The following is a 72,089-nucleotide window of genomic DNA, read 5'->3' on the forward strand; positions in this document are numbered from 1 at the left end:
CGAAAACCCCGATTCTTATCGTTCTTCCTTGAGTGTGGCGAATCAACCCGACTTTTCTTACTCGTGGCGAGTCATCTTATCGAGTGAGTTTTGTTGGTTCTACCCTCCACCCTTCGTTCTTATCAATTTCTGGTTCGTGAGCCTATCATTTGGTATCAGAGCTTAAGGTCTGTTCTTGTTGGCCGAGTGAAACACGTGAAGGAGTGTATACGCGAGTGTTTGGTGAGGAATTATTCTGGGAAACACAATGGATGAGGAAAACGTCCATCAGGTTCCGAGGGGACTCACACTCGAGCAAGCCCAGTTCCTTGGGCTTCAGCGGGGGCAAGAGGAGCTCTCTGTACGGCTCGATGTGGTGATCCAGGCTCTTGATCGAATGGCTGTGGCGCCTGCTCCTCCGCAACGTGCACATCGAGTTCCTAGACGGAATGTTCGAGTGGAAGATGAAGCTGACTTGGAGGATGAACTTCCTGAAGAAGAAGAGCAGCCGGTTCCACGAAGGCAGCAAAGGGGAGTCGATAACAATCTCAAGTTAAAGATTCCACAATTCAAAGGTACGAGTTCCCCTGAAGAGTACCTCGAGTGGGTCCTGTGCGTCGATAAGGTGTTCGAATGTTATGAGTACTCCGAAGCCTAGAAGTGCCAACTTGCTGCCCTCGAGTTCACCGATTATGCGAATCTGTGGTGGGAAAACTTAAAGGCGCAGCGAAGAAGAGATAGGGAAGATGGGAATCGTAGTTGGCGGGAGATGAAGCGCATCATGCATAGAAGATTCGTACCCGAGTACTACAAGCAAGACTTGTTCCTCAAACTGCAGAGTATTCGTTAGGGAGGTATGTCTGTTGAAGATTACGTCATGGAGTTCGAAATGTTGTCAATGAGATGCGAACTGAGTGAGCCACGGGAGCAGACCATTGCTTGATTTATTGGTGGCTTGAACAAGGAAATTGCGGATATTGTGGAGTTGCAGCCCTATGTCTTTTTGGAAGATGTGATTACGCTGGCCAATAAGGTAGAAAAACAGCGAAAACGCAGCAAACTCAATGCATCGCGGGTGCTTTACCCAAAACCAGTGGCTGCTAGTTCAGGATCATCTTCGAAGTGGAATGCGCAGCAGAAGGTTGTAGGAGGCTCTCAAAGGCCTCAAGCTGAGGCGACAAAGGGAAAGGAGACGCACACTGATCCGCAACGCCTTGTTCGGAGTCGAGACATCAAGTGCTTCAAATGTCTTGGATTAGGACACATAGCTTCCCAATGTCCGAATCGGCGAGTGATGACCATCCAGAGCACTCAAGAGATCGAGAGTGAAGATGAAGGGGTAGATGAGGAGGTTTCTGGAGGTGCGCAGGGAGAAACTATAGAGTTTGCCGATGAGGGTGAGATGCTCATGATTCGTCGAGTCTTGAGTTCCGAAGCAAAGCTAGAAGAAGAACAGCGGGAGAATCTTTTCCGAACTCGGTGCACCATCCAAAATAAGGTGTGCGGAGTTATCATCGACAGTGGGAGTTGCACCAATGTTGCTTCTACGACCTTGGTGGAGAAGCTGAATCTGGCTACTACAAAGCATCGATGCCCCTATAAGTTGAGATGGCTGAATGACCAAGCGAGGTACGAGTCACTCAGCAAGTTTGTATTCCATTCTCAATTGGGAAAACCTATAAAGATGAAGTATTATGTGACGTGGTTCCAATGAGTGCAAGCCATCTTCTGTTGGGAAGATCTTTGCAGTACGATAGGAGGGCTTTGCACGATGGATACAAGAACACTTATTCATTCACGAAAGATGAGAAGATCATTGTCCTAGCACCGCTTAGTCCACAGCAAGTGCAGAAGGACCAGAGTCCGAGTGCCAATGGCTCAAAGAAAGAAAGCTTGGTGATGACTCTTGGAGAGCTTGAGAGGACTTTGTTGAACTTCAACTTAGTTCTCATTCTGTTCATGAAGGAAGCCACACCTGAAGAGCAGGTTTCTCTTCCGCCTCGGTTCATGGCTCTCTTAAAGGAGTTCGTTGATGTATTTTGTGAGACCGGTCTCTACCAAACATGCATACACACACACACACACAGATATATATATATATATATATATATATATATGCATAAGCATGGTTACGTAACATAAATGCACATTATATGCTATAGTTGTGGCTGAAGTATTTTTTTTTATTAAGTGCATATTACATGTTGTGATTGTAGTGGCTGAAGTATTTTTATTAAAAGCAAGAGAAATAAGTGTGGATAGGGCCAGGTGGCCTTCACCCCACATTCCTTCCAGCATTTTCCACAGCCTATGACCACTTTCTTTTTCTGCTTTTCTTCCTTATTTAAACCACACTTCACCTTGCTCTATCCCTAGCTCAAGAAAAACGAAAATGAACCAGAAGAGAGAGAGAGAGAGAGAGAAAAAGTTAGCTGAGTTAAGGAAAATCCTTGGAGAAGAAGACTAAGTTTGGAGTATTGATTAGTAAGTTGATTATCTATGATTTAAAACATCCATATTTACTATGTTGTACATGGTTTGTTGCTCTTCTTGCATCCATTTCAGTTAGGATAGATTGAAAATTTTAGTTGTTAAGATTGGTAGCTTCTCCTAAATGATATAAGTTGAGTTGGATATATGTTTGGAGTTAGTCTTATGTTGTTTTGGGATGAGTTTGATCACTTATATGGGTTGAAAAATTCGGTTGAGGGGCAGGGGGCAAAACCCTTGGTTAAATTGGTGGGTTTTTAAGTCACATAGCTATGCCCTTCTGAAAGTATATATGCACATATATAAATGTAGACAAGTGTGTGTGCATAGGTATATATATATATGCATACATTTTATTCTGTGAGCTGACCATGGATTAGAGAAGGGAACTGAATTAAAAATTTATCATGCATTATAATGATATCATGTGATGGATTGATTGAATAAGCTCTTATTTAGTTGTATTTCGGAACCAAAGAAGTACTTAGAATTCCTTGCACTCTTCTTGAATTTGGCTGATCAAATTGGTCATCCATTTGATATCTGTTGTGATGAATCCTAAGTTGATATAATTTGAGAAATACATGTGTATAGCATTTTGTATTGTTCTCTATTTAAAGAGTTAGGTAGAAATTAAAAGAGATAGGGAAGAAGCATTTGTTAATTATAAACATCTTATATTTTAGCTACATTCAGGAAATAGCACGAGAGGTGAATTGATGCATATTTTCACCCTTATATAGTATATTATCTAACCTTTGTGCTTGAACTGGATAGGGGCTGGGGAGACTGAGACTATACCTCCGGAAGGCTCGATTCATTAAGTGGTCATTTCAGGGGTGTTTGTGAGTACTTTCTTCCATCGTAAAATGATAATAGATATATATATATATAGATATGTATGGTTATAGCGGTTATCGTGGCTGTATGATTGTGGAACATAGCTGATGTGCATGTGTTGTATGATTGTGATTGTTGGACTATAGCCATGGGACCGCTGGACCCGGCGGATTAAAAAAGGGGCCTGATCGGCCGCCAAACCCGGCGGAATATAAATAGGGACTTGATCGGCCGCTGAACCCGGCGAAATATAAATAGGGATTTGATCGGCCGCTGGACCCGGCGGAATATAAATAGGGACTTGATCGGCCGCTGGACCCGGCGGAATACAAATAGGGGCATGATCGGCCGCTGGACCCGGCGGAATAGAAAAAGGGACTTGATCGGCCGCTGAAGCACCCCAAGCCATACAAGCTGCTGGAGCATTTGTTAACCCAAAAGGCATCACAAGGAATTCATAATGTCCATACCGTGTGCGAAAAGCAGTCTTGGGCACATCAGAGTCCTTGATCTTCAGCTGGTGGTATCCCGATCTAAGATCGATCTTCGAGAAGACGGTAGCACTTCGGAGCTGGTCAAACAAGTCATCTATCCTAGGTAAAGGATATTTATTGCGCACCGTAACTCGATTCAACTGTCGATAATCTATGCACAATCTGAGCGAGCCATCCTTCTTCTTCACAAACAAAACGGGAGCACCCCAAGGAGATACACTAGGCTTGATAAATCCCTTTTCTAATAATTCTTGCAGTTGGACTTTCAATTCCTTGAGCTCTGTTGGGGCCATACGATACGGTGCACGAGAAATGGGGGCAGTATCGGGCTCCAACTCTATAGTAAACTCAATCTCTCTATCAGGAGGAAGGCCAGGTAAATCATCAGGAAAAACATCTGGAAATTGGCAGACCACTGGAATTCAGCTAAGTTCAGGTGAGTGGGTCTTGGTAGCAACTACATGTGCCAAATATCCTTCACACCCCATTTTCAAAAGTTTCGTCGCCTCGAGGGATGATATAACATTGAATGGAACACCCAACTGATCTCCATGAAACTTAAATTCAGGCTCATTCGGTATTCTAAAGATAACCTCCTTCTTGTAACTCTCCACCGAAGCATGATGAGAAGCAAGCCAATCCATCCCGAGGATAATGTCAAAATCCCAAATGCTTAAGGGTATTAAATCTACTAGCATCTCCTTATCCCCTGACTGTAGCCTGCAATTGCGATACACTTCCCCAACCACTACGCTCTCCCCCGTCAGTGTAGCTATGGACATACGGCTATTTAATAACTCTCGTGGTCTCTCAGAATGCATGGCATATGACAATGAGATATATGAATGAGTGGACCCTGGGTCTATAAGTACATGAGCAGGTTTATTAAAGAGATTTAACGTACCCGTCACTACAGTCGGAGTGGCACCAGCATCCCACTTCGTTAAGGTGAATACTCTACCCTGTATCATTGGTCTATTGGCCTGACCTACTGAGCTCACCATCGATCCACCCCCTCGGCTTTGAACACTCTTATTGCTCCTCATCTACCCACGGCCTCTCATCGCCGATGGCCTATCTCCCACACTAGCACTGCTAGACGCCGCTACTGTAGACTGCCTACAGTTCCTCTGTACATGTCCCTTCATACCACATCTAAAACATGTAACCCCTTCACTCCTTAATTGTGGGCAATTGTTTCTTAAGTGATCACGACGTCCACAATGAAAACAACCCCCGGACTGCACTTGACAAACTTCGGAATGGAATCGACCACAATTCTGACAATTTTGATGTCTCGGGAGATAAGTTCCACCATAACTTGCACCACTCTGACTTCTGATGCCCTTATCTTCTTGAAACCATTGTGGAGATTGCTGATATGTTGATTTCCCCCTATTGAAGCCCTGTGTAAACCCGCCTCTTTTTTGGGGTCGGGAGGAACCCTCTACCATTGAGCTACTAGGCCGAGTTCTACTTTGTTCTCTCTGAAGAACTTCCTCTCGTAAGTCCTCCTCAGCAATGATGGCTTTATTATACAGGTCTGCAAATAATGGGATCTCCAGAACAGAAACGCGTGACCTAATATTGAGGTTCAATCCATCCAAGAACCTACTGCATTTGGAAGCTTCATCACTTACCAATGTCAGGGCAAAACGCGACAACTTGGTGAATTTTACTTCATATTCAGCTACGCTGAGGTCCCCTTGCTTCAAATTCAAAAATTCCCGCTCCTTGGCGCGCCGAAACGAGGCTGGGAAGTACTTGTTATAAAATGCTTGCGTAAACTCACCCCAAGTGATAACATGTGAAGAGTTCGGGTCCAGTCGTCTCTGAGTAGCCTCCCACCAGTACTGAGCATCCCCTTCTAACATAAATGTCGCAAGTGCCACACGTTGGGTGTCTGAAACCTCCATGATTGAAAAAATCCTCTCCATTCCAGCTATCCAATTCTCTGCTTCTATCGGATCAGCACTTCCTGAAAAACTAGATGGACCATATTTCCTAAACCTTTCATATGGCGTCAATTGTTGCTCCATGTGAAATGTGGATGCACTCGGCGGTGCTGCTTGCCTCTGGAAGAAAGCCGTTTGTTGCTCAATTAGCTGTGCTTGCTGCTCAACTAGACGAGTCATCGCTGCTAATGTTTGGTGGATTGGTGGATCTTGATCCCTAGGAGCTGCAGCAGCTTCTTGAGGAGCTTGAGACACTTGCTCCTCTGTCATCGGCTCAGGTGTACTCAGATCAGCTAAATTCTCGGCTGTACGGTATCTACGTCGACCCCGCCTTGCACGTTTGGGTCCCATTGTGAATTTTCCTATATAGAACACAAGTTAACCAAGCATTTAACAAGCACAACGATAAGATATATCCCGTCTTGGGGCCGCAACTAATCAAAAGAACGAGGATCAGGCACACTAAGTCTACAGAATCCTATAACCTAGGCTCTGATACAAAAAATGTCACGACCTAAAACTTATAGCAGAGTTTCCCCTCTATTCCTTAATATCCATTATCATATACGCAACTCATATATGTATAATCCGTTTTCCCCACTCCCAACACATTTTACCAACCCAGCAAGCTCTATATAAACATATAACCACCTAACTAATTCAAATATATGTACAAAACTCTCAAAGATTACTCAGTTGCAATCCTCTTGTAACATAGACTGAACGAAAAGCTTTCATATATATATATATATAGCATACTTCTACCACACATCCAACCTTTAAACTAACTCGGCATGCTCTACATGAATATACAATGAGTCTAACGGATTCTAATGTACATATATGCTCTCCATAGTGTGTTCAGCTACAACCATACCACTCGACCAACTAACAAAAGTTCGGGTCGTAACAGGATTTTAACATTTACGAACACTTACTACCTATACTATGGGTGGGCCTACTTGCCAAAATCCTTTGTGCTGATCCCCGTTATCCTCAGTCCTCCTATGCGGCTAGTCTAGCTCCTAGCTCATCTGGAAAAATATATGCATGGGGTGAGCTGCAACTCAGTGAGTATTATATTCCAAGGTAAAATGAGCTAATATGTTACATCACAACTCACGACAAGCAATCATACATATATATATACATATTTCACCGTGATATAGCATCCAATACCAAGATCATCCTTTCACACAACTCATAGGGCAACCAAATCCAAACAACAGTAATATAGCCATAGGGTTGCATTTCCTCGCAACAGAGTTATGACGGTACCGTGACCCCGCACATCTCACTCATATCATTCTCAAATTCCAATATCCACATCTCATAAGCAGGGGCCGCCCATTAACCTCTGGCGGTAAGAGTTGACCTTCATTTATATTTCGCCGGTCCAGCGGCCGATCAAGTCCCTTTTTCTATTCCGCCGGGTCCAGCGGCCAATCATGCCCCTATTTGTATTCCGCCGGGTCCAGCGGCCGATCAAGTCCCTATTTATATTCCGCCGGGTCCAGCGGCCGATCAAATCCCTATTTATATTCCGCCGGGTTCAGCGGCCGATCAAGTCCCTATTTATATTCCGCCGGGTTTGGCGGCCGATCAGGCCCCTTTTTTAATCCGCCGGGTCCAGCGGTCCCATGGCTATAGTCCAACAATCACAATCATACAACACATGCACATCAGCTATGTTCCGCAATCATACAGCCACGATAACCGCTATAACCATATATATATATATATATATCTATTATCATTTTACGATGGAAGAAAGTACTCACAAACACCCCTGAAATGACCACTTAATGAATCAGCCTTCCGGAGGTATAGTCTCAGTCTCCCCAGCCCCTATCCAGTTCAAGCACAAAGGTTAGATAATATACTATATAAGGGTGAAAATATGCATCAATTCACCTCTCGTGCTATTTCCTGAATGTAGCTAAAATATAAGATGTTTATAATTAACAAATGCTTCTTCCCTATCTCTTTTAATTTCTACCTAACTCTTTAAATAGAGAACAATACAAAATGCTATACACATGTATTTCTCAAATTATATCAACTTAGGATTCATCACAACAGATATCAAATGGATGACCAATTTGATCAGCCAAATTCAAGAAGAGTGCAAGGAATTCTAAGTACTTCTTTGGTTCCGAAATACAACTAAATAAGAGCTTATTCAATCAATCCATCACATGATATCATTATAATGCATGATAAATTTTTAATTCAGTTCCCTTCTCTAATTCATGGTCAGCTCACAGAATAAAATGTATGCATATATATATACCTATGCACACACACTTGTCTACATTTATATATGTGCATATATACTTTCAGAAGGGCATAGCTATATGACTTAGAAACCCACCAATTTAACCAAGGGTTTTGCCCCCTGCCCCTCAACCGAATTTTTCAACCCATATAAGTGATCAAACTCATCCCAAAACAACGTAAGACTAACTCCAAACATATATCCAACTCAACTTATATTATTTAGGAGAAGCTACCAATCTCAACAACTAAAATTTTCAATCTATCCTAACTGAAATGGATGCAAGAAGAGCAACAAACCATGTACAACATAGTAAATATGAATGTTTTAAATCATAGATAATCAACTTACTAATCAATACTCCAAACTTAGTCTTCTTCTCCAAGGATTTTCCTTAACTCAGCTAACTTCTCTCTCTGATGCGATTCCCGCCAAGAATGACGAGACCCGACAACTAAAGGAACCCAAGATCGTTCCACGATCAGATTTGATGGATGAACCCTCAACCCGTTGCTTACAACATAAACAAGAACCTTGGTATAACTGACCTCAACCCGTTGTTTAATGCGAAACAAGAACCTCGGTATATAGGAAGACGCCACAAACGGTGGTGGAAAGCCGCTTGATAAGTCGATGAAGACGCCACAAACGGTGGTGGAAAGCCGTTTGATAAGTCGATGATGAACGCCACGAAAACTTCCGATAAGTTCGATTAGTTCTTCAAGAACCAAAGAGAATACTCTCACAATTTTCTGAATGTTCCTTCCTATTCAAAATTGACCAAGATGAATTTATATAGACATATACTAATCCTAATCTGGCCATATCTCCTCTAAAGATAAGGAAAATAAAACCTAAAATATCGATAGAGATATGGCATAATCTATAAAGATATGAAATCTAAATATCCCTAGAATATCTCCATGAGATTTAAACTTTAAATAAATCTGATGATATCTTCTCTTGATCATCAAATATTCTAAAAGCTTCCTTAAACACTTGCTGAATTTAGCCTTGTCCGGAATCTTCTATAACTTGAATCAAATTGAAGGATTTTTGTTGATCACGTGATTCATGTCCAATGGGCCTCCACGAATTTGCTTGAGCCCGAACCTCTTGAATCAGGCCGTTAAGTTCATCTTTAAACTTCTTTGCTCGTGCTCGCGTAATCGGTCCAATTGGAACTTGCACTGGATCCCTTGAAGTCGTGCTACGATTTGCATCATTCCCCTCCTCTTGAAAAGGATTTGTCCTCAAATCATCACCTACATCAAAAGGAAGCAAATCAGAAACATTAAAAGTAGCACTTACATTGTACTCACCAGGTAAGTCTAGTTTATAAGCATTGTCATTGATGCGCTCCAGGACTTGAAAAGGTCCATCTCCTCTTGGAAGCAGTTTGGAACGTCTTTGCGCCGGAAATCTCTCTTTCCTCATATGCAACCAAACCCAATCTCCGGGTTCAAAAATCAGCTTATGACGGCTCTTGTTGGCGTGTTTTGTATATTGCTCCGTTTTTCGCTCAATGTTGAGTCTTGTTTTCTCATGAATCTGCTTGACAAATTCAGCTTTCTTTTTGCCATCTAAATTAACTTGCTCAGTCAATGGTAAAGGAGATAAATCCAATGGAGTTAAAGGATTAAATTCATACACAATTTCAAATGGTGAAAATTTAATAGCGGAATAAACAGATCTGTTATAAGCAAACTCAACATGTGGTAAACACTCTTCCCATGTGTTAATGTTTTTTTTTATGATTGCCCTCAACAAAGTAGACAAAGTTCTATTTACTACTTTCGTTTGACCATCAGTTTGTGGGTGACAAGTAGTTGAAAACAACAGCTTAGTACCTAACTTACACCACAAAGTCTTCCAAAAATAGCTCAAGAACTTAGCATCTCTATCCGAAACAATTGTTCTAGGCATGCCATGTAACCTCACAATCTCCCTAAAGAACAAATCAGCAACATGCGAGGCATTATCCGTTTTGTGACATGGAATAAAGTGTGCCATCTTAGAAAATCTATCCACAACCACAAAAATTGAATCTCTCTCACGTTTAGTCCTAGGCAATCCTAACACAAAGTCCATTGAAATATCAATCCAAGGCTCACTAGGAATTCGTAAAGGAGTATACAAACCATTAGGCTGCACTCTGGATTTAGCTTGCCTACACGTAATGCATCTACCACAAATTCTCTCAACATCTCTTTTCATATGTGGCCAATAGAAGTGTTCTTGCAAAATAGCTAAAGTCTTTGCTACTCCAAAATGTTCCATTAATCCTCTACCAAGAGATTCATGCACCAATAACTTTTCCTTCCTAAACACATCTAAAACAGACTTCAAATGTACCTTATGATCATCTAAGTTTTTGCTGTAAACGAGTATATCATCAAAGTTGACAACCACAAATCTACCTATAAATGCACGCAAAACACGATTCATAAGTCTCGTAAAAGTGCTTGGAGCATTAGTCAAACCAAAAGGCATAACTAACCATTCGTACAAACCGTATTTTGTTTTAAAGGCAGTTTTCCATTCATCTCCTTCTTTCATTCTAATATGATGATAACCACTCTTTAAATCAATTTTAGAAAATACACAAAAACCATGTAGCTCATCTAACATATCATCTAAGCGAGGAATAGGATGACGATACTTTACCGTTATATTGTTGATTGCTCGGCAATCAACGCACATTCTCCACGTCCCATCCTTCTTAGGTACAAGTTTAACCGGAACGGCGCATGGACTCATGCTTTCCCTCACGTACCCTTTCTCCAACAACTCACTTACCTGCCGTTGAAGCTCCTTTGCCTCCTTAGGATTGCTCCTATAAGCTGGTCGGTTTGGAATTGTCGCACCGGGAACAAAATCAATTTGATGTTCAATCCCTCGGATTGGAGGTAACCCATGTGGTGTTTCCTCGGGAAAGACATCCTCATACTCCTGCAAAGGAGAAACAACAGAACTAGGAAGAGAGATATCAAGTTCGTTAGTATTGAAAAATGCCTCTTTGTACAAAAGTACAATCATCGGCTGATTTAAAAACATTGCTTGCCTAATTTCTCCCATGTTTGCATAAAAATTCTTTTGTTTTCTCTCTGATTTTCTCTCAATGGCCGAATTTTGATTTTCTTTTTCTTTCTCATTTTTCTCGGCCTCTCTCTGATTTTCACTCTTTTTCTTCTGTTCACTCTCTTTCTTTTGATCACTCTCTTTTTGCAATCTCACTTGATCCTCATATACTTGCTGCGGAGTCAATGGTACAAGAGTGATTGATCGTTGATTAAGTACAAAGGAGTATTTGTTCGTAAAGCCATCATGCTTCACTCGTCTATCAAATTGCCATGGACGCCCTAGCAACAAGTGTCCTGCTTGCATCGGTACTACATCACACAACACTTCATTTTCATATTTACCGATTCGAAATGCAACTAACACCTGCTTGTCCACCCTTATCTCACCACTATCATTTAACCATTGCAATTTGTATGGCTTGGGGTGCTTCAGCATGGGTAGTCCCAAGTTCGATTAGTTCTTCAAGAACCAAAGAGAATACTCTCACAATTTTCTGAATGTTCCTTCCTATTCAAAATTGACCAAGATGAATTTATATAGACATATACTAATCCTAATCTGGCCATATCTCCTCTAAAGATAAGGAAAATAAAACCTAAAATATCGATAGAGATATGGCATAATCTATAAAGATATGAAATCTAAATATCCCTAGAATATCTCCATGAGATTTAAACTTTAAATAAATCTGATGATATCTTCTCTTGATCATCAAATATTCTAGAAGCTTCCTTAAACACTTGCTGAATTTAGCCTTGTCCGGAATCTTCTATAACTTGAATCAAATTGAAGGATTTTTGTTGATCACGTGATTCATGTCCAATGGGCCTCCACGAATTTGCTTGAGCCCGAACCTCTTGAATCAGGCCGTTAAGTTCATCTTTAAACTTCTTTGCTCGTGCTCGCGTAATCGGTCCAATTGGAACTTGCACTGGATCCCTTGAAGTCGTGCTACGATTTGCATCACTCTCTCTTCTGGTTCATTTTCGTTTTTCTTGAGCTAGGGATAGAGCAAGGTGAAGTGTGGTTTAAATAAGGAAGAAAAGCAGAAAAAGAAAGTGGTCATAGGCTGTGGAAAATGCTAGAAGGAATGTGGGGTGAAGGCCACCTGGCCCTATCCACACTCATTTCTCTTGCTTTTAATAAAAATACTTCAGCCACTACAATCACAACATGTAATATGCACTTAATAAAAAAAATACTTCAGCCACAACTATAGCATATAATGTGCATTTATGTTACGTAACCATGCTTATGCATATATATATATATATATCTGTGTGTGTGTGTATATGCATGTTTGGTAGAGACCGGTCTCACATATTTCCTGCGGAGTTGCCGGAAGGGTTGCCTCCGAGTAGGAGGATTGAGCATCAAATTGATCTCGTTCCTGGAGCGGCTTTGCCTAATCGACCGGCATATCGTTGCAATCCGAATGAGGCGAAAGAGCTGCAACGGCAAGTGAATGAATTGCTTGAGAAGGGTTATGTACGGGAGTCCATGAGCCCATGTTCTGTACCAGCTCTTTTGGTGCCCAAGAAGGATGGATCCATGAGAATGTGCGTCGACAGTCGTGATACGGACCTCACGAAGGATTGTGAAACCCGATGACCAACTTGAATCGATTCCCAGATCGCCAAACACAGATTTAGATAAAGAGGATTATTGACCCGTTGTTTATAGAGAAACAAGAACCAATAATATCAAGACAAGGATTATCGACCCGTTGTTTATGAAGAAACAAGAACCAATAATATCAAAGTGTACCGAACAATCACAAGCTGTCACACTTGCTCGTTCGAAAGAGTTCAATGAAGAATAAAGGAGAAAATCTCACCAAAATACCAAAATAATCTACCTCTGATCAGCTACTCAGCCTCCTTTATATAAGCTTAGGAGAAACTGGAAACTGACAAACTAGGCAACTGGAATATCCTTAGTTTCCTAAAACCAAAAATAACAGAGGAAACTAAATAAAAGCTATCTAGAATAGTTGGCAGTCTTTCATTCCATCTTCAGCATCTCATGGCAAGTCAAGTGAATAAAGGCCTTTGGAGACCCAATTGAATTAGACTCATCTTGGCCCAAAAAGCCCATCAGCAAGCTCTCCATAGCTTGTTGGATTTGTTTGGCCTTCGCCCGTGTGATTGGCCCACTCGGAACATGCAAGCCTCCAAGATCTTGTGCTTCGGCTCCCTCTTCACGAGTCCGACTTCCAAGCTCGTGTGTATCAACCTCATTCTCATGCCCATGATCCTCATCATTCTCCCTCTCTTCAAAAGGATTCGTCCTCAAATCGAAACCTACATTAATCGGAGAAAGATCAGAAACATTAAAAGTTGGGCTAACATTATACTCACCTGGTAAATCTATTTTATAGGCATTATCGTTTATCTTGGCTACGACTTGGAATGGTCCAATTCCTCGTGGACTCAATTTGGATTTCCGTTGGTTTGGAAATCTTTCCTTCCTCATATGAACCCACACCCAATCTCCTGGCTCAAAAATCACTTTCTTCCGTCCCTTGTTGGCACGTTCAGCATATTGTTTATTCTTCTTCAAGATATGTTGCCTCGCTTCTTCATGAATCTTTTTCACCATATCTGCCTTTTTCTTTCCGTCAAGACTAGAAATCTCACTCATAGGCAAAGGAATTAGATTCAAAGGTGTTAATGGATTAAAACCATACATAATCTGAAATGGTGAAAAGTTAGTAGAAGAATGTACTGTACGATTATAAGCAAACTCAATAAATGGTATACAATCTTCCCAAGACTTCAAATTCCTTTTTATGACTGTACGAAGAAGAGTGGACAATGTCCTATTAACCACCTCGGTTTGCCCATCCGTTTGGGGATGACAAGCAGTTGAAAATAACAATTTAGTTCCTAACTTCCCCCACAGGACGCGCCAAAAATGACTCAAGAACTTAGCATCCCGATCGCTAACTATGGTCTTAGGTATCCCATGCAATCGCACTACCTCCCTAAAGAACAAATCAGCAATATGTGTGGCATCATCAGTTTTGCGACATGGAATAAAATGAGCCATCTTAGAAAATCGATCCACAACTACGAAAATGGAATCTCGTCCTTTATTAGACCTAGGCAATCCTAGGATGAAATCCATGGATATATCAGTCCAAGGCTCATTAGGAACAGGTAAAGGCATATACATTCCATAGGGTTTGACTGTTGATTTCGCCTTCTTACAAGTAATACATTTAGAGCAAATTCACTTCACATCTCTCTTTATATGCGGCCAAAAGAAATGTTCTCTCAAATTATCCAAAGTCTTAACCACCCCGAAATGACCCATAAGACCTCCCCCATGCGACTCAAGCACAAGTAATTCACGCATAGAAGAATTAGGAATGCAGAGCTTATTCTCCCTAAATAAGAATTCGTCATGCTTATAGAACTTACCAAATGCAGCCTTTTCACATGCACTATATATAGCACCAAAGTCAGAATCTTGCATGTTCCTTAAGATGTTCAAACCCAAGAAATTTAGCATTTAGAGTAGAGATAAGTACATACCTCCGTGATAATGCATCAGCTACCACATTTTCGTTTCCTTGCTTGTACTGAATCACGTATGGAAACATCTCTATGAATTCGACCCATTTGGCATGTCTCCGATTCAGCTTGTTTTGCCCTTTCAAATGCTTCAATGATTCGTGGTCCGTGTGTATGACAAATTCCTTCGACCACAAGTAGTGCTGCCACGTCTCCAAAGCGCGGACCAAAGCATAGAGTTCCTTGTCATATGTAGAATAATTCAAAGCGGCTCCATTTAGCTTCTCACTAAAGTAGGCAATCGGTCGTTTTTCCTTCATCAAAACAGCACCTATACCAATCCCGGAAGCATCACATTCAATCTCGAAAGTTTTCAAAAAATCAGGTAAAACCAATAAGGGTGCAGAACAAAGCCTTTCCTTAATCAAATTAAATGGTTGCTCTTGCTCTATTCCCCATTTGAAACCTATATCTTTCTTAACCACTTCCGTCAATGGAGCAGCCAAAGTACTAAAATCCCGCATAAATCGCCTAAAAAAACTGGCTAGACCGTGAAAACTTCTTACCTCGGTTACGGATTTCGGCGTCGGCCAATCCTTAATTGCTTTCACCTTTTCCTCATCAACCTGAATACCCTTGAAACTAACAACAAATCCCAAAAACACAACTCGATCCATGCAAAATGTAAATTTCTTCAAGTTAGTATATAATTTTTCATGTCTCATTGCCTGAAGCACGCATCGCAAATGATGAATATGATCCTTCAAGCTCTTACTATACACCAAGATATCATCAAAATATACAACCACGAATTTTCCAATGAAAGCACGCAAAACATGATTCATGAGCCTCATGAAAGTACTAGGCGCATTAGTTAATCCGAATGGCATAACTAACCACTCATACAAGCCATGTTTTGTTTTGAAAGCCGTTTTCCACTCATCACCCTCTTTCATCCTAATCTGATGATATCCACTTTTCAAGTCTATTTTTGTAAATAACGTGGAACCATGCAATTCATCCAACATGTCATCTAATCAAGGAATGGGATGTCGATACTTTACCGTGATTTTGTTTACAGCGCGGCAATCAACACACATTCGCCAAGTACCATCTTTCTTTGGCACCAGCAACACCGGGACCGCACAAGGACTCATGCTCTCACGCACATGCCCTTTAGCTAAAAGCTCGTCCACTTGCCTTTGAAGTTCCTTTGTCTCCTCTGGATTAGTTCGATATGCTGGCCGGTTCGGAATTGCGGCTCCTGGCACAAAGTCGATTTGATGCTCAATTCCCCTTATTGGTGGCAAACGATTGGGTAACTCCGTGGGAAAGACATCTCCAAACTCCTGCAAAAGAGAGGTAACACAACTTGGCAAAGAATAATTAAGGTCAGAAAAATAAGCCTCCTTGTAAACAAACAAGACAATTGGGCGATTAGCTTTGAATGCACTCTTGATCTCTCTTTCTTTTGCATAGAAACTCATTTTTTTCTCTTTTCTCTCAACTAACTCTTTCCTTTCATCTATAGCTGAACTCTCTTTCTTTTTACTATCTCGAATTTCTTCCTCTCTAGTCTTACCAGTTTCCTCTCTCACTTGCTCACTCTCTTTTTTTCTTTCAATCTCAGCTTCTACATCACTTTTCTCACAAATTGATCTCTTGATTCGGAGCTGATCCTCATACACCTGATAAGGTGTCAATGGAACAAGTGTCACCTTTCTACCATCATTGACAAAAGAGTATCGATTCTTATACCCATCATGTATTGCCTGTCTATCGAACTGCCATGGCCTCCCAAGCAATATATGACTAGCATGCATGGGCACTACATCACAAAGAACTTTATCCTTGTATCTCCCAATTGTAAAGGAAACCAGAACTTGCTTGTTCACCTTCACTTCTCCACTTTCATTCAACCATTGCAGCTTATATGGCCTAGGATGCTTCAATGTACGCAATCCCAACTTGTCAACAAGTAATTTACTAGCCACATTCACACAGCTACCCCCGTCAATGATCAAACTACATACCCGATCCTTCACTTGGCATCTAGTGTGGAATATATTTTCCCTTTGCACATCATCTCTCTCTTCTTCCTTAATTTGTACATTCAGTGCTCGCATGATTACTAAGGCATTCCCCTCAGCAGCATATTCATAATCACTACTAGAATCATCTTGTGTTGGCATTGAATCACTTTCCTCCTCTTCAGTTTCAATTTCCCCACTATCCAGCATGATCATTGCCCTTTTATTTGGACATTAAGAAGCAATATGCCCGGACCCCAAACACCGAAAACATTTGATATCTCTATTCTTTTGAGGTTGGGATGTAGAGTTACCTCTCTCCTTGTTGTCCCCTTGACTCTTGCTCATGCTATTTTCAGCATTCGATTTGGGTTTCTCTACTGGTCTTGAGCTGGCACCCCATTTCGACTTCCAATTTGAAGATCCTGAATAAGAACCGCTCTCATGCTTGGCTGGTCTCCCTCTCTTGAGTTGTCGTTCTACTTTCATGGCCATGCTAACCATCTCTTCTATCTCCACATAATGTTGCAACCCCACTACATTAGCAATTTCTCGATTCAAACCACATAAAAACCTGGCCATAGTTGCCTCTTCATCTTCTTCAATGTTTGCCCGAATCAAAGCTATTTCCATCTCCTTGTGGTAGTCTTCCACGCTCCTCGTCCCTTGCCTTAGACTTTGCAATTTTAAATGCAAATCGCGATAGTAATACGAGGGAACAAATCGCCTCCGCATGACAGTCTTCATCTCCTCCCAGGTCTCAATAGGCCTTTCATGGTTCGTTCTTCTTTCCTTAACCAATTTGTCCCACCAAACGATGGCATAATCAGTGAATTCCACCGCTGCAAGCTTCACTTTTTTCTCTTCCGAGTAATTATGGCAATCAAATACAAGCTCCACCTTCCTCTCCCACTCGATAAAAGCGTCAGGGTCATTCCTCCCTTGAAAAGGTGGTATCGTCATTTTAATACTCCCAATATTCTTATCTACTCCACCTCTAATTGCATGATCTCGCCTACCATGTCTTCGCCCCTCATTCCTAACTCCTCTGGCTCTCCTCACACTTCCCACGGATGCAATTTCATCATCTTCCTCATAATCTTCATCTTCTTCATCATGAGAATTCACCGGCTGGCGGATTAGTCTCCTTGCATTGGGAACTCGCACATGCTGCCTGGGTTGCTCCCTCTGCATTTGATCAATTCGTTGATCTTGCCGGTCCATTCTATCACGGATATCTCCAAAAACAACTTCCAGTCTCTCGAATTGTTGTTGCATGGCTTTCAAAGTAAAAGCAACATCTTGCTGGCCGGCATTACTTCCATCCCCGGTTGTAGATTCATTGCCTTTTCCTGCGAAGCTCATGTTTGCACTATGAAAAGAAAATTGGTGTTAGGACCTCACAACCACTCGCTCACGTGTTTGCCCTCAAATTATCGTCACTCAACACTCGTGTTTCACTCAGTTTAATGGCTTTTTCCCTTTGATACGCTCACCACTCTTGCCTCTTTCCACTCTAATTTCCTCCTGAAAGTTCTTTAAAGAACTCAGCAACTCACAAATCAAAGGCAACTAGCTCATAATAATTCAAAACAGCAATTAATATATTGGCCCTAACTTGGACACAAACTCACAGGGAAATAAATGGCTAAAGGAAAGTTAACCAAGGAAAGATTTTTTTAGGAATGAAGAAAGGAATATATCAGAGTAATATATGGATGGAAAAGATATTGAGGATGATATAGGGAAGGGAATATGGAAGATCAGGTATAGGGTAATTATGGGAGCAAAATCAACGCAGATCAACAATAAGGTAAATAACAACTTTAGAATACTCTGATGCAAAGAATCCGGATCAAATTGACACCGACAACTTTTTTTTTCTTTCTGTTTTTTTTTCAGCTCTATCTTTTTTTTTGGCCGAATTTCTTTTTTTTGGCCCTCCTTTTTTTTTAGCTCTATTTTTTTTTGGCCGAATTTTTTTTTGTGCTGTCCTTTTTTTTTTTGGCTACTTGTCAATCCAGAATGAACAAGCTAGATGGAATGAAATTCAACGAATTGAAACGTAAAGGAAAGGATAAACCTGATTTGGAGCCTGATGCTCTGATACCAAAATGATACGGACCTCACGAAGGATTGTAAAACCCGACGACCAACTTGAATCGATTCCCAGATCGCCAAACACAGATTTAGATAAAGAGGATTATTGACCCGTTGTTTATAGAGAAACAAGAACCAACAATATCAAGACAAGGATTATCGACCCGTTGTTTATGAAGAAACAAGAACCAATAATATCAAAGTGTACCGAACAATCACAAGCTGTCACACTTGCTCGTTCGAAGGAGTTCAATGAAGAACAAAGGAGAAAATCTCACCAAAATACCAGAATAATCTACCTCTGATCAGCTACTCAGCTTCCTTTATATAAGCTTAGGAGAAACTGGAAACTGACAAACTAGGCAACTGGAATATCCTTAGTTTCCTAAAACCAGAAATAACAGAGGAAACTAAATAAAAGCTATCTAGAATAGTTGGCAGTCTTTCATTCCATCTTCAGCAACTCATGGCAAGTCAAGTGAATAAAGGCCTTTGGAGACCTAATTGAATTAGACTCCTCTTGGCCCAAAAAGCCCATCAGCAAGCTCTCCATAGCTTGTTGGATTTGTTTGGCCTTCGCCCGTGTGATTGGCCCACTCGGAACATGTAAGCCTCCAAGATCTTGTGTTTCGGCTCCCTCTTCACGAGTCCGACTTCCAAGCTCGTGTGTATCAACCTCATTCTCATGCCCATGATCCTCATCAAGTCGGGCCATCAACAAGATTACAGTAAAATATCGTTATCCCATTCCTCGACTAGATGATATGCTTGACGAGTTGAATGGTTTGATGGTGTTTTCAAAGATCGATCTGAAAAGTGGATATCATCAAATCCGCATGAAGGAGGGAGATGAGTGGAAGACAGCCTTCAAGACCAAGCATGGTCTATATGAGTGGATGGTTATGCCGTTCGGACTGTCCAATGCTCCTAGCACATTTATGAGGCTGATGAACCATGTCTTGCGGGAATTCATTGGCCATTTTGTCGTTGTTTACTTTGACGACATTTTGGTCTATAGCAAGACCCTTGAGGAGCATGCTGAGCATCTTAGGAGAGTTTTCGAAATTCTGAGACGAGAGAAGTTATATGGCAATATGAAGAAGTGTCGATTCTGCCAGGACAAAGTCGTCTTTCTTGGCTTTGTTATCTCTCAGCAGGGCGTCGAGGTGGACGAAGAAAAGGTCAAGGCTATTCGGGAATGGCCCACTCCCACTACCGCATCCGAGGTGAGGAGTTTCCATGGCTTAGCATCCTTTTATAGGAGATTTGTAAAGAATTTCAGCACTATACTTGCTCCATTAACTGAATGTATGAAGAAGGGTACCGAGTTTAAGTGGAGTGAATCAGCCCAACGAAGTTTTGAGATCATCAAGGAGAAGCTGTGTGCAGCTCCTATCTTAGCCCTACCTGACTTTTCCAAGACGTTTGAAATCGAATGTGATGCATCGGGAGTTGGAATTGGAGCTGTTCTTATGCAAGACAAACGCCCAATAGCTTATTTCAGTGAGAAGCTAAGTGGTGCGAGTCTGAACTACTCGACGTACGATAAGGGGTTTTATGCTCTGATCCGGGCTCTTGAGACGTGGGAACACTACTTACTCCCCAAGGAGTTTATCATTCACACCGATCACGAGTCCCTAAAGCATTTGAAGGGACAAAATAAGCTGAATCGAAGGCATGCCAAATGGGTGGAATACTTGGAGATATTTCCTTATGTCATCAAGTACAAACAAGGAAATATTAATGTCGTGGCTGATGCCCTATCACGAAGGTATGCATTGATTTCACCCATGAATGCTAGGCTGCTGGGGTTTGAACTGATTAAGAGTCAGTATGTGATGATCCCTATTTTTCCCCAATTCGTTTGGCTTGCGATAAGGCCGCCGTTGATGGGTATTACCTGCATGATGGATACTTGTATAAGCTTGGCAAGCTTTGCATTCCGAGTGGATCCATTCGTGAGTTATTAGTGCGAGAGGCACATGCTGGGGGTTTAGCCAGCCATTTCGGAGAGAAGAAGACTCTTGAGATGGTCAAGGAGCATTTCTACTAGCCAAAAATGATTCGGGACGTGCATCGGATTATTGAACGGTGTATTACTTGCAAGAAGGCAAAAAGCAAGGAGGCTCCCCATGGCCTATATATGCCTATGTCAGTACCGGACCAGCCATGGATTGATCTGAGTATGGATTTCGTACTTGGCTTACCAAGGATTCAGAGGGGCAGAGACTCGATTCTGGTAGTAGTTGATCGCTTCTCTAAGATGGCTCATTTCATTCCATGTCACAAGTTCGATGATGCTGCCCATGTTGCTAATTTGTTCTTCAAAGAAGTGGTGAGGATGCATGGTATTCCTATGAGCATTGTGTCTGATCGGGACCCTAAGTTCCTAAGTTACTTTTGGAAGACCTTATGGGCGAAGCTTGGAACTAAATTGCTATTCAGTACGGCATGTCATCCGCAAACTGATGGTCAAACAAAAGTGGTAAATCGTACTCTCTCCTCTTTGATTCGAGCTGCTGTGAGTAAAAACTTGAAGAGTTGGGATACTTGCCTTGCACTGGTTGAATTCTCTTATAATCGGAGCATCCATAGCACTACTAGGAAGACTCCTTTCGAAGTGGTTTATGGCTTCAATCCTGTTACACCCCTTGATTTGGTTCCCTTACCAACCAGTTCAAGATTGTGTTTCGATGGCAAGAAACGGGCCGAGCAGATCAAAGCTTTGCATGAGCAAGTGAAGAAGCAGATTGAGAAGAAAAACGCAGCTTATGCTCAAGGCGCGAATAAAGGAAGGAAGCCAATTCATTTCAATCCAGGTGATCTTGTTTGGATTCACCTTCGTAAGGAGAGGTTTCCAAGTAAGAGAAAGAGTAAGCTGATGCCGCGGGCTGAAGGTCCATTTCTTGTCAAGGAGAAGGTTAACGACAATGCCTACAAGATTGAGTTGCCCGATGATTATAATGTTTCAGCAACCTTCAATGTGAGGGACCTATCTCAGTATTTTGAAGATGAAGAAGATATGGATTTGAGGGCAAATCCTTCCGAACCGGGAGGGGATGATGTGCCCAAGAATGCAGTCCAAGACGAGGCCATATCTAGGTCGGGTCCTATCACTCGTTCCATGGCCAAGAAGCTTGTTGCAACTCTCCCCGGGCCCTTTACCTTACTTAAGTGCTTGGAAATAGGAGACGAGGAGTCCAGCCCGAAGTGATGGCCCATATTTTAAAAGACTTCAGCTGTTACGAGAAGATAATATTTCTATGATATAGTTTCCCTTAATTAGATATTATTTCCTATATTAGATTGAGTCAGCAATCTTAAGTTTCCTGTTTCAGATTATTGCATTACTCTATTTTAGGAAAGTAATCTAGAGGATATCAGATATCAGTTTCCTATATTATTAGGTGTCAGTTTCCTATTCTAGAGTCAATGGAGGTGTATTCTCTCTATATAAATATGCACCTTATTGTAAGAGAAGAACACAGACTTTGATGAATATTTGAATGAAATTGCTTAGAGCGTTTCTTCTCTTTCTTATCTAAACAAGTTCCTTGTTTTGTTTTCTCTCTGATTTTTTTTCAATGGCCGAATTTTGATTTTCTTTTTCTCTCTCATTTTTCTCGGCCTCTCTCTGATTTTCACTCGTTTTCTTCCGGTCACTCTCTTTCTTTTGATCACTCTCTTTTTTTTAATCTCACTTGATCCTCATATACTTGCTGCGGAGTCAATGGTACAAGAGTGATTGATCGTTGATTAAGTACAAAGGAGTATTTGTTCGCAAAGCTATCATGCTTCACTCGTCTATCAAATTGCCATGGACGTCCTAGCAACAAGTGTCCCGCTTGCATTGGTACTACATCACACAACACTTCATCTTCGTATTTACTGATTCGAAATGCAACTAACACCTGTTTGTCCACCCTTATCTCACCACTATCATTTAACCATTGCAATTTGTATGGCTTGGGGTGCTTCAGCATGGGTAATCCCAATTTTTCCACCATTGTTGTACTTGCGACATTAGTACAACTACGACCATCAATAATCACACTACATACCTTGTCTTTGATGTAGCACCTATTGTGAAAGATATTCTCCCGCTGCACTTCTTCAACTCCTTTTATTTGCAAGCTCAATGCTCTCATTGCCACCAATGTTAATGCATCTAGAGCTAAATTTTCTTCCTCGGGAACGTCCTTCAATGGGGGCATGTCATCGAGATCACTCTTTCTTTGGAATGATGGGAATTTCATCTTAATACTACCCAAGTAATTGTCTTCCCGATTCCTATCTTCTCTAAACCGCCCTCCATGTCTCCTATTACTAACAACCGAATCTCAATCATCTTCATCAAAACCATCCCCATAATTCTCTTCATCTTCAACCCTCACTTCCCTCGGTTGAAATCTTTCCCTCCTACGTGCATTAGGAGCGTTTCGTGGCTGCTCTACACGTTTATTCTCCATCAGATCAATTCGTTCATGAAACTGCTCAAACTTCAACCTTATCACACGCCTCATCTCACTCATCATGACCTCTATAAGTATTTTCGACACAGTCAATTCCGTAGCACCTTCGGGAATACTCTTAGAACTGTTGTGAGACATGATTGCTGCAAAATAAAGTTAGAAAGAAAGGACCTCACAATTCTCTCCCTTACGTGTTTACACTCAAGAATGTGAATCACTCTACACTCGTGTTTTCATTCAAACAAACGTGACTTTTAACCCTCTAATGTTCTCACCACTCCTGCCTTTTTCCACTCAATAATTCTCTTTCAGATCTCTTTAAACTAAACGAACAATTCTCCAAAATTTCCAGCTGCAATTCACCAAGAACTTGCGAAGGAAAATTAATGGTCGAAGGAAATTTAAGGAAGAAAGGAAACAAGAGAGAAGGCAAACTACTATGAAGGATTAAACAAACCAGAATGTTATATGAAATTATGGGATCAGAATCAATGCAGATTACAAAGAACGAGAAATAACAACTTTAGAATGGTTTGATGTAAAGAATTTGGAACAAATTGACAATGATGTCTTCTTTCTTTTCTTTCGATCCGTTTTTTTTTCAGCTCTGTATTTTTTTTTTGCCTATTTTTTTTCAGCTCTTTTTTTTTGCTGCTAACAATCCACAAAGAACAAACTCGATGAAGCGAAACTCAGCAAATTGAAACAAAAAAAGGATAGGATAAACCCAATTTGGAGCCTGATGCTCTGATACCAAATGATGCGATTCCCGCCAGGAATGACGAGACCCGACAACTAAAGGAATCCAAGATCGTTCCACGATCAGATTTGAGTGACAAACCTTCGACCCGTTGTTTACGAAAAAACAAGAACCTTGGTATAACTGACCTCAACCCGTTGTTTAATGTGAAACAAGAACCTCGGTATATTGGAAGACGCCACAAATGGTGATGGAAAGCCGTTTGATAAGTCGATGAAGACGCCACAAACGGTGGTTGAAAGCCGTTTGATAAGTCGATGATGAACGCCATGGAAACTTCCGATAAGTTCGAATTAGTTCTTCAAGAACCAAAGAGTATACTCTCACAATTTTCTGAATGTTCCTTTTAAAAATTGACTAAGATGAATTTATATAGACATAAACTAATCCTAATCTGGCCATATCTCCTCTAAAGATAAAGAAAATAAAACTTAGAATATCGATAGAGATATGACATAATCTATAAAGATATGAAATCTAAATATCCCTAAAATATCTCTATGAGATTTAAACTTTAAACAAATCTGATGATATCTTCTCTGGATCATCAAATATTCTAGAAGCTTCCTTAAACACTTGCTGAATTTAGCCATGTCCAGGAATCTTCTATAACCTGAATAATGTTGATGGATCTTTGTGGATCACGTGATTCATGTCCAATGGGCCTCCACGAATTTGCTTGAGCCCAAACCTCTTGAATCGGGCCGTTGAGTTTATCTTTAAACTTCTTTGCTCGTGCTCGTGTAATCGGTCCAATTGGAACTTGAGCTGGATCCCTTGAAGTCGTGCTACGATTTGCATCACATCCTTGAGAGGTGGCCGAATCATCCGTGACCTCCTTGGAGTCTCGGTTGGTGCCTCCATTATTCCGAAATCGATCCTTGGAATTGTTCGTAATTACGCTTCCTTTTAATCGTTGTCTATGCGTTTATTACTTATTAGATATGTTATATCCGGACGTCAACCGTCAAAACCGTAACCGCAACATGAAATAATAAATATCAAAGAATCTCACAAACGGGATAAACGGGACATATCATTCGGCTAATTAAACCACTTGGACTAAATAATCGGATGAATTGATTATTAATTCGTAAACGCATCGATGATTCACGGAACGGCGAGAATGTCCTTTTTCCTTAAAAGATCACAATTTCAAAATACCGAGACACGTAACACGAGTAGAATTGACGTCTAACGAGTACTCGAGCGCTATGACTCGAGTCCGGGACCGATTTGAGGCGGCTCGAGTCAAGACACGCGAGTCCCCCTTAGACTTCTTCGTGTGACGCGATCTTCAATTTGCACACAAACACCACAATTCTATTATCCAAGGGCATAATCGTCATTCCGTGATTCACCGATACCCTAGGTGTTAGGGAGTTGGAAATACCTCGATCTACGAATGAAAAAGGGCAACCCGTTCGGGTGCGAGTTTCATTCGCACGGCCTATTTCGTTCACTTTCGGTGTTTCTATCTTCCTATCGTAAATTCGGTGGTGAACATTTTACTTCAGTTACAAAACATGAAGAACCGGATTAATCGTGCATTCGACTTAAACAAACATTAGATAATGGATAGGTGGAATGCTAGATTCCAATCTAGAGTCAAAACACGAGTTTGGCTAATTCGGTGAAACCGCAGTGTCACCTCATTGAAGTTAGAACCATATCCTAACCCATCTCTTTGCTTGCCTAAGTTAGATACATTATTTGTTAATCAACTCCGGTTAATAACCAATTAAATCACGTACACTCGACTTAATACACCACTTGTCTGTATTCACCGGTACTTGTCAATTATTGTCTGTTTATCGTCAGTTTTATCATTTTTCTTCTATTTTCCATTTATTTTTACTAGTTTGTCGCGGTTCGGGCCCGAGCCCATAGGTTACGTATTGCACGGGGTCTAACGCCCCAAATCACCGAACACGAGGTCTAGCGCCTCCTAACTCACTGAGCGCGTGCAACCCGAGTGCGGAATGGGATCTAGCCTTGATTTACCGTCATACTCTAAATATGGCCTATGTGGAAGGCAATTTGGATTGGATGCATGAAACGGGTTTAGATATCACCCGGGAGCTCGATCGGTCCAACGGTTCAGTGGGAATCAACCGGTTCTCTTGAAAACCGTTGGAACGATCGGACCCGACCCCCGGCTCCTTGAGCCCGCGTTGCCTTAATTTACTTATCGGTTATTCAAAATACACGGAGAGCTGGAGTGGAATATTGGCCCAATGCAAATCAGTCGGGATCCATTTATTTATTCAGTTACACTTTGTAATTATTCGAGAGAACATTGTGAGGATTTTATCTGTACATCACTCATTCATTTGTAAGGATCCCCGATCGGCGAGCGAGAGGTCCAAGTGTCAAACCGATCAAGTCGGTCTATTGTTACCAAGAGATGAGTAAGCTCGAATACTCGCGGTTTCGGTTTGCACAGGGAATCGACCATCACGGTTCGATGAACTGTAACGCTAAAATAGTGAATCGATTTCTCGACGCACAAGCCTACTCATCTTTCGGATTCTTGGCCCAACTTGATCAATTCATCAACTTTACAGTGTCAAAACGGGCGAGTCAAGTGCAACCCTAAATCACACGGTAAATAAACAAAACGGCAAGCCTAACAAACTAGAGTACTGAAAGGGCGTGAGGGATATAGGCCCGCACGTAATAGAACCCCCGAATTCGGAATTTTCGGTTCTGCATGACCATTGTTGATATGATCCAGCTAGAGGACCTTTCACACGGGCATGTGGAAGCATTCCAGGATGACGGGGTATGGCATGAAGTCGAGCATTGGGACATGCACGTGCTAGCTGGACTAAGAAAAAGAGCACGAGCCAAGCGAATCGAACTAGCCATGCAAAGGATGTTATTGCATGTCCATGGTGGAGTAATGATGCAAATTGTAGCACGACTTCAGGGGATCCAGTTCAAGTTCCAATTGGACCGATTACGCGAGCACGAGCAAAGAAGTTTAAAGATGAACTCAATGGCCAGATTCATGAGGTTTGGGCTCAAGCAAATTCGTGGAGGCCCATTGGACATGAACCACATGATCAACAAAAATCCATTAACATGATTCAAGTTATAGAAGATTCTGGACAAGGCTAAATTCAGCAAGTGTTTGATGAAGCTTCTAGAATATTTGATGATCAAGAGAAGATATCATCAGACTTGTTTAAAGTTTAAATCTCATAGAGATATTCTGGGGGTATTTAGATTTCATATCTTTATAGATTATGTCATATCTCTATCGATATTCTAGGTTTTAATTTCTTTATCTTTAGGAGGAGATATGGCCAGATTAGGATTACTTTATGTCTATATATATTCATCTTAGTCAATTTTTAATGAAAGGAACATTCAGAAAATTGTGAGATTATTCTCTTTGGTTCTTGAAGAACTAATCGAACTTATTGGAAGTTTCCGTGGCGGTCATCATCGACTTATCAAACGGCTTTCCACCACCGTTTGTGGCGTCTTCATCGACTTATCAAACGGCTTTCCATCACCGTTTGTGGCGTCTTCCTATATACCGAGGTTCTTGTTTCACATTAAACAACGGGTTGAGGTCAGTTATACCAAGGTTCTTGTTTTTGTCGTAAACAATGGGTCGAGGGTTCGTCAATCAAATCTGATCGTGGAACGATCTTGGGTTCCTTTAGTTGTCGGGTCTCGTCATTCTTGGCGAGAATCGCATCAGAGAGAAATTAGCTGAGTTGAGAAAATCCTTGGAGAATAAGACTAAGTTTGGAGTATTGATCAGGGCAGGGGAGGCTGAGACTATACCTCCGGAAGGCTCGACTCACTAAGTGGTCATTTGAGGGGTGTTTGTGAGTACTTTCTTCCATCGAAAAATGATAGTAAATATTTATACGTGTGGTTATAGATAGGAAGGTGGCTGCATGATTGGGTTGATATATATCTTGAGTATGCTTGTGATTGTTTAACAATAGCCATTGGGACTGCTGAACCCGGCGGATTATAAAAGGGGCCTGATTGGCCGCCGAACCCGGCGGAATATAAACAGGGGCCTGATCGGCCGCTGGACCCGGTGGAATATAAGTAGGGGCATGATCGGCCGCTGGACCGGCGGAATATAAATGAAGGTCAACTCTTACCGCCAGAGGTTAATGGGCGGCCCCCGCTTATGAGATATGATATATGAATGAACAGATAATCTCTTTGAGGTATGCGGGGTCACGGTACCGTCATAACTTGTCGCAAGGAAATGCGACCCCATGGCTATATCGTTGATTACTTGTGATTGGTTGTCAAATGAGTGGTGGAAGGGATGATATTGGTAATGGATTCCATACTATGGTAGAACATGTACATATATATATATATATATATATATATATCTATATGTGATTGATTGCTTGTGAATCGTGATAGTAATTATTAGCTCATTTTACTTTGGAATATCGTACTCACTGAATTGCAGCTCACCCCCCGCATACTTTTTCCAGATGAGCTAGAAGCTAGGCTAGCCGCACAAGAGGACTTTTGGATAACGGGGATCAGCGTAAAGGATTTTGGCAAGTAGGCCCACCCATAGTATAGGTAGTATGTGTTCGTAAATGTCACAATCTTGTTACGATCTGAAACTTTTGTTTAGTTGGTTTAATGATATGGTTGTAGCTGAACACACTATTGAGAGTATATATGTACGTTAGAATCCGTTAGATTGATTATATTCATGTAGAGCAAGTCGAGTTGGTTTAAAGGTTGGATGTGCTATAGAAGTATACTATATATATGAAAACTTTCGTTCAGTTTGTGTTACAAGATGGTTGCAAATGAGTACTCTTTGAGAGTTTTATGCATATATCAGAATTAGTTAGGTGGTTATATGTTTATATAGAGCTTGTTGGGTTGGTTCAATGTGTTGGGAGTTAGGAAAACATATTATATATATATGAGTTGCGTATATGACAATGGATATTAAGGAATAGAGGGGGAACTCTGCTATAAGTTTCGGGTCGTAACAAGAGCAATTCCGAACCCGCCAGCATATCGAAGTAATTCGGAGGAGACAAAGGAACTTCAAAGGCAAGTGGACGAGCTTTTAGCTAAAGGGCATGTGCGTGAGAGCTTGTGATGCGAACCCCGTCGAACCCGTCGCGGAACCCAGCAACAATAATATGGAATCAAATCCCGAATCGTCCAAGATAGAGATTTTGAAATATGGAATATCGACCCCGTAGATATGTAGAGCTAGAAACCAATATTATAAGAAGCTTAAGAACTACAAGTAATCGACTTGCAACCTTTGAAGCATAAGTTCAACAAGAACAATTTGGAGAATATCTCTCACACAAAATAGAAAATGGCAGAAAAGTTCTCAAAAAAAATATCCTAGAGAAGATCTTATAATGCTCTTGTAATCTAAAGACAACTAAGAAAAGCAAACATATTCTAAAAGGCATATTCCAACCTGATAGAAGGCATATTCCAACCAGATTTGGTGGCCATCTTCTAGAAGGCATATTCCAACCTGATAGAAGGCATATTCCAACCAGATTTGGTGGTCATCTTCTAGAATGCATATCCATCCAGATTTGAGGTAGTTGTGGTCATCATTTAATGCCCCGATGTGTACTGATGAGGTCCAGCACTCTTGATGACCAAAATCAGCCCCGAGTCAACTTGTTCGTCTTTCGAACTGCGTGCCTCTTCCCGAATATGCGTCCATAAGTTCTGCAAGGCTTGCTCCAATTTCTTGGCACGTGCTCTGGTGACCGGTCCGGTAGAAATATGCAACTTGTCCTCATGTTCGGAGTCCGGCTCAACCCTATCATTCTCCCCTTCTTCAAAAGGATTCGTCCTCGAATCTGCGCCCACATCAAAGGGAGAACATTAAATGTAGAACTCACTTGATACTCTCCCGGCAAATCGAGCTTGTATGCATTGTCATTAATCTTTTCTAAGACTTGGAATGGTCCATCTCCTCGCGGATTTTACTTTGATTTCCTTTGGCTTGGAAACCTCTCCTTCTTGAAATGAACCCAAACCCAATCTCCCGGTTCGAAAGTGACATGCTTTCTTCCCTTGTTGGCTCGAGTGGCAGCTTGCTTGTTCTTGTGCAAAATGTGGTTCCTTGCTTCTTCATGGATCTTCTTCACAAATTCTGCCTTACGCTTTCCATCAAGGCTAACAATCTCACCAATAGGCAATGGAGTTAAATCCAATGGGGTTAGTGGATTAAAGTCATAAACAACCTCAAAGGGAGAAAACTTAGTAGAAGAATGCATGGCCCGATTATATGCAAACTCAATGAATGGAATGTAGTCTTCCTAACTTTTCAAGTTCCTTTTAATAACAGGTCGCAGCAAAGTACCTAAGGTTCGATTTACAACCTCTGTTTGCCCATCAGTTTGTGGGTGGCAAGTGGTAGAAAACAATAGCTTTGTTCCCAATTTACCCCACAAAACACGCCAAAAGTGACTTAGGAACTTAACATCACGATCACATTGTCACGACTCGAAATTTCAGCTGAACTTTCCCTATATTTCTTCGACATCCATTATCACGTAACTATTCATATAAAATCTGCTTTCCATAACTCTCAAAAACATACAACTACTATAAATGCTCTAGCATATATATTTATATAAGTACGATTCTAGTAAAACTACATTGCTAAACCAACTAGACAAAAATTTCAGGTCGTGACATTCTCAAGTCCATTTTATACAGAAAGGATATCTATTAAATAACTAAGGTTCCTACCTAGTCCTACAAGCTGATTCCCGATATCAAAAAGTGATTCCTCCGCGAAATCGGAAGCTATCTGAAAAAAAATGTATGCAGGGTGTGAGCTGCATCTCAGTGAGCACAAAATTCCAAAGCAAAATGAATGATATTAAGTGATAAATATATTTTAGACAACCAAACATTCATATAGATAGTAGCAGCATAATCAAGTCTATCAATTAATTCACCAACATCATATTGCACTCATAGCCTAACTAATTCAAATTAGCAAACATCACGACTTCCACATAATAATTCAGACAATCATAATAATCATTACATTTACAGCAATCCAACCAAACAACCAATATACAACACAACCAAATCAATATAACCATAGGGTTGCATTCCCTCGCAACAGAGTTGTGACGGTACCGTGACCCCGCACTTCTCGCACATATCATTCTCAACTCCCAATATCCATATCTCATAAGCGGGGGCCGCCTATTAACCTCTGGCGGTAAGAGTTGGCCTTAATTTGTATTCCGCTGGGTCTTAGCGGCCGATCAAGTCCCTTTTTTTATTCCGCCGGGTTCAGCGGCCGATCATGCCCCTGTTCATATTCCGCCGGGTCCAGCGGCCGATCATGCCCCTATTTATATTCCGCCGGGTCCAGCGGCCGATTTGGCCCTATTTTTATTCCGCTGGGTCCAGCGGCCGATCTGGCCCATTTTGTAATCCGCCGGGTCCAGCAGTCCCATGGCTATAGTCAAACAACAATCACAATCATGATCAATTGTAACCATACCATCTCACGGCATACATCATTATACCCAAGCATAATCCCAATCACATCACAATGGCAGCACATTACCATCACATATCTCATACACAACCAGTAAACACAATCACACCGCGTTATCTCAACTCAAAGTGAAACATACAAAACAAAATCTCTCAAATTCCATCACGGAACATAGCACGACCAATTTCTTAATCTAACTATCACAATATTCATTTTAACGATTTATATAATTAGAACACATCATTTCACAAAGAACTAGAATATTCACATAACATACATACATACATATATATATATATATCATTTCACAATGGAATAAGGTACTCACCGATAACTCCCAAAAATAAATCACCAAGTTGAAGTCCCCGAGATGCATGGCTTTGATATACTCCCTCCCTGACAGATATTAAATTTAACGGGAAACCAATTTATAAATGTATATCACACCACCAAGTAACTAATCATATAACAACCAAGATACTCTTCTCGTCCTAGTTCAACCCTTACTCCTTAACTTAGTTCCAGTTATTCCACTTTGTTTTGGCACGGCTCTTCCCATTGTTCGACATTCAAAATGTGCAAATGAATGGTTTGATTTATAAGCCCCTACTTCTAGATTATGGCAGGATCAATTACTTACTAGGAGCTCTCCCTTTTAACCACCAAAGTACCTAATTATCATGCTTCTTCTAATTAAGGTTTCATTCTACTGAATTCAAAAAGGGACAATACCCGTATATCTATAGTATATGCTTAGAAGAAAATAAAATTTATCTGGGTTTTTTTTTTTATTACTCCACATACATGTTAGATTTTCTAAATTCCCATTCACGAAGAAGTAATTGTAATTAATTTCACTCAGAAATTTCCCTAAAATCTACGAATTACTGAACTTTATGTCCTTCTAGCGTTGTGCCGACTTTACACGGTTTACCTATTAGATTCCCATTCACAGCTTCCCTATTAAGCCAGAAAATAAAATTACAAGAAAATTCATGGTGAGAGCTAAGTTCTATAATTCTTTCTCGGCATTGGTCTAGAAAAGGTAGATTGGCTAGCCATAAATTTAGAAACCCTTTACAGTAAATCATTTTGAGTGGGAACTAGTGTTCTTTACACAATACATAACTGCATAGAGCCGGTTTAATGGATATCTCAACCAACAAAATTGCTAATGGGCTGATATGCTAATGTAGACTTGAAATTAGTAAGCCCACAAGGCCTCCAATATTCTCTAGGCCCATAGTATTTAATTTGTAATTATTTAATTATTCTTCCTTCTTGAAGCTTCCCACGTCTCTTTCATTTTTTTTTTCCTTGGGTTTTAATTCTTCAGGGAGAGCTCTGTTCTTCCACAGCTAGTTTAGCTTTAGCTAAGCATTTGCATTACCAAAAATAAATAAATACATGAAAGAAAATGCATTTAGTGGGTGATAGGAGGTAGGAAGGATTTCAAAAATCCTTATCCTATGTTCGACAGCAAGATAGGCTTCCCCCCAGCCAAAAACAGGACAATGAAAAAGGAAAAGAAAGAAAACCCATAACTTCCCGCATCCAATACGATGGCTAAACTCACAACAAATCAACCTTTCCCCACAACGAGAAATTCGAATCGCATCGAGTTCAATCAAAATTCAGAAGATGAACAAAGCTATTGATCGAGATTCAGCAAATTGATGAAGCAAGGTTCCACTCCGGTCCTTACCTTCGGGTAAACTCCACCCCGACTCTCAGTCGAATTCTCCATTTCCCTTTCTCTAGCACATGCATACCTCTCTTTCTCTCTCGCTCTCTCTCTCTCCCGTGTTCTCTGCTTCTTCTTGTTTTTCCCCGCATAGAACAGAAGAAGAAAGAAAAATAAGTAAGTCAATGGCGGTGGGTTTGCTGGGGGAAGGAAGGAAGGCCACGTGGGTTCTTCGGATTCTTTTTTTTTTTTTTTCAAGACACTTGCATTATAGTCATATGTGCACGTGTATATAATATATATATATATATATATATCCATACCTATATAATTCAGCTGTGTCCACCGACAGCAATATATAAACATATATGCATATAAAATACATAAAACGTATATAATTAATTATATTCGGGTTGAAATTGGCGGATTTCACACACATACAATGGTTTTGGGAATGCCATGCAAATGCACTACTTCCCTAAAGAAAAGGTCCGCCACATGAGTAGCATCATCCGTCTTCTTACAAGGAATAAAATGAGCCATCTTTGAAAAACGATTCACTACTACAAAGATAGAATCCTTACTATTCTTAGTCCTAGGCAAACCCAAAACAAAATCCATTGATACATCAGTCCATGGATTACTAGGAACGGGCAAAGGCATGTAAAGTCCATGAGATTGAATCTTAGACTTAGCTTTCTTACATGTGACACACCTAAGACAGATCCTTTCATCGTCTCGCTTCATATGTGGCCAAAAGAAATGCTCTCTCAAAACATCTAAGGTCTTAGCCAAACCAAAATGCCCCATTAAACCTCCCCCATGGGCTTCCCTAACAAGCAACTCTCGCATGGAACTTTGTGGAATACATAGCTTGTTCTCACGAAACAAATACCCCTCATGCTTATAAAACTTGTCAAATGCCCCTTTTTCACATTCAGAAAAGACTTCTTTAAAATCATGATCATGCAAGTATAACTCTTTGATATATTTAAATCCCAAAAGCTTGGCATCAAGAGTTGAGATAAGAGTATACATGCGGGATAAGGCATCAGCCACTACATTTTCCTTACATTTCTTGTATTGGATCACATAGGGAAACATCTCGATGAACTCGATCGAACGTGTGTGCCTTCGGTTCAGCTTGTTTTGACCCTTTAAATGCTTCAAGGACTCATGGTCGGTGTGAATGATGAAATCCTTGGACCACAAGTAATGCTGTCATGTCTCCAAAGCCCTCACCAAAGCATAGAGCTCCTTGTCGTATGTGGAGTAGTTCAACGCAGCCCCGTTGAGCTTTTCACTGAAGTAAGCAATAGGTCTCTTCTCTTGCATAAGGACGGCACCTATACTAATACCGGAAGCATCACATTCGATTTCAAAAGGTTTAGAAAAGTCCGGTAAAATCAGTAAAGGAGCAGAACTTAGCTTTTCTTTCAAGGTATTGAATGCCTTCTCTTGCTCCTTGCCCCATCTAAAGCCAACTTCCTTCTTGATGATCTCGGTCAAAGGAGCAGCTATGGTGCTAAAATTGCACACAAATCTTCGATAGAATCCAGCAAGGCCATGGAAGCTTCGGACCTCAGCAATGGTAGTGGGTGTAGGCCATTCCCGGATTGCTTTCACCTCCTCTTCATCCACTTCCACACCCTTGGAACTTACGACAAAACCAAGAAAAACAACACTTTCGAAGAAAAATTCACACTTCTTAAGGTTAGCATACAACTTCTCATGCCTCAGCACCTCAAGAACACACCTCAAATGATCCATATGATCATGCTCAGTTTTGTTATATATCAGGTTATCATCAAAGTAAACAACAACAAATTTTCCAATGTAACCAAGCAAGACATGATTCATAAGGCGCATAAATGTGTTGGGTGCATTAGTCAATCCAAATGGCATCACTAACCACTTAAACTATCCACTCTTGGTTTTAAATGTTGTTTTTCACTCATCTCCTTCTTTCATGCGAATTTGATGGTACCCACTCTTCAAATCAATCTTAGAAAATATAGTGGAACCATACAATTCATCAAGCATATCATCTAATCGAGGAATAGGATAGCGATACTTTACCATTATCTTATTCACAACTCGACAATCCACACACATTCTTCATGTGCCATCTTTCTTAGGAACAAGCAACACGGGCACAGAGCATGAACTCATGCTCTCTCGAACATAGCCCTTGGTCAGCAGCTCATCAACTTGTTTTTGGAGTTCTTTTGCTTCTTCGGGACTACACCGATATGCTGGCCGGTTTGGAATGGGTGCTCTCAGGATGAAATCAATTTGATGTTCGATCCCACGGATTGGTGGCAATCCCGGTGGCATCTCCTCAGGAAACACATCATCAAACTCCTGCAAAAGAGAAATCACAACACTAGGCAAAGATGAGTTAAAATTAGTAGATAAGTAGACCTCTTTGTACAAGAACAATATCATTGGCCTTTCATCCTTTCTAACACTCTCTAACTCTCTTTCTTTTGTGAAGAAACTCATTTTCTTCCCCTCTTTTCTTTTCATGGCCGAACTCTCACATTTTTCTTTCTTTTCACTCTCTTTCTCACTTTTCTCTCGAATTTCTTTCCTCTCACTTTTACTCTCTTTTTCTTTTGGTTCAGCCACTCTCTTACTTTCTTTTGAACTCTTAGCATTGGACTTCTTGATTTGGAGTTGCTCTTCGAACACTTGATGTGGTGGCAGCGGGGCAAGTGTCATGCTTCGACAATCCTTGATGAAGCTATACCGATTCTTGTACCCGTCATGTGTAGTCCTTCAATCAAATTGCCATGGCCTCCCGAGTAACAAATGGCTGGCTATACTAGGAACTACATCACACAAAACTTCATCATGGTACTTCCCAATAGAAAATGAGATCAACACTTGTTTTGTCACCTTCAATTCACCACTCTCATTCAGCCACTGAAGCCTATATGGCCTCGGATGCTTTTGAGTGCTCAAACCAAGCTTCTCCACCATCAGCTTGCTTGCCACATTCACAGTGCTTCCTCCATCAATAATCAGTCCACATACTCGATCCTTCACGTGGCATCGAGTGTAGAAAATGTTCTCTCTTTGTAGCTCATCACTATCTTCTTTGGCTTGCACATGTAGAGCTCTCAAAACAACAAGAGTTTGACCCGATACAACATGCTCCACATCATCGGCATCTTCAAGTGATGGTATAGAGTCAGTGTCACTCTTATGCTCATTCGCACTTTCAATCTCCCCATTATCTAACATAATCATGGCTCTCTTGTTCGGGCATTGAGAAGCATAATGACCAGAACCCAAACAACGAAAGCACTTTACATCACAGTTTCTTTGAGGTTGGGAAGAAGAGTTACCCCTCTCCTTAGAATCAGATGATGGTTTGGCTGCGGGCTTGTCTACCTTGGCCTTCTCCTCTTGCTTCGAACAAGCCTATTTAGGTCCAGCCCCTTCAAACTTGGAAGTCCACTTCGAATTCGACTTAGAGGATTCGAATTTGGATGACGATCGTCCCCCCTTCTTGAACTGCCTCTCAACCTTCATAGCCATGTGTACCAATTGTTCAACCTCCACATAATGGTGCAGCTCCACAATATTGGCAATCTCCCGATTAAGTCCACTAATGAACCGAGCCATGGTTGCCTCTCGATCCTCCTCAACATTGGCGCGAATCATGGCAATCTCCAACTCCATATGGTACTCCTCCACGGTCTTAGACCCTTGCTTAAGATTCTGTAACTTCAAGTGTAAATCCCGGTAGTAATGGGATGGGACAAACCTCTTCCGCATGACAGCTTTCATGTCCTCCCAATTGTCAATAGGTCGCTCCCCATTTCGGCGTCTACTCACCGTCAATTGATCCCACCAAACTATGGCATAGTCGGTGAATGCCACAGCTGCAAGCTTCACCTTCTTCTTCTTGGAGTAGTTGTGACAATCAAAAACCAACTCAACCTTCCTTTCCCATTCGATGTAAACATCAGGATCGCTCTTGCCTTGGAACGGAGGAATGGTCAACTTGATGGATCCCATATTACGATCAATGGTGTCTCTTTCTTGGTGCCTCCCACGTCCGCGCCATGGCCTCTCAGCCCTTGCTCCTCGAGCTCGTCTCATTGTGGCAATGGAAGACACATCATCCTCATCATCATAGGATCCCTCCTCGTGGTCATCAAATGGATCAATAGTAGGTGCCGGCTGTCGGTCATTGTTCCTCCTTGGATGCTGATTGGGAGCTTGTCGCAACTGGTCAATCTGCTCATCATGCCTCTCCAACCGGTCATTGATCGTATTGAGCAACATGTTCATTTGCTCAAACTGTTGTTGCATAGCCCGAATGATTGTGCTCTGATCAGGCCCTCCACTGCTTTGTTCAAGTCCCCCGCTATTTTCTTGTGACATGTTGAAATCTGCAAAGAAATCTTAGAGTAAAAGGACCACACAATCACTCCCTCACGTGTTTACTCTCAAATCGATGTCACACAAACTCTCGTATTTCACTTGATACAATGGCTTTTTGATAAGACTCGGGGTCAAACCGACGAGCTTAGGTTGATGCGATTCCCGTCAAGAATGACGAGACCCGACAACTAAAGGAACCTAAGATCGTTTCACGATCAGATTTGATTGACGAAACCTCAACCCGTTGTTTACAACATAAACAAGAACCTTGGTATAACTGACCTCAACCCGTTGTTTAATGCGAAACAAGAACATCGGTATATAGGAAGACGCTACAAACGGTGATGGAAAGCCGTTTGATAAGTCGATGAAGACACCACAAACGGTGGTGGAAAGCTGTTTGATAAGTCGATGATGAACGCCACGGAAACTTCCGATAAATTCGAATTAGTTCTTCAAGAACCAAAAAGAATACTCTCACAATTTTCTGAATATTCCTTTTAAAAATTGACTAAGATGAATTTATATAGACATAAGCTAATCCTAATCTGGCCATATCTCCTCTAATGATAAGGAAAATAAAACCTAGAATATCGATAGAGATATGACATAATCTATAAAGATATGAAATCTAAATATCCATAGAATATCTCTATGAAATTTAAACTTTAAACAAATTTGATGATATCTTCTCTTGATCATCAAATATTTTAGAAGCTTCCTTAAATACTTGCTGAATTTAGACTTGTCCGGAATCTTCTATAACTTGAATAATGTTGATGGATTTTTGTGGATCACGTGATTCATGTCCAATGAGCCTCCACGAATTTGCTTGAGCCCAAACCTCTTGAATCAGGCCGTTGAGTTCATCTTTAAACTTCTTTGCTCGTGCTCGCGTAATCGGTCCAATTGGAACTTGAGTTGGATCCCTTGAAGTCGTGCTACGATTTGCTCAATGTTTAGTTTATGTCTATATATATTCATCTTAGTCAATTTTTAATAAAAAGGAACATTCAGAAAATTGTGAGAGTATTCTCTTTGGTTCTTGAAGAACTAATTCGAACTTATCGGAAGTTTCTGTAGAGTTCATCATCGACTTATCAAACGGCTTTCCAACACCGTTTGTGGCGTCTTCATCGATTTATCGAATGACATTCCATCACCGTTTGTGGCGTCTTCCTATATACCGAGGTTCTTGTTTCGCAATAAACAACGGGTTGAGGTCAGGTATACCAAGGTTCTTGTTTTTGTCGTAAATAACGGGTCGAAGGTTTGTCACTCAAATCTGATCGTGGAACGATCTTGGGTTCCTTTAGTTGTCAGGTCTCGTCATTCTTGGCGGGAATCGTATCAGAGAGGGAGAAATTCGGAATAGTAAAAAGAAAGAGAGTTCAGCTATAGATGAGAGGAAAGAGTTAGTTGAGAGAAAAGAGAAAGAAAATGAGTTTCTATACAAAAGAAAGAGAGATCAAGAGTGCATTCAAAGCTAATCGCCCAATGATCTTGTTTATTTACAAGGAGGCTTATTTCTCTGACCTTAATTATTCTTTGCCAAGTTGTGTTACCTCTCTTTTGCAGGAGTTTGGAGATGTCTTTCCCACGGAGTTACCCAATCGTTTGCCACCAAGGGAGATAGAGCATCAAATCGACTTTGTGCTAGGAGCCGCAATTCCGAACCGGCCAGCATATCGAAGTAATCCTGAGGAGACAAAGGAACTTCAAAGGCAAGTGGACGAGCTTTTAGCTAAAGGACATGTGCGTGAGAGCATGAGTTCTTGTGCAGTCCCGGTGTTGCTGGTGCCAAAGAAAGATGGTACTTGGCGAATGTGTGTTGATTGCCGCGCTGTAAACAAAATCACGGTAAAGTATTGACATCCCATTCCTCGATTAGATGACATGTTGGATGAATTGCATGGTTCCACGTTATTTACAAAAATAGACTTGAAAAGCGGATACCATCAGATTAGGATGAAAGAGGGTGATGAGTGGAAAACGGCTTTCAAAACAAAACATGGCTTGTATGAGTGGTTAGTTATGCCATTCGGATTAACTAATGCGCCTAGTACTTTCATGGGGCTCATGAATCATGTTTTGCGTGCTTTCATTGGAAAATTCGTGGTTGTATATTTTGATGATATCTTGGTGTATAGTAAGAGCTTGAAGGATCATATTCATCATTTGCGACGCGTGTTTCAGGCAATGAGACATGAAAAATTATATGCTAACTTGAAGAAATGTACATTTTGCATGGATCGAGTTGTGTTTTTGGGATTTGTTGTTAGTTCCAAAGGTATTCAGGTTGATGAGGAAAAGGTGAAAGCAATTAAGGATTGGCCGACGCCGAAATCCGTAACCGAGGTAAGAAGTTTTCATGGTCTGACCAGTTTTTATAGGCGATTTGTGCGGGATTTTAATACTTTGGCTGCTCCATTGACGGAAGTGGTTAAGAAAGATATAGGTTTCAAATGGGGAGTAGAGCAAGAGCAAGCATTTAATTTGATTAAGGAAAAGATTTGTTCTGCACTTTTATTGCTTTTACCTGATTTTTTGAAAACTTTCGAGATTGAATGTGATTCTTCCGGGATTGGTATAGGTGCTGTTTTGATGCAGGAAAAACGACCGATTGTCTACTTTAGTGAAAAGCTAAATGGAGCCGTTTTGAATTATTCTACATATGACAAGGAACTCTATGGTTTGGTTCGCGCTTTAGAGACATGGCAGTACTACTTGTGGTCGAAGGAATTTGTCATACACACGGACCACGAATCATTGAAGCATTTGAAAGGGAAAAACAAGCTGAATCGGAGGCCTGCCAAATGGGTCGAATTCATAGAGATGTTTCTATACGTGATTCAGTACAAGCAAGGAAAGGAAAACGTGGTAGCTGATGCATTATCACGGAGGTATGTACTTATCTCTACTCTAAATGCGAAATTTCTTGGGTTTGAACATCTTAAGGAGTTGTACATGCAAGATTCTGACTTTGGTGCAATATATAGTGCATGTGAAAAAGGTGCATTTGGTAAGTTCTATAAGCATGACGAATTCTTATTTAAGGAGAATAAGTTGTGCATTCCTAATTCTTCTATGCGTGAATTACTTATGCTTGAGTCGCATGGGGGAGGTCTTATGGGTCATTTCGGGGTAGTTAAGACTTTTGATATTTTGAGAGAACATTTTTTTGACCGCATATGAAGAGAGATGTGGAGAGAATTTGCTCTAAATGTGTTACTTGTAAGAAGGCGAAATCAACAGTCAAACCCCATGGAATGTATATGCCTTTACCTGTTCCTAATGAACCTTGGACTGATATATTCATAGATTTCATCCTAGGATTGCCTAGGTCTAATAAAGGACGAGATTTCATTTTCGTAGTTGTGGATCGATTTTCTAAGATGACTCATTTTATTCCATGTCGCAAAATTGATGATGCCACACATATTGCTGATTTGTTCTTTAGGGAGGTAGTGCGATTGCATGGGATACCTAAGACCATAGTTAGTGATCGGGTTTGAGAAAGCTTCTAGAATATTTAATGATAAAAAAAGATATCATCAGATTTGTTTAAAGTTTAAATCTCATGGAGATATTTTAGGGAAATTTAAAGTTTAAAGTTTAGATTTCATATCTTTATAGATTATGTCATATCTCTATCGATATTCTATGTTTTATTTTCCTTATCTTTAGGAGGAGATATGGCAAGATTAGGATTACATTTTATGTCTATATATATTCATCTTAGTGAATTTTAATAAAAAGGAACATTTATAAAATTGTAAGAGTATTCTCTTTGGTTTTTGAGAAACTAATTCGAATCTATCGAAAGTTTTCGTGGCGTTGATCAACGACTTATCAAACGGCTTTCCACCACCGTTTGTAGCGTTTTCATCGACTTATCAAACGGCTTTCCATCACTGTTTGTGGCGTCTTCCTATATACCGAGATTCTTGTTTTGCAATAAACAACGGGTTGAAGTCTGTTATACCAAGGTTCTTGTTTATGTTGTAAACAGCGAGTCGATTGTTTGTCATTCAAATCTGATCGTGGAACGATCTTGGGTTCTTTTAGTTGTCGGGTCTCGTCATTCTTGGCGGAAATCGCATCAAAATTTGTACTCCTTTATTAAACAAATTTATTATATTATTTTATTAATAATAGTATAGTATAGAAGATGACAAAGAGAGCGTCCGATTTTTTCTTTGCTTCAGAACACGCCACGTGTTCCTCTACGGGCCAGGTCTTTCTCGTTCCTATTCAACATACTCTCCGCACTGTTCAACCCAACACAAATATACAAAATAATAGAAAAGGAATTTGACTCAAAGTTCATACTCCGCCACTACTCTCTCTCGCACCTCGTTGAACAAATCTATCCCCCATCCCTCTCTCTCTCACTTCCCTCTCTCTACTCCACATACGTGAAGAAGAAGAAGAAGGAAGCGGCAGAGGAGAGAGTGTACGTAGTAGCATCTGCCAATGGAGGCGGCCTCGCAGCTCTTCTGCTGCGGAATCGAGCCCCTCCGCGGCAACTCCCCCGCCCCTCGCTTCCTCCTGCCAACGACAGGTCGGTCCCTTCACCGGAGACGAGCGATACCAGTTCTCGCTGTGGCCACCGATCCCAAACCGCCCTCTAAAACCCTCGACGGATCCTCCGCATCTCCTCCACTCAAGCCCGTCAACGGCGTCTCCACGGTACTCCTCATCTACCCCGACCCATTATGCCTTCCCCATGCTTGGATTCTATATGTATACCCACACGCACGCACACACACACAATCTGTTCTGTGGCAATTCCTTAGCCGTTGTTTATTCTCCGAAACGATTACGCTGTGCTGTAGTATATGTCGGAGGAACGAGCGCTTTTAACCATTCAATTTGCTTGTCTGCTCACAACTTGCAGAGGATTGGAGATGTTTCGCAGGAGATCAAGAGGGTCAGGGCCCAAATGGAAGAGAATGAGCAATTGGCAACACTGATGCGGGGTTTGCGGGGCCAAAATTTGAGGGATGTACAGTTTGCTGATGATAGTGTTCAACTTCGCCTCGTTGAGGTAATTAATGCATCATTTCACTTCCTTGTTGAGATAGGAGCTTCAAGAAAAGTATGCCATGCGTATGGCCGTGTATCATGCATCTTCCAAGATGTTTTGCCCATCTTTGTTATTAAACATTAAAATGCTTGCAATATTTCCCTGGACGAAGTTCCATTGACCATCCTCGTATATTTGAAGGACACGAACATGGACACCCTTTGTGTCTAGAAGCACTTTTACTCGGTTTTTTCAAATTCCACGCACCATCCTTAATTTAGTGAAAAGATGTTGATGCTACTCCCAGCCATTTATCTGCAGCAGGTGTTGGTGTTCTTTTAGTAGACAAAATGAGACCCTGGATTCACTTTACTAATTAAAAGGAGTTGTTGGCAGAACTGAAACAGGGGAGCAGGATGTCCCCTTTTGGAACAATGGAGCTCAGTGTCTTTAACAAACTCATGGGGGTGACGTGGAGTTTATTAAAATATGTCAAGTAGCTGCAGTCTCCTTATGACTCAGATGGTGCCTGAATATTCAGTTAAAGATCTCAACTATTTACCATGACGCCCACCAGATACACTTGTATGATATTAGAATCTGTCACATTCCTAACCCTGCTCTGCTTAATAGGCAAGCTAACTAAACTAGCAGTCATGCCTCAAAATACCTATATTAGTATCTTAGAATATGTCAATGTTATTCGTTGCAGTTGCTTTCAATAACAAGGAGGTATTTTATACAACAGACTCATGTATTCACAAGCTGTTGGTAACGCCTTGAGAAGGCACAGAGCTGGACATTTCTTGTGTCTTGGCTCTTAACTGTACTCTTGCTGGTCTTACTGTTTGACAGGTTGATGAGAGCAGCGAGTTTCTGCCTCTGGTTTATGATCCTGCTAGTATCTCTGCATATTGGGGAAAACGGCCACGTGCTGTTGCAACACGCATTGTACAGTTATTATCTGTTGCAGGAGGGTTTCTCTCTCGAATTGCTTTGGATATAATAAACAAGAAGGTCAAAGAGGTATTTTCTTTTCTTATTATTTATTTTATACTGTTCTTCCTGCTTTTGTGCCCCCTCAGTATTGCATGCAATTTTTGGTTAATTCCTGCAGTAAGTATCTAAGAGACACGTGTTTCATGTGGCTTGAAAGCCTTGAGTGTGTTCACTTCTGCCTATGCATGATTGACCAAAGAGCTTCTCAGTTCTTTTCTGGATCTGTAGAAATACCTCCACTTCTTTTTTTTCTTCTTGCCTGATGAGATACAATAAATGTACTGTGGCTGACCTGTGGAAAATGAGTGTAAAAAAATGACTCTGAAAATGATTAAAAAATGCAAGTCGCGAGTTGGAAATGCTTATTTAGTGAAATCATGGGCTAGCCTTATCAAGAAATGTCTAGCAAGCTGTAATTCTTATCGGGAAGAATGGGAAAGGGGCAGAAGAAGGCCTAAAAGAAGACATAGGAGCCCTAAGAAGGGACAGTTATGGATTTTGCCTTTGTTGCATCTGCATCTCCTACACTGCTTCCATTCCTGCTACAACATGGAGAGAGTAATTCAGGTGAACCACTGGATGGCTTGGAAATTGTCTTCCTCATTGCTTTTTGGACCGTAACCCAGAAAGATGATAACATCTTTGAACTCAATTTAAAGTTTCTCAGGTAACATGTAGTTTGCCAGCTCCTTTTAATTGGAGGATTATCATGTGATTGTTTTTAATTGTAGAAGGAAGTTTTCTATGAAGCAGAAGCATGTAGATGTTTGACCCTAAACTGGATGAAGTTCTTTCTGCTAACTACCTGCTTTAGATGATTTCCAATCTCAAGCATTTAGTCCCCTTGGATTTATTTGCGGAAGTCATTCGTCATATGTTCTTCAGGCATCCATTCCCTAGTCGTCTGGACCCGACCTTTCCAAATAAGAACCTGTGGTACGGTGGGAGATCATACAACTTAGTTGAAATCCCTGGTTGGGGCAGTGTCAAGTTTCAAAGAGTGGAAACTAACATTAAGTTAAGACGAAAGATATAAGTGGCCATTGCTTTCAGAAGCATAGAGCATTCTGCCCTTGAGACACTATTAGGCATCATATGATGGACATTGTGATGGTCTTGAGATGAGTCTAGTTGTGGAGTTCCAACTGATTATAGGTCAGTTACGTTCTACATCGAATATCAGCATGCCATGTTTGAAAAGCCATCATGATAAATATAGAGGCTTAGGAACACTGGTGAGCTTAGTCTGGATGCTTGTGCCTTTTCTATTTAATCAAATTGATAATCTTATTTCCTCATTGTGAGACTGTGTCGTGGAGAAACACTCGTTTCTGTTTAATTATTATTTATATTTTTTATTATTATATTATATTAGATGTTATGTGTCACATGTCTTGCGATGAGCATAGTTATATGTACTCGTCTTTGTTGCCATTAAAATTGCAGATTATGATATTCTGATCAGCTCTGATTTATCCTTTTTTTCTTATGAAGAATGAAGTTGCCAGAGCGATAGAGTTGAGGGAAATTGTAACTTCCTTGGGTCCAGCCTACATTAAACTTGGACAAGCACTTAGTATTCGACCTGATATACTCTCACCTGTTGCGATGACAGAGCTGCAGAAACTTTGCGATAAGGTAATCTTGGCCTTCACTAACTTCTTTATCAGAATTTATAAACTGCCATATAGCCCTGATTTCATGGTCATATAATTAAATTCCTAGAACGGGAGAAAGTGAATGTACGATGATAGCTTGAACCTGCCATTTAGTCAATTAGTCAATTTTACCTTTCTTCTGTGGTTGGCTGTTACATCAATATGGTTTTCATTACATCAATTTAGTTCCTGATTGATGTAGTTACATTAGGTAGTGCGACGATTGCATCAATTAGGTGGTTATGTGGTATATGTGCATTGATTAGGTCCCAATGCTACATCAGTTGGGTCCCCTGCCACATCAATAAGGTCTTGACATAAAGTGTGAATGCTGACAGTGTTATATGTTGGAAATTGCTACATCAATTCAGTCCTCTTGCTACATCAATTTAGTTCCTGCACTATTTTCTAACAAATTGAACTCCTGCGATCCTCTTGGTACATTAATTTGGTTCGTGCACTATTTTTTAATAAATTGAACTGAACTCCTGCCTTTCTCTTGCTACTACGCTACATCAATTTAGTCCCTGCGCTATTTTCTAACAAATTGAACTCCTGCGATCCTCTTGCTACATTAATTTAAGTTCCTGCACTATTTTTTAATAAATTGAACTGAACTCCTGCCTCTCTCTTGTTACATCAATTTAGTCTATGCACCATTTTTTAACAAATTGAATTGAACTCTCGCCTTTCTCTTTCCCCCTACTAAACAAAGTCATCTTGGGCTACTAGTGGATAAATCCATTGCAAATGGATTGAAGCATGAAGTTAACTGAATGAAAATACTTGCCAAAATAAAATAGAATTACAAAAATGACTATTAATAGGGAAAATAGCTTCATGTAGCACAATTTTTACCTTATTTTCACTTCTTATCACGTTTTTAAAAGTTATCATGATCTAGCACGAATCACTATTTTATTCTCGAATCTAGCACATCGTTAAACTCCGAGACTCATGCTTCAGTGCTTTGATTTTGATAATTTTTGTGAGCCGTCTGATGTCAAAACGAGATGAAAATATTTCCCCATGTTCCTAACATTATTATAAAGCTCATTACAGATTTTCAGATTTTTCTGGGCGGTGAATCTTCAGATAAAATATATTTACCCATCTTTTTGATGTTTCGATTTTGATAGTTTTTGTGAATCGCCCGACCTCAAAACGAGATTAAACTTTTACCTCATGTTCCTGATGTTAATATAAAGTTTCACACAAATTTTCAGATTATTTTGTACATGTTACTTTGCTAACTACACAAAGAGATAGACATAAGCAATATCTTTGGCAATCTAATATGTATTCAACATGCAGTGTTTCCTTGAAGACATTAACCAAATCATATTGCCAAACTACGCTCAACCAATCCAAAATGGTGCTTGTCAGTATCATGTTGGAACAAAAATAACTAAACCAAGTTCTATTTACAATGATTGTTCCCAAAATGTGGTACATCAGCTTTTTCGATCTTCAGTTCGCTTAGGAAGAGGTCCCATTCGATAGAAATATGCGTTAAACCTAGCAGCAGTTCAAGAATTTGTAGCTTTCGTGGCGTGTGCTGTGATGAGAGAGTGAAGGGGCTTTATTGGAGAAGGGCTATTATTGGTTGGAAAGAAGACCCGTCAGCATATGTATCCATTTAAGGAATCTATACATAATATTAAGGAGAGTCTATCGGTCGGCAACATCTAAAAAAATCAAATGTATAAATGAGAGCAAAAGTACCTGTAATGGTTATGCTGTAGATAGACCATACTGAGATGGATGTGATGGTTGAGATGGAGTAGATTTTTGTGACATATTCATTTCTTTTGGTGTAGTTTCTATACTCATTCATTTCCAATTGAACATTCACATTGTCTGCTCCAGCTGACACAGAACTACTCGGAGCACCACATGAAGGAGAAGCACCATGCCTATCATTTTTACTCTTAGCTGCAGGTTGTTCACTGCATCTTCTCATGGTGTGTCCCATTTCTCCACACTTGCTATACCTTGGATCATTCATCCTCTTTAATTTGTGAGGGTTAGCGTTGTCTTCTAGAGCCTTCTTCCTCTGCTTTTTGGGTCTTTCTGGTTGTTTCTTAATCTTTGGAAGAAGGATAGGGTCATGAGGAGTTCTCTTTCAATAATCTTGGCCACCGATAGGATGTATGAAGGGTAATTCTTTCCGTGTCACCTCTTTCTTTAAGAGATGATGGATAAACTCCTCTGGCCTTTGGTTGCTATACAACATGGCGGCAATATTATGCGTGCATGGTATGCTAGTTAAGTCTGTACTCGACAAGAACAAGTATGTTCCCTCATATTAACATCACACTTAAGGTATTGTGGATATGTTATCTCAAATTGTGTCATGTGAGGATCTCTTGATCTCAATGGAACTCAACCATTAGATTTCTTATTGGGTTCAACCTTGCTTGAACTTTGGGGCAAAAAAATTTGTTGTATTAGGCCAATAGAGTGGCATCTTATTTTCTTCCTTATGATGTATCCTTTGAGCCCTTCAACCTAGTTGAGTATAAGTTTACCGCCGACTTTCAACACATATTGCTTGTTAATACATCATTCTTATGGTCGGTATCAAAAGCTGACATTATTCGTCTGCTTGGATGAATTTTGCCTACATATTTTGTAGCTATTAAGTTGATCATTCGAAGAGTATTCATACACAGTTTGAACATTTGTGAGTTTGTTGCTTTGGCGCAATTTCAGAATGCTCTTCTCAATTCACCTCCATTATATTTGCTCATGTTTGCTCAGATATGCCTGCTTTAAAATTTGTGAGGCGTACTATCACAAACTTCTTTTATGGCAGTATCCAACTTCTGCAATGTTCAAAAATACTTAATTCATTACTATTTTAAATGATTTAAGTGATGCAATAGTCCAATATGCAAGGACTACTTAATATATCACACAGTGTACCATTGAATTCACTTTTTGCATGTCAGAGATGAAAGTGTATTTTTTTTGTATTGGATCTCTCACATGTACTATGAGGTTCTCAAGGAACCCTTTCCAGCTTTCTATGCACTCACTTCCACTACTGCATATACAATGACAAAAAAAGAATTGTTTTCAGCCTGGCTTACTATAGAAAGAAGTTGTCTACCATAATAATCCTTTAAGAAACATCCACCTAATCTAATGATGGGTCTACACTCTTCTAGGAAGTCTCTCTTACATGCTTTTATGCAGATGTATAGTCTCTGAAAGTCATGTGTCTCTAGTTGAACTTGCAAGAATACACTCGAATCAGGGTTGGATCTTAACAGCTTACGTGCATAATCTCTCAGTCTTGTATACTGCTATTTTTCTTCACTTTCATACTTTTATTTGGCCAGCTTGATGGCCTTGAAAATCATTGCATCATATAATTTATTTGGCAAGTGTGAATGAAGAAGACAAGTACTTGCTGTGCAAACACGTCTGGTTGAGTCCTTAACCTGGTAATCAACTTCTTTGCAATCCGCTCCCCCTGTTACAAGTTTGTTGTCGATCCTTCTTGTACAAGTGTGCTCAGGAACATATGTTGTCCCTAGAAGGGTATGTCTTCTTATTCAAACCACAGTATATCTTCCATTGGCATATATGATTGTCCTCCATCTCAACATAATATGCCTTCACTCTCGTCTTATCATTTTTTATTAAATCAACTTCCCTTCCCATTGCAATGTTGATGTATCTGACAGTTATCTTGAAGACCTCTAGATTTTAGAACTCCAATAATAATTTTCATATTTTCATTATCATCTACATTGTACATTGATAACTTATTTTGTACCTTATCTGAATTTCCATCCGATGACTCCAATTCTTCAGTTTCATACCCATAAGATAGTCTGTCATCTAATGGAATTTCCTCAACACGAGCACTTATATTTGCTGGTAAACTTTCAAGAGATGCACGTATTGCATCATCATGATCACCTGCAAGCATTTCTTTTATTCAACATGTGTTGTCATCTTAAATGTCATTGCTTTGATAACTTGACCTCATGTTTTTTGAGTCCTGTCGAATTTTCTCCTTATTCTCTCTTCTTCATAGCAATAAACTTCTTAATTCTGATTTTACTTGCTTTTATATTGGCATTAGCAGATTCTATCCCCTCAAGACGAGGCTGAGTGGACTGTTCAAACTCCATATTATCATTTTCCTCATATTAGTCCCTTACTTCAAGCCCATCCTTTCCATCTCCTCTTCCCATTTCCTCTTCTCTGCAACTTTTTGTTTCATCCTTTCAATCTCTTATGTTTAACTTCTTGCTCTCCTCTCAGCCTCAACTCTCTCTAGCTCCCTAAACTCCTCTTCATTGAGTTCTAAATGATCATCTATTTGGCCATGCTCATAATACAAGTGGAATTTAATTTGATCTAGCATTAAGGTCATATTCAAAATGGTTTGTGGCCAAATCAAATGTCTGAAATGTATGACCCCTATAATGGCAGGTAGTGTGTGCAATTCCATACACATCAAGTAGCAAATTATAGATCCCTGCAGTTGTGATTGTATCTACATCTACATTTCTTATGATGTATATATCACCACCTTCATAACTCACTCCGGGTTCCCAAACAAATTTCCCTCCACGATGAAGATACACATCCACTGTCTTCCACAAATGCAAATTGTAGAGAACAAATTCAAATTTGTAAACCCTATAAAACAATGATTTTCTTGTATTTTCAGAAAATTATTGTGAAAAAAAATTATTTTTAACACGTAAAATCACCACATACATCAGGATAGGAAAATTTAAGCACATTATATCAAGATCGATTCACCAAAAGATCATCTTTATCAATTGCACATACCTAACAATGTCGAAACACGAACGTAAGTCCTAAAAGAGCAACAATACTTTAGAAAGCATGTGTGGTGATGATCAAAACCCTTGAAAAATCTAATCATTTTAAAACCCATATATTACCGAAACAGAGAGACAAACAACAAAAGTTACCTATGTATGGAAACAAATTTTTGTTTATTGTCTTCCATAGTGCTTATTTGATGCTTCTCTTGATGGTCACCTCGCTGGAACCTAGAGAGGATGAGCTTCGCACTTGAGTAGAGAGAATAGAGAGAGAGAGAGAGAGAGAGAGAGAGAGAGAGAGAGGCAGAGGAAGAAGATGAAATATTTTGAAATGAATGGGAAAAGTGTGGGGGAAAGGATGATATTAGCAACCTCAGGATGTAACTGATATAACGAACATAATTTAATTTGGGGGTTTTATCAATTTGCCTAGACGTTACATCTCTTCAATCCCTGAAAAACTAAATGAGACAGTAACGCCGTCTGGATGATTGTTCATCACTCTATTGTGTTTCATTGAAGATATTGTTTAGAACAACTGAATGTGATTCATTATACTAACTTTGGTGTTCGCTAGCTGGTGTTATTGTTTCATGAGTGAAGTTGACAGGTTCCATCGGGACATTCTTGGGAAACATTAGTTAATTATGGGATTCGCTTATTTTCTCTGCAATTTGAACTTGTTCTGGATGAATAGCATTTCTGGCGAGATGCTAGTATCTTAAATTTTATGTTCACCAATAAAATATCTTAATTTTTAATGACAGGAAATGTTCCTCAGCTTAACTATCATTATGCCTTTATAGGAGATGTTCTTGTTGTTAGTTTGCATTCATGATCCTTCTTTTCTCACCAATTTATTTATGGTCTCGTTTCTCATTATATCAATAATGGTTTGTTTCCTTCCATTTTTAATTTTTAAGGTTCCTTCATTTCCGGATGATGTTGCTATGGCACTTATAAAGGAGGAGCTTGGTCAACCGTGGCAAGAAATCTACTCTGAGCTCTCCTCATCTCCAATTGCTGCTGGTATGCTCCTTGTAAATTTATGTAATAAAGAGTCTTTTAGATTTTATTTTAATCATTCCTGAGCTCATCCAAAGATATAATACTTGAAATGTGTTACAGCATCTCTTGGACAGGTGTACAAGGGTAGGCTTAAAGAAAATGGGGATCTGGTAGCTGTTAAAGTGCAAAGGCCCTTTGTTCTTGAGACCGTGACAATTGATTTATTTATTATCCGAAATTTGGGTCTCGTCCTAAGGAAATTTCCTCAGGTAGAGATTAGTATATTGTTGCAGTCGCATTGTTTTTCCGAGAAGAGGAGCATTGGCTAGCTGATTACCAGGATTTATTTTTTGTTCAGCTGCTAATCTTTTCTTCATCTTCTGCTTTGTATCTCCATAAATATTCTAGATCTCTATCGATGTGGTTGGGTTAGTTGATGAATGGGCTGCTCGCTTCTTTGAGGAGTTGGATTATGTGAACGAGGGAGAGAATGGAACACTCTTTGCTGAAATGATGAGGAAGGACCTTCCTCAGGTGAGGCCAATTATTTTCAGCTGTATATTGCCCTTGTATGTGGATATATGCTTCCTGTTTTTGGAATGTGGCTTGACAAGAGTAGAATTCCATTTGAAAGTGCGGCAGAAAGCTAGTCGTAGCTGGACAACAGTTTGGGAATTCTAATTCTGTTATATATTTTTCATTGATGCCTTAGTTTTCACATGTTAGGGCGTCAAAACATATTCTTACGTGTATCTACTTTAATAATTTGCATAGAATAAAAATCTCATAGAAGGTTGGTTTTCAGGTAGTTGTTCCTAACACGTACCATAAATACACGTCAAGGAAGGTCCTTACCACAGGATGGATTGAAGGAGAAAAGCTGTCACAGAGTACAGAAAGTGATGTTGGAGAGCTGGTTAATGTCGGAGTCATATGTTATCTGAAGCAGGTAATCTACTTCACGTGCAGAAACCTTGCCAGTATATATATATTTTTTCCCTTGATATAAATGCGGAAACCTTCTCAGCCATGCATCATAACCAAAACTAGGTGGGCGCCGCACGATTTGCAATATTGCAGAAAATAGAAATTACTTTTGTACTACTGAAATAGTTAAAAAAAAATGTACAGCTTCAAAAATTTTTACTTATAGAAAAAAAAACTATTAATTTGAATAAAAAATATTTCAGTCCATCTAAAATCAAACCATGAATAAAAGAAAGGCATTAAGAAAATATTTATGATATTCTTTCTAAACTATATCTTTTGCAATATCTATTAGAACATCAAAATTACTATAAAATGGATAAAATTAAGGGATACATGAGCTTATCTTATAATTTGCTTCTCTATATAATCTTTCCAAAATAAATAAAAATGCTGGTGAAAATCAATGCAGGGAGAGTTTTACCCTTAGTGGGTTAACTCGGCTCAAACTGGGACTCATTGGACTTCCAAATATCATTTTGCACATTATTTTAGTTCTATTCTTGTGTTTTTCCGAGTACAAGGAGGCCTAAGCGCGGTACAATGAAATAGAATTCCTAATAACTAATAACTAATAACGGATAGTCTCAGCTTACCAGATGAGGGCGTGCGCTACTGTGTTGCAATCTCTTTGAAAAATCCCCCCATACTTATTTTAGTATTGAAAAATCTCTCTATTCTTATTTTATTCCATTTTTTTCTCCCAAAAATTTCTCACACTATTTTCTCTCAACCCTCCCCTATTTTTTCTCCACTTAACTACACAATCACCTTCCTTATACCTAAATTTCCTCGAACGAGAGCACTAATTCATTATATTGTATAAATTTATGTTGAACTAATGAAAGAAAATTACAAGTAATTGTATATAATGAACGAGAGAGAAAAATAAAATCTTTTAATAAAATCCACTGTAGCGTGGGTCAACATGTAGTATGATAATTTAAAAAATGTCATTGTATCTGGGCAACCATATTTAGTAGATTATATAGGAGCATATCTATGAATGATGTCTTGTAAATATTGATATTAGGCTACTATATCTTTTAAGTATTGTGTGTGTGTGTGTGTGTATATATATATATATATGAAACACTACCCAGTTTTGATGACATGGCAGTGTGAAATGCTGGCAGAACTAGTTATGATATTTTATAGATGTCCTTTTTTTCATCTAATTGCAATTTCACTTACTTATACTGTCTCCCTTGCATGTTGAAATGACAATCATTTGAATTTACTTTCTCAATGCTTTTATCTGTGTATTATACTATTATTGTATCCATACAAAAATAAATAAATTTCTCGGGGCATTTATGTGATGCGACATTAGTTATATCAGGACATTTATTACCAGTGCAATTACTCTCTACATGCGTGTAATAAGTTTTTACCAGTATGATTTACTGTACCAAGGCAACAGTTGGATTAGAAGGTCACATGATTGGAATTACCATTTCCGACCAGAGAATTGTTTACATGTATGATAGTTAGACTTAGAACTTGATCTTTAAGGCTAATTTTGCGGTTCTCTTCATCAATTCTTCATGTTCTTATAACGATGGTCTTAATACCCATAAAAATGAATTTTAAATTTTGCTACCTTTTATTATGTCTTTTAAATATTAAGCAGTTTAATTCTTTGGCTACGGGTGGACATCATATATCGTATAATGCTTAATCTCCATCGACTACTACATGATATAAGCAATTAATAGTGGTGTATTGGACACTGTTTTCTTCAACCCGTTGTTCTTAAATGTTGCCTGCCTTGCATGGGCTTACTGGTGGTTTTTAAACATAAATTCAGCGGATTTAAGTTTATTGATTAACTAAAGCATTTGAATTTTTTTTTTGCTTGACTCTAGTTGCTGGACACTGGATTTTTCCATGCCGACCCACATCCTGGAAATTTAATTCGCACTCCAGATGGGAAGCTGGCAATACTTGATTTTGGTAAGAACTTTTTTTTTTTTGGGAAGAACATCTTTATTAGGGTTTCCACTTAATTCACATTACTATGTGTTCTTCCTCCTTGCTTGTAACCCTTTTTCGTTGACCTTCCTTGTTTTAGAGTATTCTTATTCGTCATCTTTTTGAATCGAGTATTTCTACCAGTCTCGACCTGTAACTTTAACCAATCCCAAGAAATATGCCCTTCTTTCAGTTTCCCCAGATGGATTGTCTACTCAGCATGGTTTGCAGATGGGAATAGACAATTGATGAAATAGTGTGAATTAAACCTGGAAATGTAGGGATACATATTGCTTTTGCTGAAAAGCTATTTCCAATCTCCTCATTGCTATCTCCTTTCTGGCTGTTACTCTGAACGTTATATGATTTGCTTTGAGCTCTTTCAAACCAAGCATTTTCTAGCTGTTGGCATTAATTCGTTCAATTATTCAAAGCTTAACTATTCTAGCTGGACTCCATCAGCTTTATATTACTTCATGTTTTTCCAAAGATTAATATATTTTTCAGGTTTATGGTTTCTATTGCAAAAACTCATGAGTTAGCTTGACAGGTCTTGTGACAAGATTAACCGATGATCAAAAGTATGGAATGATTGAAGCAATTGCCCATCTTATTCATCGGGATTATGAAGCAATTGTGAAAGACTTTGTCAAACTTGATTTCATCCCTGAAGGGGTTAATTTAGAACCGATCCTGCCTGTTCTTGCTAAAGTTTTTGATCAAGCACTTGAAGGTGGTGGAGCGAAAAATATAAACTTCCAGGAGCTGGCTTCAGATCTGGCACAAATCACTTTTGACTATCCATTCAGAATACCTCCATATTTTGCTCTTATCATTAGAGCTATAGGGGTGCTGGAAGGCATAGCTTTAGTTGGAAATCCTGATTTTGCTATCGTTGATGAAGCTTATCCCTACATTGCCCAGGTATGAATATATATATATATATATATAGATGCTAAAAAATTGTGTGAATTTAATAATCCAGTTGTATGGTAACATGATATTAAATGCCTGCTCAGGAATTTCAATACACCAGTTACGACCTATACTCTTTTATTTATCTTTTTATGCTTGGTCTGGAAAGACATCTGTGGACAAGTACCTACATCAGTATTGAGTTCATCTCTTAAACTCCAGTTGTAACTTTGCACCTATTTGTTTAATTCTACATATAGACACATGTATGCACACGCTCTAGGACATACATATGCACATCCCATTTCAATGGCGTTGCTGCATGAGTTGATATTTGATGTAGTTTGAGCTAAGTTATGATTATAAATTCGGCTGAAAATTCCTGTTTGTATAGCAATTGTTGTGTTTCATTAGGTACTGTTCCATACTGGTTTTGTTTAATTATTGACCAGTTTCCACATTGCCATTTCCAGAGGCTCCTGACTGATGAGTCTCCTCGCCTAAGGAGTGCATTGCGTTACACCATATATGGAAAGTCTGGAGTTTTTGATGCTGAAAGGTTCATTGATGTCATGCAAGCTTTTGAGAATTTTATAACTGCTGCAAAGAGTGGTGGGGGTGAGGGTATGAATGGGGACATGGCTGAACTAGGCATTATAAAAAGCCAAACAAGCTCTGTTATTCCTTGGCTTCCACAAGCTCCATCCCAACCAGGCCAGCAAGTCCAAACAAGGGCAGCTTTGGCATTTCTACTCTCTGATCAAGGCAATTTTTTCCGAGAGTTCCTTTTGGATGAGGTATCATTCAAGAAATTAGGCAGTTTTCTATGAAAAGTTGCTTGTCCAATGGAAGATATCTTTGACTAAACCGAAATTTCACCTTGCTCTTGATACACAATCATGTTTAGGAGACTAGTCCATTTTACAGGAGAGGCTTTTCACAGAACAAACAACTATGGAAATGATAGTTGGGGCTTCTTTTCCAATTGCCTCATACAGTATTGGGCTTTTGCTCTTTTAGTGAAATCAGGTCTCTAATTGGCCCCCAAAAAAAAAAAAAAAACATTCCGGTCTCTGAAAACTTAATACTGAAAGCCTTAGCATGTGCTACTCCTGCAAGCCAGATCATATAATTAAGCTTTATCTTATTCTGCAAAGTGTGCTGAATGGATACTTCCCCTATAATTGCTTGTAAGGCTTTAGGATTTTATAGAAGGGAGATCAGGAATGATGCAGCAATGCACTTCTTGTCCTGATGTCTCTGATGGTTAAATGCAGTGCCTCGCATACTTCTTTTCCTACAGAAAGTATTACCACAATGAATCTGTATGTTTAGAATTATTTGCTCTTTAAAATAAAACTGTATAAAACGGTAATGGTCTATTCGGCGGTATCTGGTAACGAACTTTTCCTGCTACTGAATAAGATTCCGTGCTGGTAAATATTTAAAGGTTAATCCATTCTGAACATTTCATACCTCCGGCAGATTGTGAAGGGCATTGATGCCGTCACTAGAGAACAGTTGGTACAAGTGATGGTGATTCTTGGGGTGGGAAATGCTGCTCCGGTCTTCAGCATGGTTCCTTCCTTTGGACCCATCAAACTTGCTGCACTTCTTCCCACTATAACTGAGGAGGACAGGGTTATACTAAACAATGTCCAGAAAGTTGTTGAGTTCTTGACTGCTGGAAGCTCGATATCAAGGGCATCCAATCAGGTTCTTAAACTTCTTCTCTTTAGGCTTACGAATTCCATTTACTGTTACTCAGTGGATTGGTCTTCATAAGAATGATGGAATAGGAGATGGATTTGTTTGCAAAATCGCTGCTGCATCAGTAGAAATTTTTTAAATTGCACTGCATTTTTCATTGGCTCAACCTGGTCCTCTCTCTCTGTTCAATAGTCGAATGATCATAGATATAAGTAGCTCCACATCTTAGCCTTACGTTCCTGTCCATCTTGGGTCTACAACAGGGCGCAGATGTTACTCAAATTGTTCAAGAGCTGCTTCCTGTGTTGCCGGGCATCTCTGCTAAAGTCTTACCCGAGGTGCTGAGTCGACTAACTTCCCGAGTAGTGGCTCGCTTAATACGAGATTCATTTATGTGATCACTGACTCTCAATAATTTGTTTATAACTGCCAATAAAATTAGCTGATCTGTATAGATTGTATACGAATACAATACAAGTACTACAGTTATACCAGGTCTATGTACCTGTAGATATATGTAGACAGCAGCAGCCACACTGCCCGTGACTAAAGTGAATTAGATGGGAGACCTCCGTGTTGCTTGGATCATTACTTTGGAATTTGAAGATTGTTTATTGAAACCTTCAAATGTAGGACCTCAGCATGAATAATATTTTGAAAAGCATCTTCGATTCTCACAGTAGCCTGTACTGGACCTGTAACATCCAAAACTGCAGCTTGAAATTTGTCGGTCTCCTTGCACCCTGATGCTCCTCCAAGCGCGTCATTATTGGAGGAGTCATTATGCTGTTTCTTCCTCAAAATATCTCTTGCTTTCTCATTAGGGTTTCTGCATTGGAGGCACCCCGAATTCTTGCCTTCGTCGTCTGTTCACCTATCAATGACGGCTCTCCCACAATGCTGTCCAGCCGAGATTACAACGAGGGCAAGAACCCACACCAGTTAGGTTCTTTCTCAAATGAGGCATTTCTACCTTGTTTCTGGCAACTCCCCTCTCCCTCATCACCAAAGGGGCAATTTCCGAAAGCTTGGACAAGAACAGCCGCAATCCGATTTTCGAGCTTCCCTCTAAAAAAATCATGGATCTTGGATCTATTGGATTTTATTAAATGAGGGGGGGCGGACATATGTAGTAAACGTTATGTATTATGTGTTATCCTGTTTATAGGTCTGATTAAGTGATCTACTGATATTTAAGATAATGGAATGATATAATTTCTAATTTTGCTCTTCGTAGGATCAGAAATTACCCTTTTGACATTTGCACAATAACGTCAGGCGCTAAAGTGCAATTGAAGGGTTATGGTCCTCGAGTTGTACGTTAAATAAAATGATCTTTTGAGGCCTTATTATTCAGATAGACATACAACCCACACTCTCAATGTAGTGATTTAGAAGTCCATGAACTTGCCACATGATTCATGCTATGGATTTAGGTAGATTCCGATTCATCGTTATCTCGACGTATTCAACATTTGTTGATAAGCTCACGAACCAGAACTTGATAAGAAAGAAGGGTGGAGGGTAGAACCAACTAAACTCACTCGATAAGATAACTCGCCACGAGTAAGAAAATTTGTTTTGATTCGCCACGCTCAAGTATGAACTATAAGAATCGGGGTTTTCGCCACTAAATAAAGGACTTGTTTAGATAAGCAAATAGAGGAAACGCTCTAGGCAATTTCATTCAAATATTCATCAAATTCGTCTCTAATGTTCTCTTACAATAAGGTGCATATTTATATAGAGGAAAGACACCCCTTGATTCAATAATAGAAAACTGATATCTAATCTCCTCTATATTACTTTCCTAAAATAAAATAAGGTAATAATATGAAACAGGAAACTTAAGAACTTTGGACACAAACTAAAATAGGAAGTAATATCTAATTCTAAATATCTTTCTACCTAAATAAAATATACTACCTGATTAAGATTATATTATTCCTAATTTTATAGATCAAGACATATCATCTTTCTTTTCCACATCATGATAATATTTTCTTGATATGTCAAAGATATGCTTCTTTGGGCATGGGCTTGTTGAGAATGACATAGGTTGAAATCTGAAGCACATCAATCAACATCACCAATCCAAAAGAAATCAATAAACCCCGACGAAAAAGGAAGAAGCAGACACAACTCCTCAACGGAGACAAAACACAATGCATTTGGAGGTTGAATCCTTTGAACCTTTTGTCCTTGCAAGCATGAGAGAGAAAAGAATTGAGTCTACTAGGTTGAAAACCCCTTTTGGGGTGGTCTAGGCAAAAGTTAAGGTAAAAAAGAGGCACAATCGGAAACCCCTTTAGGGTAGTCGTGGCAAAAGGAGAGCTCATCCCCTTTAAGTTGAGAGGTGCGGCCTTGAGGTGGGTGACCATAGCAAAAGGAGAGCAAAGTGAGAAATAGATAAAATTGACCCCCTAGTCCCTCACACATAGTGCGAACAAGGGATCCCCAAGGAAAGCGATCAGATTATTTATTCCAACACGATCCTTGATTGGCTCACTACATTACTCAATGTCCAAAGCAGAGTCTTCCTTGAGCACGATAGGCAACCGAGCGCGCCATCCGAGCATTTTAGAACAACCTATACAACAGAAAGATAAAGGAGAAGGGGGGTACATCTCGCTGCAGGCGTGAACCGACGTATCCTTTTAGCCCGGAACAACGCCCTCCTCAAGTTTTCTCTTTTCTTTTTGTCTTTGCATAACTCCAAATGAGTCACAACCACCCGTCAATCGGCTACCACAAAGCTAAATTCCCATACATTCATTTTCGGAAGTCTAGTCATAACATTCTGGAAATAATTAGACTGAGATCTGACTAATTCCGGATAGAAATCCCCCAGCAGGTTGTAAGCATAGCTGCCGTATGGTACCCTGTTGAGAAGGGTTCAAAGCCAACGGTCGTGTCGAACAACCGATAGAGCTGCTAAGGTATCGTCGGGGAAGTCTCGATATGCCCATGCATGGCTAACGGGAGCCCTTGGAGGCCTCGCATCTAGGCCTCCAAGAACGGGACCCACTTGTACTATCAAAGCAAAATTCTTCACGAGTCGTTCATGCGACCCGAAGTTAAAGACCTATGCATCACAATGACGCTCTTTTTGGTGCTTACTTGTGCCTATCTGTTGTTAGTATTTCTCACATGATTTACTAGTAATGTCAGGATCACAGGTACTGCAAACAGCAAGAACGACGACAAACTCTGATATCTTGCCCAATGGGGTATATAGGCGCTCCTCCCTAAAGCTCGAGTCTCACAGTACAAGACGCCTGCTCCTAGCGAACTTCCCGCAGGTCAAAGCATGACCGCCCAAGCAGCAGAGGCGGCCTCTGGCAAAACACAGTCGTTTCAGCAGCAAAGCCGACCATCGTCAAAGCACAACCATTCCTCAACAGCAAAGCCAGTTTCCAGCAATCTAACAGGCAATCGTCCTAGCAGTAACATTTGCCTTTAACAAATTAGTACTCTCGGGGCAGCATCGACCCCACACACCCACAGCACCGTCGCCACAGCGACATCCACAAGCAACTGGGGCATCCCCACTAAACGTAACATTGGTCGGTCTTCAGTAGACCCAACAAAGGCCCCAGCAGCCATCCCGTAGGGGGATGACTCCCTATCATCACCCGTGCCCCTGAGCAATCCTTTTGAACAAACACTTTCACATACGCGCATTCTATTGTACTCGAGTTTCATACCCATTTTACTGCACTCGGGTTTCACACCCATCACCCACTGCATTCGGGTTTCACGCCCATTTTACTATTTTTAGGGTTTTACATCCGCTTTACCTCTTTCAGGGTTTCACACCCATCATTCATTGCACTGGGGTTTCACACCCATCATTCACTCCATTCGGGTTCCATACCCGAGGTATCCCACCCAGTCGGGTTTCACACCCACATATTACCGCATTCTAGGTTTCACACCTACTTAAGCAACACACTTTCCTTTAAGCAATGCATCCGCCAGGCAAATGTCCGTGCTTATTGCAATGCACTTTCAATTAAGCAAGCACTTTTCTTTAAAGTAAACACATTCATTTAAGCAGGCAACTTTCTTTTCTGCATGCATTCCTTCTCGTATCCATGCATCCTTTCCTTTATGCAAATACCCTCTGTACGGACTCGAATGTGGACTCTTGTCGGGGCCCGCATGCTTGCTTTTGGATTGCGCGGCTTGGGAGTGTCCACCTTCCCGGGGATGCGTGACGGACACGCGTGAGAAGGAGTCGCCACTTATCATTTTACGACCCAAAGGTCAAGGGCCGATAAGTTACTCAGGTCTAAGGGTATGGAACACCTAGTTTTGCTAAGGCATTGGTTGGTACGAAATTGGAAAGTCCGTGTTCGGGGATTCATGTTACGTGCCGGCCTATATCCCGCATGCCCTTTCGGTACTCTGGTTTGCTAGGCTTGCATATTTTAATTATTTACCGCGTGAATTAAGCTGCGCTCGACTCGCACGTTTTGACACTGAAAATTCGGTGAACCAAACGTTGTCGGTTGAGAAGCCGAGAGAGAAGTAGGCCCGTATGTGGGGAAATCGGTTCACTATCTTGCGCTATAATTTATCAAACTGTGATGGTTGAATTTCTGCATGAACTGGAAACGCGATATCTTGGGTTTACTCTTGTCTGGGCAAGTATTGGACCGATTCAATTAGTTCGACTCTCGGACCGTTCGCTCACCAACCGAGATTCTTACAAAATGAATGTATAAAGTAAAATCCTTACAATACTCTCATAAAAACAATAAAATATAAATTACAAACGATTGAATCCCAGTCGATTCGCTTTCGGTTATTATTTCGCTCCGACTCACCGTGAGTTCAGGGAAGCACCAAAAAACTGAAATTCAAGCACTTTTAGTGAATGGGGCGTTGGACCCCATGATCGATGGTTAGGGCGTTGAACCCCAAGTGCAATGCGTCCTATGGGTCGGGCTCGACTCGCATGGACAAGCAATAGCATAAAAGTAACAAACAACATGCATATTGTAGACAATGTGTTTGTTATTGCCAAGTTTACGTGGATTAACAAGTTATTAACCTAGGGGTATTTTGCAAGCAAATGCCATATGCTAAACAAACAAACGTGTGTAAAGCATTTTTGCATTCGGCTTTGCTTTGAGAACTTGATAAATAGGGTCAAATCTCATGTGTGTGGATTGCTTTTACAATTGTTCTGTATTGTGACACTGAGTTACCACTGAATTAGCCAAACTCGTGTTTTGACTTTAGATTTGAAACCTAGAATTCCCCCTAACCATTATCTAATGTTTGGTTAGGTTGAGTGAATGATTAATCAGCATTTTACATGTTTTGTGATAGAGATAACCGTTCTAGTTACCCGAGCCTACGATAGGATGATAGAAACTCATCAGTGGATAAGAAAAGGCTTCGCAGATGAACTTGCACCTGAACAGGTAGCCTATTATTATCCTGATACTGTAGTATTTCTATCAATCTAACCTTAGGGGTGTCGCTGAATTGTGAAAAGACGATTTTGCCCTTTATTTGAAAATTGTTTTTAGAAAAGGGAAAACATCGCAGTGCCGGCCACCTCAACCTGTAGCCGGTGTCAACCAATTTCCTAGATCGTCCAGGATTATGCAAGAATCTGAAAAAGTCAAAGAGCCGATCGGTCTAACCGGAAGTGATCTAGAAAGATCTTCCATATTCTGACATGAATTACCTGAAATTAGGTAAAAACTCAAGTTGTGACACAGAAGTCCTTTATAGACGTTTGTGCTACATTGGATTACGCATTTCGGGTTTTGAAATGGACAAGTTTTGAAAAGGGCATTAACGTCATTTGACAACTCATCGACGCGAGTTATCAATTAATTACCGATTCATGCAAAAGTTGTTAGTGCCATGTGGATTTAATCGTGTGAGCGTCTCAATTAACCCATTTGTGGATTACAGCTTAAAATTAAATGCCGAATGTAGTAAATGTGCGGATTACAGACAATCAGACAGATCATGAATTGATCCACTGAAAGTACCCGAAAAGCTTAATTTAATGAAAACAATTCATCACATGGCGACCAAGACGGGTCCAGGAAGGTCGAGGATAATTTGATCAAAATGATCAAAATACCCTCGGAACCTAAATGGCCTCGAAAGAGTCACTGATACATGAATCCATACGTTTTGCATTAAAAACATGTTTTAAAGTTATTAGCATGCGGGGTTTGTGACAATATTGAAATTTGAAATTTGAAATTTTACACAAAATCCGAGAAATGGATTTCATCGAGGTAAAGAGACCGTTCTTGACCCGAATAAAGTCGAGGAACCTTCGGCTCTTTTCTCTTGGGAATAGTCGTGGGTTTCCTTGACCAGTTCCAGGTTTCAAGCATTCTCTTTAACCCAATTTCAACTATTTCTTGTATGCTCAAATGTTAAACACGATAAATTACACGTATTTAACAAAATCGGTATCGCCATGAGCTTGAAAAACGCATTTAAACATACAAACATGCACAAACACGTTATTTATGGAATCGATAAAACAATACCGGCTCCATGGATGCGGGAAAATATAAAGATTAGGGAAACAACTCAAATCGGGGCAAGGAAACCGGTCTTGACCCGAAAAGGTCAAGAGTACCCTTGGTTACCTCTCCAAGAGGTTAATCTGAGAGGTATCTTGGCTTTTCCGGATCGATATGGTTTCCTTGACTTCGATTTAAACATTTCTTGACATGCTAGCACATTAAACGATGATAAACATGTAAATGCATAAAAGAAATGATATTGAAGATAAAACATGCTTGAAATGCCTTATAACTCTGTAAATGCAACGAAAAATGTAAAAGTCCTAGCTTCTCTAAGTCGGGAATGGTTATACCTAGTCCTGGGATGCGGGATGAGATTGTAAAAAGTCGGGTTGGACTGTTGGTGGGTCGGGTTTGGGTTGTTTTGGCTTGAACAAACCCAAATGGCAACAACAGACCCAGCTGGAAGTTATTTCGACCAAACTGGGCAGTTTTCGAGTCGGAAGTCACCACGGTGGCTTCCGATGGAATTTTGATGCAAAGTCAGTGGCTCCTGACTCCTAACTGATCCATGGAGGTGACATTGGTGGTCGTTTGGTTCCAGACCAGTCAGATTGACCCGTATAACCCTGCAAAGATCATGAAAAACAGAGTACGTTTGGAAAATAGACTCGATTGGATAGTTTTCGAGTCGGACGTCACCATGGTGTCTCCCGATGGAATTTTGATGCAAGGTTAGTGGCTCCCGACTTCTAACTGACCCTCGGAGGTGGCTGTAGTGGTCGTTTTGCAAAAAGAGTCTCGGATCTACCCGATTTACAAGAAAACTGCCAAAACAGTCAGAACATTCGACCCGACTGGGCAGTCGGGCTGTTTCTTTGTGCTCGGTTAAAACCGATGGGTTTTTCTTGGATTTCCTTACTCCTTGACACCTTAGGGTTGTGTGGGGAGGTGTCTGATGGGTTTTGGTAACTCAAACCGACCCGAAAAGGCTTGAAACCAAGGTTGAGAGTTTTGACCCAAGAAGGACCAAAACGGGCTTCGGTTCTGTGGTTGCTTGTTCCGATGGGTTGGAGGTTTCAAACTTAAAATCTAAGCTTAGAAATGGATAGAGGGAGTCGAAAACATGTGGGATATGAAGTTTGGTGAAGTTTGGATTTAAGCCGGGATGGTAAATACTATGATTCCGACTTAAGTCTTTGGTGTTTCTTGCTTGGTTTTGCTGGAGCTGAGTTGAGCTGCGGTTTTGCTTAGGTTCTTGAGAGAATTTCAAGAGTGAGAAAGCTAGAGGGATGGCATGAAGTGAGTTGTGATTAAGTTAATGACTTAAAGGATATATATAGGTAAAGATTAAGTGCAATTAAGTGAGAAAAAACTTGATTAATGACATGGATTAGGGGGGTCCGAATTTTTAATGAAGATGGGGATGAAGACTTCTTGAAATGCATTAATGAAGAAGAGCAGAATGCATTGATGGTGAAGTGAAGTTGGAGTGTTGAAGTAAGATTGTAGGCTTGATATTTTTAAAGAAAGATAAAGGCAAGTTGCATGGAGAGGAAGACAATGAGATGGGCGGCAATGAGGGAAGTCATGGCTGGTCATGGGCAGCCCATGGGTCCCATGGGCCTTGAGGGAAGTTCGGGTCTCGATTGATCGGGGTGTTCGAGGTTCGTGGCTCAAACGAACGTCAAATTGTCAATGTGCGCGCGAAAACGGTTCAGATGAGCCCGAAATCACCCATTTTACCCCAAAGAATGCTCGTGTGGTTTTTGGGTTCGAAAGCCGATTTTGCTCATTTCAGGCAATCAGAGCAAAGTTAGCCGCTTCTGAATGCGCATCTTGTGTCTACATTCAGAATTGGTCATTTTGACATGCATTGTCAATTAAACTGAATAATCGACTCTTAAGCCGGTATTGCAAATGTGAAGCCGGAGACGTCCTAGGAGTCTGAAGTCAGATTTCTCAGAATACTTTCTGAGTTACTTGGATGATCCGGAGATCGCTGCGATCTCTGTTCGTTGAGAACAGACTCCGAATGATTCAAAAAGCACATTTGAAACCCTAAAAGCATTGTTCTGAGGGCCTAAATAGATTGTGAGGTTTCGTTCGAGGATTTCACATTGAGCATTGGGATAGCGACACCGGGTTGGCCAACCATTCGGCATCAAGTTTCCGTAAAAATGACCTATGGTTATGAATTTCCGTTGAAAACGGTCTTTTATGGCATTTGGAGGTCATTTGGGAAACTGAAAGGGATATTGCAGTCTGATTTGCCCATTGCATATGTTCGCTGTAGTTTTTGGGACAATGCACGACTAACTTGATTTGCCAATGTTCTGTCAGACTAGTCTCCGAATGTGGTTTTCCATTGAAAGGTATGCTTGTTCTGCCGCTCGGCAGTCATTTGAGGAGTCTGTGTGACTTTCGAGGGACGATTTGAAGCAATGCTCATTCTCGTTGTAATTGCTGGATGTGGCTGCACCTAACATCAGGCATTAACTTTTCTCTGGTGAACTAGTGTTTTTGGACTTTCCCTGAAAAGTTATCTGTATACAGAAAATTGCTATGGATAGAGCAGATGATCTGCGAAATGTGTTTGAAGACACTTTTTATCTGTTTGGCGTTGCGAGGGATTTTTGGAGTCTAATATTGGATATTTTCTGATGGTTGAGCGAACCAGCAGAAAATAGCACTATCGGCAATGTACTCTGAAAACACTGGTTTGGATGCCGTATGGGCTCCCTGTTTGCTCTGTATGTTGTTGGATGATTCTGTATGTTCTTCTGTTGTGTACTTGAATCATCTGCTTATCTCTTTGATTTGAGAAATAATAGCAATTTGCTATTCTGTCAAGCTTTCTTCTGCATCGATGCTCAAGTCGTAGTCTGGATTGCTGTTGATAGGCCTCGCCCGAACTGGTGGGCCAAAATGGGGTGTTGACAGCTTTCCCCTCTTTGACTGCTTGCTCGAGTAGAGGATGTAGCCAAAAACTTTTAGAAGCACCCCAGTTTGATCGTAATGATCCACATGGCACCTCCAATGACCGTCTTCTTCCTCTTGCTTTGGATGTATAGGGATGTTGTGCCTAACATGAAGATAAAAGAAGTAGAATGAGATATGAATAAGCTTTGCAGAGAATATGAAGCGTATGTGTTTAAGGAAAAGTGCTCAGTTGATCGAGAATGCCTTGTTTAATCGGAAATGTGGTGTTTAATTAAAAGTGCGATGCTTAATTGAAAGTGCAGTGCTTTGCTTAAGGGAAAGGTGCGGTGCTTAATGAAAATGCGATGTTTAATGGGAAGTGCGATGCGTAACGAAAATGTGGAGCTTAATGAAAAGTGCAGTGCATTGTTGAGAGTGCGGAGCTTAATGAAAAGGGCAGTGCTTAATGAAAAATGCAGTGTTTAATGAAAATGCCTTGTTTAAAGAAAGAGCGTTGATTAATGAAAATGTATTACTTAAAGAAAGAGCGTTGCTTAATGAAAATGCATTGCTTAAAGAAAGAGCATTTGCAAGAGGCACGGACGCCTGCCCGGCGAGTTGCGTGATGCATGGGCGCTTGCCCAGCAGGTTTACAATATGCACGGGAGCATTGCCCTATGAATTGCGGGGTGCACGGGGGTTTGCCCGGCGGGTTGCAATATGCACGGGTGCGTTGCCCTGTGGATTGTGGGGTGCACGGGCGCTTGCCCGGCGGGTTTGCAAGAAACACAGCGAGCATGGCGAGTCATGCCACCACCTTCTAAGGGTCCCTCATGACCCTCACTCTCCCTCGTGACAAGGTGGTCACGTGCCGAGGGCTGATCAACCCTGCACAACCACCATTTGCCTCTTTTCTTCCATTTCAGTTTTTACCGGTTTTTCTTTGAGTTTCCGGGTTTGCTCGAGTCTTGGCACTCTATCAGTTCATCATAGATGCTTCAAGCAGTCCCTTAGGAGTCGGAGGAACTCGAGCCAGCTTGGTGCAATACCCGGAGCCCCCTTTGCAGCCGTTTCAACCCAAACAGCCCAGTCGGGTCTGTTCCGCTGGTTTTCTTTTCTGACCCGAACTTTAAAGGAACATACAGGTCAGCTCAGGTTGAACCTCGCTACGAGCCACCTATCACCGTGATCCTCAGTCAGTTAGGAGTCCAATGCCACCAACCTTGCAGCAAAATACCATCGGGAGCCTCCGGGACAGCCATTTCTTTCCGACTTACCCAGTCGGGTCAGTTCCGCCCAGTTGGTTCTATTTTCTGCTAGCTAACCCGACTTTGTTTTTGATTTCCAGAAAATATACATGTCCAATCCTCATGAAACCACTGTAGGCATTATCCTCAGTCAGTTAGGAGTCCAATACCGCTGACCTTGCAGAAAAATACTACCGGGAGCCTCCGTGAGAGCCATTTCTTTCCGACCTGCCCAGTCTGGTCAATTCCGCCCAGTAGGGTCTATTCGTTTTTTGACATTCTTCACTTTTCTTGCAGATCGGATCGACCTGAGTCACTTCTCGCAAAACGACCTCCACAAACACCTCCGAGGGTCTCTTAGGAGTTGGGACCCACCAACCTCGCATCAAAAGACCATCGGGAGCCTCCTATAGAGCCTTTTCTTTATCGGGTGCCAGTCGGGTCTATTTTGCCCCGTCTGGGTCTGTCTTTTTTTTTACTGATCCAACTTTGCTTTTGATTTCCGGAAAATCTACGTAAGCAATCTTCACGAAACCAGCACAGGTCTCTTGGGAATCCAACGCAACTGATCTCGCGCGAAAAGGCCACCCCAATCAACTGGTACAGCCCCGACAAGGCGGACTGCCAGTCGGGTCTGCCAGCCGACCCGACTTCACCGATTCAGGTCTGTTTGTTCCAGGGGGCAGAACCGACTTCCCGAACCTATTTTTCCAACTTTCCTAGGATTTTCCTGCATTCCGGGGCTAGGTATAATCATTCCCAACTTAGAGAAGTTAGGACTTTTACGTTTTCTTTGCGTTTGTGGGGCGATAAGGCGGTCATGACCGATTCGCATGCAAGTTTATGTTTTTATGTGTTTTTACATCGTATTATGCATGTCTCCATCGTATACAGTGCTAGCATGTCGGGAAATAGCTTGAATCAGAGTCGAGGAGACCTTGTTGGCTCAAGCAAGCCAAAGGAGCCTCTCGGCCTCACCCCAAGGGAGGTGGCTGAGAGCCCCTCTTGGCTTCCTCGGGCCATGGATGGTCTTCTTTCCCCGATTCAAGTCGTTTCCCGAGTTTTTACATTTTTCGCTTCCCATCAGTCAGTGCCGTTTTATCGATTCTTCTAAATATCGTGTTTGTGCTTGTTTGTATATTTGATTGCGTTCCGAAGATCATGACGGCACCGGCTATGTAAAAATGTAAGTTGTCATTGTGTTTGATGTTTTACGCATGCAAGAAACGGTCAAAACCGATTCTTGGAATTGATTGTAATCACAATTTTCATTTAATTGTTGGTTTCATGTTAATTCGTATGCTAGGTACGTTAATATCGAACAATCATTTCATTGATCCACAACAATTGAGATTCGAGATCTCAATCATTAAACCATTCCACGAAAGGGAAATGGGACGTGTCATTTGGTTAATGAAATCATTCGGCTTAAATAATTGGATAAATTGAATATTAATTTGTAAACGCATCGATGGATCACAAAATGGCGGACATGCCCTTTTCTTTAAAAGCCTATAGTTTCAAAGCACCGAGACGTGTGACGCGAATAGAATCAAAGTCTAGCGAGTACTCACGTACTATGACTCGAGTCCGGGCCCAATTTGAGGCGGCTCAAGTCGAGATGCGCGAGTCCTCTTTAGACCTCTTCGTGTCACACGATCTTTAATTTATATGTGAACTACACACGTTCTACCACTCAAGGGCATAATCGTCATTCCGTGATTCACCGATATCCTAGGCATTAGGGAGTCGGAAACACCTCGATCTATGGACGAAAAGGGGAGGCCCGTTCGGGCGCGAGTTTCATTCGTAATTCCGTCCACTTTCGGTGTTTCTATCTCCCTATTGTAGATTCGGTGGCGGGCATCTTCATTTCTGTTGCAAAACACAAAAAATTAGATTAATCATGCATCTGACTTAATCAAACATTAGATAACAGATAGGCGGAATGCTAGATTCCAATCTAGAGTCAAAATACAAGTTTGGCAAATTCGGTGAAACCGAAGTAACACCTCACTGAATAGAGTTCTAAAACAAATTCACACATGTAATTGGCCTAGAATCATATCTAAGCCCACCTCTTTGTTTGCCTAGGTTAGATACATTGTTTGCTAATCAACCCCGGTTAATAACTGATTAAATCACGTACATTCGGCCTAATATACAACTTGTCTGTATTTATCTGCATTTATCAGTTTTTGTCTGTTTTTCATCAGTTTTATCAGTTTTCTTATGTTTTCCATTTGCTTTTGCTGATCTGTTGCGGCTCGGGTCCGAACCCATAGGTTACGTAATACACGGGGTATAACACCCCAAATCACCGAACACGAGATCCAACGCTTCTTAACTCACTGAGCACGTGCAATCCGAGTGCGGAATGGGATCTAGCCTCGAGTCACCATCACACTCCAAGTATGGCCTATGTGGAAGGCAATTTGGATTGGATGTGTGAAACGTGTTTATATATCACCCGGGAGCTCGATTGGTGCAATGCAAATTGATCGGGATCTATTCACTTATTCAGTTGTATTTTGTAATTACTCGAGAGAATATTGCGAGAATTTGTTTGTACATTCATTCATTCATTTGTAAGGATCCCCGATCGGCGAGCGAAAGGTCCGAGTGTCGAATCAGTCAAATTGGTCTATTATTACCAAGAGAGGAGTAAGCCCGAATACTCGTGGTCTCGGTTCGCGCAGGAAATCGACCATCACGGTCTGACGAACTGTAACGCGAAGATAATGAACTGATTCCTCGACGCACAAGTTTACTCATCTTTCGGATTCTTGGCCCAATTTGATCAATTCATCGATTTTACGGTGTCAAAACGGGCGAGTCAAGCGCAATCCTAAATCACGCGATAAATAAACAAAACGGCAAGCCTGGCAAGCTAGAGTACCGAAAGGGCGTACGGGATATAGGCCCGCACGTAACAGAACCCCCGACTATGGAATTTTCGGTTCCGCACGACCATTGCCTTAGCATTTAGGTGTACCCCATACCCCTAGACCCGGGCAACTCAACGACCCTCGACCTACGGGTTGTAAACAGTAAGTGGTGACTCCTTCTCACGCGCGTCCGTCGCGCTTCCCCACGGGAAGGTGGATACTCCTAAGCTGCATTGCATAGGCTCCGTGCATGCGTGCCCTGACGAGATGAAATTCGGGTGCGCACACAAACATACGAGATTTGACTCTCTTTGTCAAGTCCTCAAATCAAAGCCGAATGCTAAAATATTAGTACGCACTTGTTTGTCCAGGGTAGGATTTGCATGCCAAAATACCTCGGATTAATAAACTTGATAATCCACGCACATTCGGTAAATACAAACACATTGTCTGTTATTTAATTGTTGCTTGTTATTTTTTGCACCTGTTTGCCATATGGGTCGAGCTTGATCCCTAGGCTGAACAATATTAAGGTTCAACGCCCTAATCATCGATCACAGGGTCCAACGCCCTAATCATCACTCACAGGGTTCAACGCCCCATTCATTGAGATCCCACTAAATGATATTTTTCGGTTATTTCCTAAACTCACGGTGAGTTGAGCGGAATATTAACTGAAAGCGAACCGAATGGGATTCAATCCTTTGTAATTTGTAATTTATTGTATTTATTCTGAGAGCACATTGTGAGGATTAATTTTTACATAAGTTATTGTAAGAATCCCATTCAGTGAGCGAACGATTCGAGAGTCGAATTAATCGAATCGATTCAACGTTTGCTCATAGGAAAGTAATCCTCAAAGTTCATGGTTTCGGTTCACGCAGGGAGTCAACCGTTATGGTTCGATGAACTGTAAGGAAAGATAGTGAACCCATTCCCCGACATGCAAGCTTACTTTTCTCTCGGCTTCTCAATCGACATTGTTTAACTCACCGAATTCACGGTGTCAAAACGTGCAAGTCGAGTGTACCCTAATTCATGCTGTAAATAAAATAAAAATGCAAGCCTAGCAAACCAGAGTACCGAAAGGGCGTGTGGGATATAGGCCCGCACGTAATGTGAACCCCCGAATTCAGACTTTCAAGTTTCGAATTGCAATGCCTTAACAACAACTAGGTGTTCCATACCCCTAGACCCGGGTAACTTATCCACCTTCGACCTCCGGGTCGTAAAATGATAAGTGGCGACCCCTTCTTTCACGCGTGTCCGTCACGCGTCCCCACGGGAAGGTGAACACTCCCAAGCCGCACGGTGTCAGGTCGCGCGTATGCGGGCCCCGACGAGAGTCCACATTCAGGTCTGTACAATTACCAAACATGTATTCCGCCCGTGAATCCAGGAACCTAGTGCCTATCCCGCTATTGCCCGTTTTTGTCTTAATCAAGTACATGATTAGTCCAGTATTTGTATTTTGAGCCAATCCACCCGAACTAACTACCCGAGACTATGCTAGAATAATAAAAACTCATCGGTCCGATAGAGCGGGCTTTGCAGATGAAGTTACGCCTAGACAGGTAGCCCATCCTTATCCTGATACCGTAGTGTTTCTGTTATTCTAACCCTATGGGTATCGCTAAGTTGCAAATAGACGATTTTTGCCCTTGAGGTGAAAATTATTTTCGGAAAAGAGAGACTACGCGGTGCGGGCCACCTCGGCCTGTGACCGGCGTTAACCGATCTCCTAGACCTTCCGAGCTTGTCAAGAACCCTGAAAAGCCAAATGATTGATTAATCTATCCGAAAGTGATCTAAGAAGAACTTTCAC

The 72,089-nt window shown here is 40.7% G+C and overlaps 3 protein-coding genes across 14 annotated transcripts; 1 reads left to right on the forward strand and 2 right to left on the reverse strand.

Moving 5' to 3' along the window:
- Positions 1 to 29,255: 29,255 nt before the first annotated feature.
- On the reverse strand, positions 29,256 to 33,419 carry LOC116215682. 12 transcript variants are annotated; one of them, XR_004158533.1, is made up of 4 exons: positions 33,222 to 33,371; positions 31,845 to 31,912; positions 30,356 to 30,808; positions 29,256 to 29,849 (listed from the first exon to the last, which is right to left on the reverse strand). XR_004158533.1 is itself a non-coding variant. In XM_031551491.1 (4 exons), exons 2-4 carry the CDS (start codon positions 31,890 to 31,892, stop codon positions 29,599 to 29,601), a joined length of 360 nt encoding a protein of 119 aa, XP_031407351.1. In that variant the 5' UTR covers positions 31,893 to 31,912; positions 33,222 to 33,368; the 3' UTR covers positions 29,258 to 29,598. The 12 variants fall into 12 exon arrangements, 2 of the variants coding, with proteins under 2 accessions (XP_031407352.1, XP_031407351.1); XM_031551491.1 differs by having other exon boundaries at positions 29,258 to 29,849; positions 30,748 to 30,808; positions 33,222 to 33,368; XR_004158530.1 differs by having other exon boundaries at positions 29,259 to 30,168.
- Positions 33,420 to 35,318: 1,899 nt separating this feature from the next.
- On the reverse strand, positions 35,319 to 37,598 carry LOC116214411. Its single transcript, XM_031549819.1, has 3 exons — positions 36,735 to 37,598; positions 36,039 to 36,629; positions 35,319 to 35,564 (listed from the first exon to the last, which is right to left on the reverse strand). Exons 1-3 carry the CDS (start codon positions 37,596 to 37,598, stop codon positions 35,319 to 35,321), a joined length of 1,701 nt encoding a protein of 566 aa, XP_031405679.1.
- Positions 37,599 to 41,911: 4,313 nt separating this feature from the next.
- LOC116213459 (uncharacterized protein sll0005) lies at positions 41,912 to 57,372 on the forward strand. Its single transcript, XM_031548413.1, has 13 exons — positions 41,912 to 42,290; positions 42,499 to 42,648; positions 43,483 to 43,653; positions 45,121 to 45,264; positions 51,025 to 51,130; positions 51,230 to 51,378; positions 51,518 to 51,643; positions 51,915 to 52,058; positions 53,965 to 54,052; positions 54,621 to 54,994; positions 55,459 to 55,782; positions 56,471 to 56,701; positions 56,959 to 57,372. The coding sequence occupies exons 1-13, from the start codon at positions 42,075 to 42,077 to the stop codon at positions 57,091 to 57,093; spliced, it is 2,358 nt and encodes a 785-aa protein (XP_031404273.1). The 5' UTR covers positions 41,912 to 42,074; the 3' UTR covers positions 57,094 to 57,372.
- The last annotated feature ends 14,717 nt before the right edge of the window (positions 57,373 to 72,089 follow it).

Source organism: Punica granatum, chromosome 7 (genome assembly GCF_007655135.1).
Source record: "Punica granatum isolate Tunisia-2019 chromosome 7, ASM765513v2, whole genome shotgun sequence".
NCBI lineage: Eukaryota > Viridiplantae > Streptophyta > Magnoliopsida > Myrtales > Lythraceae > Punica > Punica granatum.

Bases quoted from the DNA above. Each gene is read 5' to 3' on its own strand.
- LOC116215682 (XM_031551491.1), bottom strand. From the start codon at position 31,892: ATGCATCTCGGGGACTTCAACTTGGTGATTTATTTTTGGGAGTTATCG. The intron at 30,809-31,844 runs GTGAGTACCTTA...ATTTTTTTTCAG, and splicing joins TTTATTTTTGGGAGTTATCG to ATAGCTTCCGATTTCGCGGA. The intron at 29,850-30,747 runs GTAGGAACCTTA...ATGTGGGCGCAG, and splicing joins GAATCAGCTTGTAGGACTAG to ATTCGAGGACGAATCCTTTT.
- LOC116214411 (XM_031549819.1), bottom strand. From the start codon at position 37,598: ATGTCACAAGAAAATAGCGGGGGACTTGAACAAAGCAGTGGAGGGCCT. The intron at 36,630-36,734 runs GTTGAGAGGCAG...GGACCTAAATAG, and splicing joins TGGTACACATGGCTATGAAG to GCTTGTTCGAAGCAAGAGGA. The intron at 35,565-36,038 runs GTAGTTCCTAGT...TCTCTTTTGCAG, and splicing joins ATGATGAAGTTTTGTGTGAT to GAGTTTGATGATGTGTTTCC.
- LOC116213459 (XM_031548413.1), top strand. From the start codon at position 42,075: ATGGAGGCGGCCTCGCAGCTCTTCTGCTGCGGAATCGAGCCCCTCCGC. The intron at 43,654-45,120 runs GTATTTTCTTTT...TTTCTTATGAAG, and splicing joins TAAACAAGAAGGTCAAAGAG to AATGAAGTTGCCAGAGCGAT. The intron at 52,059-53,964 runs GTAATCTACTTC...GCTTGACTCTAG, and splicing joins TCATATGTTATCTGAAGCAG to TTGCTGGACACTGGATTTTT.